Source organism: Euwallacea fornicatus, unplaced genomic scaffold (genome assembly GCF_040115645.1).
Source record: "Euwallacea fornicatus isolate EFF26 unplaced genomic scaffold, ASM4011564v1 scaffold_95, whole genome shotgun sequence".
Classification (NCBI taxonomy): Eukaryota; Metazoa; Arthropoda; class Insecta; order Coleoptera; family Curculionidae; genus Euwallacea; species Euwallacea fornicatus.
The window spans coordinates 59,971-132,059 of NW_027096063.1; the positions used below are offsets into that span (position 1 = coordinate 59,971).

Genomic DNA, 72,089 nt, shown 5'->3' on the forward strand with positions numbered 1-72,089 from the left:
GTACCCGGCCTGATGTTCGAGCGACCGGGTTATGTGGGATTCACCCCCTGATGGGAGATGCCTACCCACTAAAACCCTCCTCTCTTCCCCTGTATTCCCCCCCGGAACCGCCGCCAGGCATTACTTCAGGGGAGAGGAGGAAAAATTTTGGGAAAAACTCCCGTCCTTCATCTATCCATCATCCTCTGGTTTTCTCTTTCTCTTCTCAATTCCTCTTCTGTCTTGATCCTCATAATCCCTTCCAACATATCCGCTATAGCTTTCCAGCTTGTCTCATCCCTAATAAGAATCTCCGCCACCGATTCCTTGTTTATTTGTGTCCCGCATGCTCTTTCTGCCTTCCTTCTTTCTGTCTCAAACCTTGTACATATAAAAACTGTGTGTTCCGGGTCATCATAGCCTTCACAAAACCAACATCTATCATTTTCCGCTCTTCCAATCCTATGCAAATACGATGCAAAAACCCCATGTCCGCTCATCGCCTGTGTTATAAAATAATTTGTCTTTCCGAACCCTTTTGTAACCCATTTTTTAATGTCCTTAATAAAATATCTTGCAAAACCCTTATATTGTTCCCATCTCCTTTGCCATCTTTCATACAGCTGCTCTCTGATCAAACATTTTTCTTCTTTACTTTTTCCATTGCTTTTAGCTCTTTCCCCTATCAGCAGGTCGATCGGTGGCATTCCCGCAATCGCCTGCACTGCCTCTAATGATATTGTCCTGTACGCCGATGCCACCCCCATTGCCAATCTACGATTTACTCTGTCCAGCTTGGATAAGTGCACTTTGGCCCCCCCAAATTGGAGCAGCGTAAAGAACCGCGGAGACTATCGCACTTGCCATAACTTTCCTCTTGATTGATGAACATCCGCCCACATTTGGCATAATTCTCATAAACAGGTTTATCATTTTGTTTGCTCTTTCCACTATCTTTTGAACGTGCGTCCCCACACCCATATTTCTTTCCAAATTCACCCCCAAGTACTTAACAGCTTCCATACTCTTCACTATCTCATCCCCCAGTACAATCTGCATGCTCCTTATTTTCCTTCTTCCCGCAACCAGAACCATCTCCGTTTTTTGCTTCGCAACTTTCAACCCCATTTCCTCCAATTTTCTTATAATTTTTTCTACCATATATTGTGTTTTCTCTTCCAGGTTTTTTAAAGACCTTCCCCTCACCACTACAGCAAGATCATCCGCGTAAGCTACCAGTTTGATCCCAGGCTCCACCTCAATTCTAAGGATGTCGTCATAGAAGACATTCCATAAAGTGGGTCCCAAAACCGATCCCTGGGGGACTCCGCACGTCATTTGGTAAGTTTTTCCACAGGTAAGTATCTCCCTTCCCTCTAGGTATGATTGTACAAGGTGGATTAAATAAGTACTTATACGTTTTTTCTTTAGCGCTTTAACAATTCCCTCCCACGGTGCGCTATTAAACGCGTTTTTTATATCGATCAGAACCATAGTGCAAAAATCCTGATTTTTAACGGCCTTGATTTTAATATTTTCGGTAATTTCCTTAAGTTGTTTCAATGCGTCTACCGTGGACCTTCCCTCTCTAAAACCGTACTGCGAGTCCGAAATTAAATTCCGTGTCCTCAGCTCTTTTTGTATTCTCCCTCCCACCAATCGTTGAAACAATTTTCCCGCATTATCTAATAAACAGATGGGTCGGTACGAAGCCGGGTTATCTTCGTTTTTTTTTGTTTTTCAATAAGAACCAAGTTTGCTCTCTTCCAAATCTTAGGAAAAGTCTCGGTCTTGAGGTATCGATTAAACACATTTAAGACTGTACCCTCATGTGCCCTCACACATCTACTCAGTATTTCTGTGGTTATACCGTCCGGCCCCGGAGCTTTTTTTAATTTCATTTTTGACAGTGCTAATCTCAATTCCTCCTTGTCGAACGTTGTAATGTTTTTTGGTTGTTTTCGTTTTTCGTTCCAATTCACTTTAGGTCTATCCGGAAATAGCTTCTTAATTTGTTCCTTTATCACTTCTTCACTTGGCCCACATTTTCTTTTCATTTTTAGTTTACCCATTACTATTTGGTAAGCTTTCCCCCATATATTTTCTTCCAGTTCATTGCATAACTCTTTCCATTTCTTCATTTTACTTTTAAAAATTTCATCCCTCAGATCTTTTTTGGCCTTCCTGTATTTTATTTGCAAATCTCCCAGTTCTCGAGGTGAAGGGTTTTTTGGTTTTATTCTAGTTAACTGTCTCCTATGCCTATTACATTCATTTCTTTTTTTCTTGATTTCCTTATTTCACCAATAAACGGCGTTTCTATTTTGCGTTGTACTATTTTTTTTACTAATTAAACATTTATCACACAAACTTCTGATTTGTTGGACCATTTCATCGGCACAATATTCCTCATTTTCTTTAAAAAGTCCCGGCAAAAGTTTCTCGAAATTTTCCAGATTTTTTGGTGACATTTTCCACATTCTTTTGTTTTCATTTCTTTCAAATTTCTCTTTTGTATTCCCCCCAATTTCAACCTTTTTTTTTTTTTTTTTTCCGAGGAGGGGGAATCTTCTCAAGACACCCGGCCTGGTCCACGACCGGGTAGTGTGGGATTCGACCGACCATTACGTCGCCCGCCTACCCACTAAACCCACCTCCCCTCTTCTGCCCCGGGACTACCTTTCGGTATTACTTCAGGGCTTCCTCGCTCCCTCGGACTAGGTACGGACACGGTTCCGCACCCCACTCTTCTTCCTCTCGTTCTCTTTTGCAATCTTGGCCCTCAAGATCTTCTCTATCAGGCCCTCAAACGCTACCCACTTGCTCTTACTTTCCACCAGCTCGTTCCCTATCGTGCTTCGGTTCAGGTCGAGTCCCCCCGCCCTTGCATCGGCGCGATAGCTCTCCCACTCCGGACACATCCACAACGTGTGCTTCGGTTCAGGTCGAGTCCCCCCGCCCTTGCATCGGCGCGATAGCTCTCCCACTCCGGACACATCCACAACGTGTGCTCCGGTGTGTCCTCTCTTTCGTTACAAAACCAACTTTCACTACTTCTCTCCACTCGTATTCGCTTCAGGTATTTCCCGAACACGCCGTGTCCGGTGAAAACCTGAGTCAACATGTACCCGCTCTTCGTCCATTCGCACTCGTACCAGTCGCGAATCCGGGGTACGAAGGTTTTTATCCAACCTTCGTACTTCTCCCAGTCCCGCTCCCACTCGGTCATTGCCCATTCCTTCGCTTCACTTTTTCCCCCTTCCCACATCATACTTCTTTCCTTCACTCTGATTTTCACCGGAGGTATTTTGGCCAATGCCAGCACCGCATCGGTCGGGGCCGTCCTGTAGGCGCTAGCCACCCGGAGCGCGAGCAGACGATTCGCTCTCTCCAGTATGGCCGCGTACCTTCCGTACTCCAGTTCTGTTCGCCAGACCGGAGCCGCGTACAGCATGACCGAGGATGCCGCCATCACCATTAACCTCCTCCTTTCATACGCCAATCCACTCGCTCTAGGCAGAATGCCTTCGAGCTTCCCAATCACTTTCCCTACCTTTTCGGCGGTCCGACGTACGTGCTCACCGAAGCGAGCATTTCTGCCGAACCACACCCCTAGGTACTTCAAGCACTCCTTCGTCTCGTACGAGCCGTCGTCCACTCTCAGACTCATGCTTCTTATTTTCCTTCGCCCGGCCAACAGCACCACTTCGGTTTTTTTCCGTAGCCATGCTAAGTCCCATGCGTTCGAACGTGTCGGCGACCAGTTCCATGGCCCACCTGGTCCTCGCCTCTAGGGTTACCCCGTCCTTCGCCGAGACCACCAACGCCAAGTCGTCCGCGTAAGCCACCGGAGTGACCCCTCGCGGATACTCGACGGTCAGTATCCCGTCGTAGTAGAGGTTCCACAAGACGGGGCCCAGGACGGACCCTTGAGGAACGCCACACGACATCTCTCGAACTCCCCCGTCAGGTAACACCAAAAACCGATCTTGCAGGTACGACTGAACTACGTTCGAGAGGTACCCGCTCACCTTGGCCCTTCTCATCACGTCGACGATAAGATCCCAAGGCGCCGTATTGAAGGCGTTCTTCACATCAATTGTCACCATGACGCAGAAGCCCGCGTGCGTGTAACTTTTCCCCCTGATCCCCTCGACTATCCGCATGACGGCCTGCATGGCGTCAAGGGTGCTCTTGCCCTTGACGAACCTATACTGACTCTCACTCACCATACGCAAAGCCTTCGCTTCTTCCAGCAATCTGGTCTTGACCACCTTTTCCGCCACTTTCCCGAGTCCGTCCACCAGGCATATGGGTCGGTACGAGGCCTCTGCCCCCGGGTCACGCTTCGGTTTCTCCACCAGCACCAGTCGAGTCCTCTTCCAGACTTTAGGGTATTCGCCCGAGGTCAGGATGCGATTTACGCAACTTGCCATACCCTGGGGCACTGCCCCAAGATATAGCTTCAAGACTTCGTTCGTTAACCCGTCCAGTCCCGGAGCCTTGCGGCTCTTGAGACTCCCGACGGCCTGTCGGATCTCCTCAGTCGTAACTCGAGGCACGTCATTCGGCCCCACCTGTACTTTTTCCCACGTTACCCGCGGCTTCTCCGGGAACAGCGCGTCCACTTGCTTCCGCATCTCTGCTTCTGGCAAGGGACCGTTTTTAAAGCGGCCAAGTTTTCCGGTCACTATTTTGTAACCGAGTCCCCAGACGTCTGTCTCCAGCTCGGCACACACTTTCTTCCACTCGTCCCTCTTGGCGTCCCTTACGGACTCCTTGAGGGCCTTGCGCTCTCTCTTGTATTCGGCCTCTGCACTCGTAACGATCACATTCCCCCTTCCTCGCGCTCTCGTCCATCGTCTTCTCGCTCTGATGCACGCTTTCCTTCTTTCTGCAATTTCTTCGCTCCACCAGTACACCGCTCGTTTCGTTCTCCCGTTCCCACTGTCACGCTTCCTCATGCACTCGTCACAGGCATCGCTTATCTCCCGAACTATTTCTTCGGGAGTTTCCACGATCCCCAGACCGTCTCGCTCCTTCACGTACCGGCTCATTTTTTCCAGACCCTTCGCGCTCGTCATCCATCCACCTTTTCTCACTCTCACTTCTTCGCTCCCAGATGCCATCCCTTCTCGCTTGACGCGATAGGAGATGTATCTGTGGCCACTACCACTCTCCATTCCCACCTCGACTCGCCATTCTCGCACCCAGTCACTCACAAACGTTCCCGCAATGGTTACGTCGATCAGCGACCTGCCTATCCTGTTTCCAAACGTCCACTCGTTCCCGACGTTGATGGGAACGAGCTCTGCCGCGTCCAGGAACTCCTCCAGGACCCGTCCATAAGCATTCGCCACCGCAGAACCGAACCTCGCACTCTTTGCGTTCAGGTCCCCGGCGATGAGGACCCTCCTGCTATCACGTCCCCTGACGTAACCCCCCAGCCGATCGAGCCACGACGTGAAATCGTCGGTGCTCTGATTCGGCGAGAAGTACGCGGAGACGAGAGTGATCCCGTCCAGCTCCGCAGCCACAAACTCCCGGTCACGGTGAAGTGATTTCACCCTGACACCCGGCGCTAGCCAGATGAAGGCGTCGTCGCTTCTGTCCCGTACTAAGTTCCCTTCGGCCAGGCAGGGCTCTTGACCGAGCACCACGTCGACGTTCCTTTCCCTGATCACCTGGAACATGAGGTCCATCGCGAGACGTCCCCTGTCCAGGTTGATCTGTAGGCACCGTAGTTCTCTGTTCGCCGCCATTGGATCCAAGCACTCCACGTACACTCACTCGTACACACGCTCGCTCACACCCACTCACCCGTGTCTCACCTAGTCCTCCTTCCTCGGTCTCCCTTTCCTCCCCTTTCCCCCACTTCCCCTGTCGTCAGCGGTTGCCAGCGACTTAAGGGAGCCGGTGATCGGTGAGTTCTTGGACCCCCCGTCCTCTTCCTTCTTCGCGTCAACCGGTTCGGGATCCTGCCTTGTCACGGGGACCAAGAGAATGGTCAGGAGTCTCTCCCCAGCTCTGGGCTCGCCCCCAGCCTTGGGTTTCCCCTTGGCTTTGGGCTCACCGCTAGCGCTGGGTTTTCCCCCCTTTACGGCCTCCCTCTCGGCCTCCGGTCCTCCCTTAGCCTTAGGTTGCCCCTCGCCTACGGCCTTGCCCCCAGCCTTGGGTTCCTCCCTGGCTTTGGGTGTTCCGCACCCCGGTCCCCCGGCACTATGCCCCCCCTCTTTGCATAGAGGACAGTACCGCTGCGTGCGGCAGGTCGCGGCCTTGTGGCCTCCCTGCGCGCACCTCACGCACAGTCGCGAGCGGTCCTCTCCCTTGCATTGGTTCGCCCTGTGACCCCCCTCCCAACATCTGAAGCAGCGATCGGTTTCCCGCCGCTCCTTCAGACGACACCTGGAGATGCCTACCTGCACCTCGGTGACCCTCCTCACCCGTCTGACCGCCTCGCCCTCCACCAGAAGCGTGGCGGTTTGGCAACTTCCGAAGCTTGGACGGAGACTGAGCAGCCTTAGCCACACTTTCTCCACTCCAGCCGCGGTGGCCACCGCCCCCACCACTTCGTCTTCGGTGGCGACTGCGTCCAGGCCGTGCACTTGGAAGGCCGCCGACCTCCCTGTACCCCCTCTCACCCTGTTCGAGCCCAGCTCCTTGGCTAGCAACTCCCGCAGTTGCCCGCCCTTTCCTCCTTTCGGCACCGTCAGGAGCATCTCCCCCTTCTTCGTCTCCCTGACGGTGCTGATCTTGACCTCTTGGCCGCCCCTGGCAACCACTTGCCTTACTTTCTTGAGGGCATCCAAGTAGGAGGTGCCTTCCTCCCTCGCCACGAAGATCACCCCTTCCTCTTCCCTCTTTTCCTCTCCTTGCTCCTTTTCTTCCTGAAAATAGAAGCAGATTTTAATCCCACTTCCCTCTGCCCCAAGCTCCCCCAGCTTCCTTAGTTTCCCGGGATCGGATCCCGGAATCTGGGGGACGATCACCCTCGTCCTTCCCTCCCTCTGGGCAGTTCCCACGAGCTCCTTCAGCGCTCCGAAGACCGCTTCCGGACCCATGTCCCCACCCATCTGGCAGAAAAAGACGAGGCGCTCGAGCGTCTCCGTCCTCCCCCCCTTGCGCAACCGGCAGGTCTGCACAAGGAAGGGGGTCGTCCCCGCCTCGTGCTCGCCCCCCAGTTCAGCCAGCTCGGGAAGCCCGGCCAGCACTCGCTTTTTGAGCGGACTGTCCTCCTCCCCCACTATCACCCCCAAGTCGCTCCGGTACCCCTCCGACATGGGGTCCCCGTAGGCCACCTCCGTCCGTTGGAACAGAGCCGCTTCCCACCTTTCCCGAAGAGCCTCCATCAGCTCCCCGGAAGCGACGAGATTGCGGATCCTTTCCCGCTGCTCCTCCGTGCGCTTTTCCTCCGCCGTGTCCGTTTGAGTGGCACAGGTGGCTGTCTCCAGTCCTCCGTTACGCCCCCCTTGGACCCTCTCCAGCTGCTTCCGCAGCTCCCTTACCTCTTCGAGAAGCTTCTCCCGCTCCCTTTCCCGTTCCTCTTCCATCTTTTCCCTACGTTTAACCGTACGCAGGGCACTCTTGACCGCCATTACAGCGTCCAAGAGCTCCTCCTTCGGTTTCCGTAGACTCTCAATGACCCTGTCCAGGTCCTCCACCTTCTCCTCCAAGGCCCTACGATCGGCCATGGGAGAGAAACTCTCCGCTGCCCTCCCCCGTTTTCCCCCCTGGAGGGTGCTTGGAAGATGGGGCACCTCTTCCTGAGAGGCGTTGGAGAGCCTCTCTTCCATCGCCCCCTCATCCCCCTCACTCACCCGTTTCGTCATCTTAGGCGGCGTCCGCAGGAGCTTTTCACTCCTCGCGAACCCACCCCTCCCTGTTCCCTCCTCCCTCTGCGCGGACGTCTCTCCCCGTCCCAAGTGGCTGTGGCCCTCCCCAGAATCCTTGGGGCCAGCGTTGGTCACCGGGGCCCCAATTTCAACCTGAACTAACCTTTTTTTTTTTTTTTTTTTTTTTTTTTTTTTCCGAGGAGGGGGAATCTTCTCAAGACACCCGGCCTGGTCCACGACCGGGTAGTGTGGGATTCGACCGACCATTACGTCGCCCGCCTACCCACTAAACCCACCTCCCCTCTTCTGCCCCGGGACTACCTTTCGGTATTACTTCAGGGCTTCCTCGCTCCCTCGGACTAGGTACGGACACGGTTCCGCACCCCACTCTTCTTCCTCTCGTTCTCTCTTGCAATCTTGGCCCTCAAGATCTTTTCTATCAGGCCCTCAAACGCTACCCACTTGCTAACCTGAACTAACCTGAACTAACCTTTTTTTTTTTTTTTTTTTTTTTTTTATAGAGGTTGGGGAAATGCATTTACGCACACCAGACCGTGTTGTTCTTGTTTGATCTGGTAGTGTGGGACTGTGTGTGGCGCATGCCAAATACCCACTAAAATCCCCTCTCCTCTCTTCATCCTTTGTTCCCCCCCGGAACCGCCGCAAGGCATTACTTCAGGGGGGGGTGGTCCTTGTTTCCGTTTCTTTCAGTTTTCCTGCAGTTTTTTCCGTCTGTCATCCAGTTCCTTCTGTTTCATCACTCCCGCTATCCATTTTTCCACGCAGGTCCAATTTTTTTCGCTTGCCAACATTGCTTCCACTACATTTTCTGGCTTAATTTCCTCTCCAAGTTCTTCTTCTGCTAATTCCCGGTTTTCTCTACAGTTCTCGCATTTAAAAAACGTGTGTTCTACATCATCCTTTTCTCCACAGTACCAGCATTCGGCAGTTTCTATAATTCCAAATCTTTTCAGGTAATCCGTAAAGCATCCGTGGCCTGTCATGAATTGTGTCATATGGTAATTCAGCTCCCCGTGTTTTCTATCGATCCATTCTTGTAATCTGCTTATTAGTCTTCTCGTCCATCTCCCTTTAGTACATTCATTCCATTCTTCCTGCCATTTCCTCACTGTGTTTAGTCTATCCTCCTGTTCTTCTTGTCTCGTTTTTTTCCTTTCAAAATTGCTCATCCTTTCCTCTATTAGCCGGTCCACTGGTATCTTTCCTGTAAGTACCTCTAACGCTGCCGTGCTTACTGTACGGTATGCGCAGCACTCCCTAATATTTGCAACTCGTTGGACTTTCTTTATTTTTTCTCGATATCTTCTGTGTTTTAGGGCTTCTCCCCAGATCTGGCAGCCGTACGTTATTATAGATATTCCCACAATGTGCAGCAGTTTTTTCTTGCTTTGCCTTGGCCCATCGATGTTTGGCATCAATCTATTTAGGGCTCTTACTGTTGTTTCTGTTCTCTCTACCGCGTACTGTACATGTCTTCTCCACTTTAAGTTTCTTTCCAGAATGACCCCCAGGTACTTTAGTTCATTTTGTGTTTCCATTTCCCTTCCACCTATTTCAAAAGCCATATTCTTTAGTTTTTTGCCTCCGTATAACATGATTAGGTTTGTTTTTTCTATTACAATCTTTAATTTTTTTCCTTCTATTGCTTCTATTATTCTCATTAGTGCCAATTCCATTCTATTTTTAGTCATTTCCTTTGTTCTTGCCGTTACTACTATTGCTGTGTCGTCTGCAAATCCAATCACTTCCGTGCCTTCCGGCATTTCCAATTTAAACACGTCGTCATAATAAATGTTCCAGAGCGCAGGTCCCATTATCGACCCCTGGGGCACCCCGCATGTTGTTTTTATTTCCCGCCCGTCCGTTGTAATTATGTATCTGTCCTCCAAATAATCTTTAATTATGTTTTTCATGTATCCTGATATTCCCTTTGCTTCCACTGTCCTTATGATTTCGTTCCAGTCCGCGCTGTTGAATGCATTTCTAATATCCAATGTTGCCATTGCGCAGTATCCCCGATTTTTACTTGCTTTTTGTTTAACCTCTTTGACCTTTTCTATGACTTTTTTTAGCGCCTGCGTCGTCGACTTTGCCTTTCTAAATCCAAATTGGTTTGTAGATATGCCTCCTTGTTTGTCTATTTCTTGTTGTAGTCTGTCCGTTATTATTCTTTCGAAGAGTTTTCCCATCACATTCAATAAGCACAGTGGTCTGTATTTTTTCTTGTTTTGTTCCTTTCCTTTCGTTTTTTCTATAAGTACTAGCTTAGCTTTTTTCCAATTTTTTTCCAGCGTCATTTTCTTGATGTTTCCATTTAGTGCGCTTGCAAACATCTGTGGACATATTTCCACTGCCCATTTTATTGCCTCGGGTGGGACTCCGTCCTGTCCGGGTGCTTTTTTTGTTTTAATTCTGTTTGCCGCGTTTTTTATTTCTTCTATTGTTATTTCCTTTATGTCGTTTTCTTCTACTTCCTGTTTTTGCCACTTTTCTTCCGTTTTCTTTGGGAAGAGTTCCTCTATTGCTTCATCTTCTTCTGCTCGACTCATTTCTACGTTTTTGTGCTGTTTCATCTTCTTTAATGCAATTTTGTATCCTTGTCCCCACGGGTCATCATTTATTTGCTGACACAGTTTTTTCCATTCATTATTTTTCGCTTTTTGTATGGCTTTTTTCAATTTCTTTTTTTGTTCTTTATACTCTTCCCTCTTTTTATTTCTATCTTCTTCCGTTTCTTGTCTCCTTCCATTAATTCTACAGCTTTCCCGTTTGGCCCTTAGGCATCTTCCTCTTATTTCTGCAATTTCACTTGTCCACCAATATATTTCTTTCCTTCTAGGATTTAATGTTTCTGTTCTCGCAATTGTCTTGTCTCCCGTTTTATTTATAATTTCTTCAAGTTCTGTAGTTGTTGCTTTATATCCCATTTTTTCACATGCTATTTTTAGTTCTGTTTGGAATAATTCTTTGCTTTTCTCGTTTATTTTCCATCTTCTCTTGTTTATTTGCCGTGGAGGTTCGCTTTTTTTATTTCTGTGTTCTGTTTGGAGTATGTAATAAATGTTGTTGTGGTTACTCAGATTTTCCTCTTCTCCCACTTCCCATTTCGTTACCTTCAGTTTGCTTTTATTTGGTACCATTGTTATATCTATTACTGAACTTACCCGATTGGTTTCGAATATGGGCTTGTCTCCTACATTGCACACTGCCATATCCATCTCTGCCATAAATTCCTCCATCATTCTACCCCTTTCGTCCGTTGTTGCCGCGTTCCATAGTTTGCTCTTTGCATTAAAATCTCCCGCAATTACTGTGTTGTTCTTATTCGTTTTTACTTCTTTTTTTAGGTTCTCTAGGTATTTTTCAAAATCAGTTGTTCTCTTGTTTGGTGAATAGTAGCAGGAGTATATTGCTATCTCTTCAAGATCCACGCCCACAAATCCATTTCCGCCTTCGGTTGCCCTTTTTGCCTTAATTTTTTTGTTGCATACTTTTATTGCCACGTCCCCTTTTTTATCTTTTATCCAGTCTTCCCCTAGTTTACCCTCGTTTGGTTCAGCCACCAGGCATATGTCTATTTGTTTTTCCCTAATTGTTTAGTATAATAGATCCATAGCATCCCTTCTTCTACCTAGGTTTACTTGTAGTACTTTAACTTGCATTTATTTTATTATCCTTCTTCTGTTTTCGTTCTCTATCCTTATTTTTTCAACCAATTCTCTGTAGTGTCTGCAGCTCATGCTGTCTGTTCTGTGTCCCTCTTCACTGCACGTTAGGCAGTAAGGCCTGTTGCTGCACTCCTTTGCGTTATGTCCCTCTTTGTTGCATTTTAAGCATTTTTTTTCTGTACTCGTTTTCTCTCTGCATCTTTCCATTCTGTGTCCTATTTTTAAGCAATTGTTACACCTACTCGGAGTTATTTGTTCCATAATTCTGCATCTGTTCCACCCTATTTCCATTCTTTTCTCGTTCAATAGTCTGTTTCCCATTTCTTCGGTAGTTTCTACGTATGCGTATCTCATGCCCTGTTTGTTTTATTTATCATTGTTACTTTTGTTTCCTCTTGTTCATGGTCTTCCTCCGTCTTGTATTGGTCAATTGCCCACTTTATGTCCTGTTCATTAATTTCTTTAGTGATGTCCCTTACTATTATATGTTTTTTTCGGGCTGTTTTCTCCACTTTTGCCTTTCCCTTTAATTCTCTTTCCAAACCTGAACTAACCTGAACCTTTTTTTTTTTTTTTTTTTTTTTTTTTTTATAGAGGAGGGAAACCTTCAAAAGGTACCCGGCCTGATGTTCGAGCGACCGGGTTATGTGGGATTCACCCCCTGATGGGAGATGCCTACCCACTAAAACCCTCCTCTCTTCACCCTGTGTCCCCCCCGGAACCGCCGTAAGGCATTACTTCAGGGGGGGGGGGGTGGCATTCACTACCCATTCGTGTTCCTTGCCTCTCTCGCTCTATTCTCCCGCTCTCTCTCCTCCTTTACTTTTGTCGTAGTACGTACGAACACAAATGATGCAATACACCGAGATGTTAATGATGAGAAGATTTTATTGAAAGTACTAGTTTTTCTTTTTTTGTACTAAAACTTATATATCTAAATTTGACATACACTATCTATTCAAAAAAAAACGTTAAAAATATAATTATAAATGGTGGTTTACTAAACCTTTGACAAAACCATCTAAGCAACAAAAATACCTATAAACAACTACCCGTCGACATTATTATAAGGGAACCATTTACTGGTACCGGTATTAGGTAAATGATTTCAAACCTTGACCTAAACAAGGTATACCACAATACTCCCCTCCTAGTAACGGAGGTAAGAAAGTAATATTACCAGTTGATACAATTTAAGAACTATCGAAGCGGTGGGCAAAAGTAGTTAATTTACAAAGAGAAACGTACAGTTTTAATTTGTGGTTGTTTAAGAAAAATATGAGACTGATTGTCTAAATTTTTATTTGGAAGAATTAAGAATGCTGGTTTTAGTCCATCTTTGGAAATATTCACTTCCCTATTTCTAATAAGGACTGTAAAAAATTTGTCTTTGCGCTTTATAACAAGAAAGGGACCTTCAAAAGGAGGTTGAAGAGGTTTTTTTATAGAATCATTTCGAACAAAAACGTGTGTACAGGTGTTTAATTCAGGAGCTATAAAAACTTTCTTGTTAGAATGATGTTTAGAAGGAACTGGTTGAAGGGATTTTAATTTTTGTTTGAGTATTTGTACAAAAGAAGAATGGTCCATAACGTCATTGTTTTGTTGAAAAAATTCACCAGGAAGTCTCAAAGTTGTACCGTACAACATTTCTGCAGGAGAAGCTCCTACCTCTTCTCGTAGTGTAGAATGTAATCCAAGTAAAATAGTTGGTAATATTTCTGTCCATCGTTCAGTGGCATAAGCCTTGATAGCTGTTTTTAAAGTTCCATGTCATCTTTCAATTTTGCCGTTTGTATGAGGATGATAAGGAGAAGAACGAGCACGTTTACAACCTAAAAGTTGAGATAAAGAGTGAAAAAGAGAGCTTTCAAATTGGCGTCCTTGGTCTGTAATAATTTTGATAGGAGTACCAAAACGACAAACCTAATTGTTGAAAAAGGTAGTGGCAACAGTTTCAGCTGACATATTGGTCATCGGATAGGCCTCTGCCCAACAAGAAAATCTATCAATAACCGTGAGGCAGTAGGTAAAACCATTTGATGAAGGCAAGGGACCGACGATATCTAAATTAATATCTTGGAATCTGGGATTTGAATTTGTTTGAGAGGTGTAGAAGTATGTTTATGGATTTTTGTTTTTTGACAGCCAATACAGCAACGTGTCCATTCTCGGATATCTTTATTAATTGAAGGCCAAACGAAACGGGAAGATATTAGCTTTATCGAACCTCTAATACCTGGATGAGAAAGGTTATGAAATTTATTGAATATAATTTGACGAAAAGGTTTGGGAATAAAAGGACGAATTTTGGAATTACTATCGTCGCAATAAATCAGATCTTTTGAATTTGGAATTTGAAATTGTTTTAAATGAAGAGATGTATGTTGAAGATTTTTTAAAATGTGTAGAAGTTCGGGGTCGGTAGCTTGAGCTTTTGAAATTTCATCATAATCAACAGAATTAGGATAAGAAATGGCCTGAATTCTGGAAAGCGAATCTGCAACAACATTGGTTTTGCCACTAATGTGGATAATGTTAGTTGAGAATTGTGAAATGAAATCCAAATGTCTCATTTGTCTGGGTGAAGCTTTATCAGATTTTTGTAGAAAAGCATAAACAAGCGGTTTATGATCTGTATAAATCGTAAACGATCTACCTTCAATAAAATGACGAAAATATTTAATTGCTGAATATAATGCGAGTAATTCGCGATCATAAGTGCTGTATTTTTGTTGAGCGTTTGAAAATTTCTTGGAGAAAAAACTTAGTGGTTTCCATAAATTATTTTATAATTGCTCAACGACTGCTCCCATAGCAAAATCTGATGCATCTACTGTCAATGAAATTGGTGCTGACGAACTAGGATGTACTAATATAGCAGCGTTAGCCAAATCATATTTACAAGTATTGAAGGCTTCTATAGTTTCATCGGTCCACTTGATAGGTGTTTTATCATTCTTTTTGCAGTTTTTGTGAAGATCATGAAGAATGATTTGGTGATGTGCTGCTTGAGGTATGCATTTGCGATAAAAGTTAAGCATTCCCAAAAAACGTCTAAGATCAGAAATTGATGTAGGAAGAGGGTAGTTTGAGATGGTGGAGACCTTCTCGGGAAGAAGTGAAGAACCTTTTTCAGAGATTTGGTATCCGAGAAAACGAACTTGATGTTCACCAAAAACACATTTATCTAAATTTATTGTCATTCCATATTGATTTAAACGTTCGAAAATAATTTTTAAGTGTTCCTTATGTTGAGTTTCGCTATTCGATGCAATTAGGATATCGTCTATGTAAGAAAAACAGAAATGCAAATTTCCAAGTACTTCATTGATGAAGCGTTGGAATGATTGTGCTGCGTTTTTTACTCCAAATTGCATCCGTGTGAACTCGAATAGGCCAAAAGGTGTGATGATAGCTGTTTTTGGAATTGATTCTTCTTCGACTGGAATTTGATGATAAGCCCTAACGAGATCGATGGTAGAAAAAATAGTTTTTCCTTCGAGGAAATAAGAAAAATCGTGTAAGTTAGGAACAGGATATTTGTCATCTACAGTAACTGAATTGAGTCTGCGGTAATCACCGACTGGTCTCCAATCGGAAGAGTTTTTTTTGGGGACCATATGAAGAGGACTGGCCCAAGGACTATTGGAAGGACGGCAGATACCTAAGTCTATTAGTTTTTGGATTTCATGTTTAGCCAATTTAAGTTTGTCTGCTGAAAGGCGTCGAGGTTTTGAAGAGATGGGAAGACCCTCTGTGAAAATGGTATGAGAAGTATTATGTTTTACTGAAAAAGGAGAAGAAGAAAATTTGGTGATTTGTGGAAATTTGATTAAGATATCAAAATATTTACATGATGAAGGAATTGAATGTATTGAGGAAGTGGTGGAACAAAATGATTTATCAATATTTGAAAGATTAATAGTACTGTCGATAATTCGTTTGCGACCCAAATCAAGAATTATATTATGAAAATGTAAAAAATCTGCTCCAATGATTGCGTGATTTGTTTGTGCTACAATAAAATTCCACGTAAAAGATCTTTTGAGACCTAAACTAACTGTAAGAGATCGGGTACCGAAAGTAGGAATACGTGTGTTATTGGCTGCAAATAAAGTGTACTGCAATGGATTTTGTTGAATTTGAAACGATTTGGGTAATAACGAAACATCGGAACCAGTATCTATAAGGAAGTGAATTCCAGTTAGAGTGTCTCTAATAACTAATCTAGGATTATTAACAACATTATTTTCTAGTCTAACCTTGTTGAAATCTGTCTTGAAACTACTTTGGCGATCCTTTGATTCTACGTCGTCTGTCGCCTTGAACGACGTAGTTATAGGTTTTCCGACTTGAAACTTCATGGAGGCGTACATTTGTGAGCCTTGTCACGAAAATTTAGATGGTACCAGCACAAAGAGTCTTTAAGAATATTCGTTTTTGGAGAATTGAGTCGGTAGTTATCTTTTCTTAAAGGGGACTGTGATCTGTTCCGTCTTTCCAAATTTTCGAGACGTCTAATTAGGTGTTGGTAGTCTTCTGAAGATGTTTTCGTGCTATTATTATTGACTTTTGAGTTACAAGCACATATTTCGTGATCGATTTGACAGTTCTGTTGAATTTCCACTTCTGCAATTTTATCAGCTAAATCTGCCACTTGTTGTAAGGGTAAAGAACATGTCAAAAGAGCTACTTGCATTTCACGGGGTAATCTCTGTATCCAAAAGAATTTAAGGATCTCCTCGGGTAACGATGCACCTCCTAAAATTTTCATTTCTGATAGGAAAACTGAAGGTTTTTTGTCATCGAGTCGAAGTTGTGAGAAGAGTTTCTTGAATTTCGTTTCTTGGGATTCTGAAAGAATGTCCAAAATTCTTCGACGAAGAGTTTCAAATTTGTTGGTTGCTGGTGGATTAATCACTAAGTCTTTAACACAAACTAAACTCTCTGTATCCATCACTCCGATTGTAGTATGAAATCTTAATTCATCTGAGAGCACTCCGTTGATGATGAACTGAGATTCTAATTGAGCGAACCATAATTCGGGATCTGCTCGGCTAAAAGGTGGTGTCCTCATAAAAATTCGGTCTTTGATTTCATTACGAGGTTCACCAGGTTCACCGTTAGCTTCTGTACGATCTGCGTTTCGGCCAGAACGAGACATGTTTGATTAATGGAAAATGATCTGATGAATTAATTGATGAACTTGATAACAATTCACGTCGGTGTAATCACGTCGGGGTCACCAATTGTCGTAGTACGTACGAAGACAAACGATACAATACACCGAGATGTTAATGATGAGAAGATTTTATTGAAAGAACTAGTGTTTCTTTTTTTGTACTAAAACTTATATATCTAAATTTGACATACACTATCTATTCAAAAAAACGTTTAAAATATAATTATAAATGGTGGTTTACTAAACCTTTGACAAAACCATCTAAACAACAAAAATACCTATAAACAACTACCCGTCGACATTATTATAAGGGAACCATTTACTGGTATCGGTATTAGGTAAATGATTTCAAACCTTGACCTAAACAAGGTATACCACACTTTCTTACTCATAATAGCTCGCAGCATGTCGGTTACTGCTCGCCAACTCTCCTCATTCTTCAACAAACACTCAGCGATGTTCTCTCTCGTAACACGCACACCCCCTAGTTTTTCTCTCGCTCTCTCTCTTTCCATTACGTGCCCTTCACATTCAAAAATTGTATGATCCGGTGTATCCTCAGTTCCACAGTACCAGCATTCATCCGTCTCCTGTTTCCCGATCCTTTTAAGGTAACTTCCGAACACCCCGTGTCCCGTCAGGGCCTGAGTTAGACAGTACTCCAGACCCCCGAACTTCCTATTTACCCAACCTTTCACGTTCTTGACAAATACTTTTGTCCAGCCCTCGTAGTCGTCCCATCTTCTCTGCCATTTTACAAACAGCAACTCTCGCGCTTCCGCCCTACTACCCGCACCTTTTTCGTATATCATCGTTCTCTCTTCTATTGCCAGATCCATAGGTATCTGTCCCGCAATCAGCGTTATAGCAGTTGTCGGGACTGTCCTATACGCCATCGCAATCCCTATCGCCATCCTTCTGTTCACCCTTTCGAGTCTTTCCACTTGCACCCTGTATCTACATACTTCTTCCCATATCGGCGTGGCGTACAGCACCATCGATCTCGCAACTGACGCAAGCAGACCTCTTTTTTTCGACGAGCATCCGCCCACCCTTGGCATCAGTCTCGTCAACGCATTCAACGCACCGTTCGCCCTCAAACATACCTTCCCCACGTGCCCTGAAAATCTAAAATTCCTTCCAACTTCCACCCCTAGATAAGTCACAGACTCCTTACTTTTTATCACACTCCCTCTCACCTCAATTTCTACATTCGTCACCTTTCTTCGACCTTCCAGAATCACCATCTCCGTTTTTTCAGGCGCAACTTCCAATACCATTCTATCTAGTTCATACATCACTCTCCCCACGGTATATTCCGTCTTGGCTGCCAACTCCCTTCCCGTTTTAGACTTCACCAAAACCGCAAACCGTCCGCGTACGCTATCAGTTCCACTCCCTCTTCCATATCCAGCTTCAGTATTCCGTCGTAGAAGACGTTCCACAGTACGGGGCCCAGCACCGATCCCTGCGGCACCCCGCACGTGACCCGCCTCCTATGACCCGACTCCGTCTCTATCCATCTCTCAGACAGATAGGATTTCATCAGGTCCACCAGGTACTCATCCACACCCATACGTTCCAGGGCCTGCACGATTTTCTTCCAAGGTGCGCTGTTAAAGGCGTTCCTTATGTCAAGCAGCACCATCACACACACCTCCCTATCTTTCACCGTTTTCCCCCTGATTTTCTCTAGCACCCCCTTCACTCTCTTCAACGCATCCACCGTAGACCTTCCCTTCCTAAAGCCGTACTGCCTATCGCTCAACAGACCCCTACCCTCAAGCACCTCGTTCAGCCGGCCCACAATCATTCTCTCCAGCAATTTCCCAACTCCATCTATTAGGCATATTGGCCTGTACGACGCCCTCCCACTCGATCCCTTCGCCGGCTTCTCCACCAGCGCGAGCCTCGCGATCTTCCACACCCCCGGGAAGCATCGTTCCCTCAGACAGTCATTAAACAGTCTGAGGAAACTTTCTTGGTGCCCCCTTACGCACTCTACCATGATTTCCGGGGTTATTCCGTCCGGCCCCGGGGCCTTCCTTTTCTTCACGTCGGCTAAAGCTAACTGTAACTCCGCCTTCGTGAATTCCTCCCCCACCTTCATTTTGCTTCCCGGTTTTCCCCACCTCACTCCTGGTCTCGATGGAAATAATTTATCCATTTCCTCTCTCGTTCTCTCCTCTGTTAATTTGGCAACCCTTCTGAGTCCCATTTTCCCAGTCACTATCTTATATGCCTTCCCCCATACATCCTCTTCTACTTCCTCACACAGTTTCTTCCAGCACTCGAGCTTACTTTCGTGTATTCTCCTCTTCAGCTTTCGCTTCGCCTCCTTGTATTCGCTTCTCACACTCTCTTTATCATCCTCACTCCCATCTCTTGCGTTCATCCTTGTCATCTGCCGTCTTAGGGTAAGGCATCTCTTCCTCTCTCCCGCAATCTCTCCATTCCACCAGTACACTCCCTTCCTCTTTCCCCCATTCGCTCCAATTGCTTCGAAGTGCTTATTGCACTTCTCCACAATTGTCCCAATCACTTCCTCCACACTAATTACCCCCGCGCCCGTGAAGAAGCCCGAGATTTCCTCTCGAAAGCGCTCCATCGTCCCCTCCGTCACCCTCCATCTTCTGGTCCCACCCGTCCTGTTCCCATACTCCCTACCCTCGTTCACCCCACCCACCCTGTACCTTATGGTCCTATGGTCACTGAGATTTTCCCCCTCCGTGTCCACCCACCAGCCCTCGACCGACCCCGCAATGCCCACCGTCCCCATTGTCACGTCAACCACCGATCCCCCCCTCGATCCCACGTAAGTCAGTGCATCCCCCACGTTCAGCGCCACAAGACCCTCCGCAGCCATCCAGTCCTCGAGCACCCTCCCCCTCCCGTTCGTCCGCACCGACCCGAAGACCGGGGACTTTGCATTCAAGTCTCCGCCCACCACGGCTTCACCCCCTCCCGCCCTGACCCCCCTTATCCTGATCGCGATCTTTTCCAACATCCCCTCAAAATCCCCCATTTCCCCGTTCGGTGAGAAGTAGCATGATACCACCGTCACCGACCCGAAACCCACCCCCACAAAACCCTTCCCCCTGAAAGTCTCTCCCGCTGACCAGTCCCCCTTTATTCTAATGAAACTATCCCCGTCCTCATCGCAAATTTCCCTAGCACCCACCCTACGGTTCGGTTCCGATCCCATCAAGATGTCAATTTTATCCTCTTCCATTATTTTTTCCATTAGATCGTGCGCAGCTTGACTTCTGTTGAAGTTGAGCTGCGCAATCTCCATACCCCTTCCCATCCCGCCCCTCCCTGCACCCAATCTCCCGGAATTTTTAGTTTCCAGAGCCATCGAGTACGGTAAGTATACAAATAAATAAATAAATAAACAAATAAATAAATAATTAAGTAAGTATTTGTCCCTTCTTTTTTCTTTTCCTTTTCCCCTTTTAATTTATAGAGTAGGTAAGTATATATATGTCGGAGAAGCACAAGGGTTGTTCATCTTTTCCATTATTCTTTAATATTAATAACTAGACACCAACTAACAAAAGACACTAAGCACTAGACTATAATTAATTATATGATACCGACGAATTCACAAACCACTTTTGTCCCTTTTGTGGGTTTCTCGTGACTACGTCTGCAATCGAAGAGTTATCCCGATTGCGGTATCTTCACCCCTTTTTATATAAACAAATGCCCTAAAGACTAAACATAAACATAGAGTGATAGATGCCCTATAGACATAGACATAAACACTATTATTTACCGACACGGCCTTCCTGACCTGCACACGTCCTCGTGTGATTCTAGAATAAAGAGAGCTAATCAAAATCAATATTTACGATCATAGCACAAATTATTATTATTATTATTATTATTATTATTATTTTTTTTTTATTGTTCGAGTAACAGAATATAGAGGGATATGATACACCATTTAACATACAGGTACTTCAACTAGGAAATGAGAAAGCTCAGTTACATTAACTATTCATGGCTCTTGCTGCATCCCACAGCGATAACATACCAGCTCACTTAGTGGTATCAACCCTCAGGCCCCCGCCAAAACTTAAGCTGCTCATCGCCCCATGACCACACCTTCTAGTGTGCACTTGCGAATACAACCTACAGTATTTGGTGCGGCCTCTAGCCAAATCAATGTATTTCCATACTACTGCTTCTCATTTTCCCCATCAAGGTTCTCATAGATACTATTCTCATCACTCAAGTCTAATTCGACAGGAACTCGACTTTCAGGCATAGCCCGCAAATTCTCGTGAGAATATTTATATGTTCTATTATTTGTCAACAATTTCAAGGTATATCTATCGCTCTCTAGAACTTCCGTTACTTCAAACGGGCCCTTAAATTTAGGATCTAATTTTGTTTGATGTCTCTCTTCATTTTTAAGTAAAACATGGTCTCCTACTTTGTGACGAGTAATCTTAGCTTTATTACTATCGAATCTAACTTTATCGTACGCTGCTACACTCTTCATATTATCAACAGCACGGTCTCGAACATTACGTACATCTACTTTGATTTCGTCATTACTGTCTATAAGTTTTAACCCAAACGGCTGCACTACTTTCCCTATTAACATTTCTAATGGACTAGCCTTAGTAACACGATTGGTCGTACAATTCAGGGCCAATTGAATTTCACCTACTGCATCTTGCCAGGAACGATGACTAGTTTCGACTGCGGTCAACATATTTTTCAAGGTGCTCATGACACGTTCAACTTGACCATTGGCTCGACATGAGCCCGTAGATACTAGATGTAAACTCACATCTTGAGCCAAACAAAATTCACGAAATTCCCTACTTGCGAAACATCTACCCTGATCGCAAATCAAACGTGAAGGAATGCCAAAAATCGACATGGCTGACTTCAATGCCTTGACACAACTGCTAGTATCAATATGAAGGGTGTGATACAAAAAAACGAATTTAGTAAAAGCGTCCACCATAACTATGATATATTCCTTAAGGTCGCTTTTTCCACTTAGTTTACCTGTAATATCCACATGAACAGTATGCCAAGGCACACTGATCTTTGGGATAGGGTGGAGTTCAGCTTGAACTTTTCCTGACGTGGATTTGGACAAACGACAGGTAATACAGTTGTCAACAAACTTACGAACGTACTTCGACATCCCATCAAACCAGTAATAGTCATAGACTTTATCAAGCGTTTTATCATATCCGAGGTGCATTACTGACTCGTGAATTTGATTGATAACTGACCACCTAAACGCTCGTGGGACTATAGGTAGACATCGAGTCCTACCATTTCTTTGAATTTTGCGATAAAGAGTTCCTGCTCGCGACTCGTAAGTTTTGGCAATTTCATCTGGAAGTTCATTGTTGAGGAATTTTGCGGCCATCGAAGAAACCTCAGGGTCGCGTCGTTGTTCAGCTAGTAACCAGTTATCCGAGATTTCCGTAAGATCGACACGCTTTTCTTTCACTTTGACTATACAAGGCTTTTGTTTGAGTGGCAATAAGTTGCGCGAGAAGAAATCTACATGCGCCATACGCTTTCCTTCCCTATATTGGATATCAAAATCGAACGACTGTAGGAATGCCCACCAACGATGAACTCTGGGAGTTAAATCGATTTTATTGCGTGATGCTTTCAATGAGTTACAATCTGTGATAACGACAAATTTTCGTCCATGTAAATAGTGGCGAAAATGTTTTACAGAATTGACAACGGCCAAGGTCTCCAATTCATAAGAATGATATTTCGATTCGGCCGAAGAGGTACGCTTACTGAAATACTCGATCACCCTAAGTTTCTCATTTATCCTTTGGAATAAAATTGCGCCGTAGCCTTCAGAACTGGCATCGGTATGAAGTTCAATAGGATAGTCGGGATTAAAAATTACAAGAACAGGTTCGGTGATCAAAGATGAGATAATTTTTTTTCGAATTTCTTCATGATCAGGCTTCCAATCTAAATCCCTTTTACTTGAAGTCAAAAGATAAAGAGGTCTCATAATCTGAGAAAATTTGGGTATGAACTGTCGAAAATACGAAGCAAGTCCAATAAACTGCCTTAGATGAGTAACGGTCTGGGGTGGTGGCAAGGCAGTGAGAGCCTCAACTTTACGTCGGTTGGGTCGAATTTCACCCGACGTAACTTCATAACCAAGATATTCGATCCTAGTTTTAAGGAACGAACATTTGGTCATGTTGAAGGAAAAGCCAGCTTTTGCCAAGGTGTCTAATACTAAAGATAGTCTCTGCAACGCTTCATCAACTGTGGAGGCCATAATCATGATGTCGTCCATATAAACAACAACAAAGGAATGAGCTAAACTCCCTAGTGCGTTCATTACGGACCGCTGAAATACAGAAGGAGCATTTCGTAGGCCAAATGGCATTGTAAGGAATTCATATTGACCATCTGGGGTCACAAAAGCCGTACGTTCCACCGAGTCTGGATGTATAGGAATTTGGTGAAATCCGCTTGCCATATCTAAGCATGAAAAATATTTAGCACCACCCAGCCTGGCGATCTGATCCGAGATTAAAGGTAAAGGAAACTTGTCAGAAATTGTATTAGAATTCAATTCTCGAAAATCAACACATAAACGATCTGAGCCATTCTTCTTTTTAACCAGGAGTATCGGGCTAGAATAAGGCGAACAGCTAGGACGAATAATGTTGTACTTCAATAGTTCATCAATAATATCTCTTACGACCTGTCTTTCGTCAGGACTAAGTCGATACGGCCGCCGTTGCACTGTTTTACTTGGATCAATTAAACGTATGTGTAATTGACCAGTACTAACACGAGTTACTGGGAACCCTTGTATAAAAGAGCTAGAAAAATCTTTTAAAATAAGCAGCAACCGCGTCTTGTCATCACCTACGATATCGGTGTCAACATTATCGAAACATAAAGACCCTTTTGGTTCAGCCTTATCACAGACATCAACGACTTTCGTTTTATAAACACTAAAATTATTTTGGGTAATATTAATGCCAAATCCCTGACCAAGAATTTCACGACCAATCATGACATCATGTTTTAAAAATGTATTTGGAACCACATGAAATAAAATCTCTAATGAATAATTATCTAACTTAACTTCTGCTAAAATTTGCAAGGTACAATTCACCGCAATGTTTCCAAGACCTTTCAAAACGACCAAATTATTTATTCGTTTTCCCGAAAATTTTTTTGATAGATCATCCTTTATCAGAGAGCACTCGGCACCCGAGTCAAAACAATAAGAGTAAAACTCACCCGACTGAGTCAGCATACCTGAGGGGGCCGCAACTTCACACGCATCGATCCGTCTTTCGATGATGGATTTGTTGGTTCCAGATGACGAGGACATGCTGCTGTGGTTCTTCAAACATGCCGAAGCAAAGTGTCCAGATTCCCCACACTTAAAACAAGTTAATGACCGCTTTTGTGGTGGTGTTTCGATGGCGGATTGATTGCCTTTTGAAATTAGGGCTTTCTTCCTATCTCTTCTCTGGCGACAGTCAATAGCCTTGTGTCCTATTTTACCACAAAAGTAGCATTTAATAGGTGGTATTAATTTTCCCCTCTTACTGTCGGTACGATCAGAAGGAAATTCGGCTTTTCGTTTACCGTATGACATCGCTTTTAACTCCTGTTGTAATTGAGCTCGAGTTGCAACTTTCGTTACAAAAGATAAACGATGTAACCTGCTGTCGAATTTTGAAATGTGTGCCAACACGGTGGACACAGCTATTTCTTCGAGATTTATCGTTTTCCACCGGGCCATTAGCGATGTTATTAGTCTATTGCCATAAGTACTAAGGCATTCCCCATCCTTGGGAGAACCGTCCCACATGTTAATCAGCATTCCCGCTGTAGTTTCGATGCCACGATAACGTTCGATAAGCAAATCCTTAAATTGTGCCCACGTTATTCCAGGGAAACATACCTGTGACAACCATTGTGCAGCACTCCCCTCTAAGGCTTTGCTTAGGGCAATTATGAGGGCACTTCCTTCTAACGGATTGTCCGCCAAACAAAGTTCAACTGTAGAACACCATGATAAGGGGTCGGTATCTTCTTCTGGGTTAAATTTAGGAAGTGAAATAACCGTCGCACTTTTGACAGCAGCTTGAGGTGTTTTCACAGCATTAATTAGTGCAACTAAATTTCGGTTTTGTACTTCCAAAATTTGGCTCAATTGGGTTTCGAGAATTGTTCCTTGCGGTTGTGAATCAGATCCCACTTCTGATGTCGGAGAAGCACAAGGGTTGTTCATCTTTTCCATTATTCTTTAATATTAATAACTAGACACTAACTAACAAAAGACACTAAGCACTAGACTATAATTATTTATATGATACCGACGAATTCACAAACCACTCTTGTCCCTTTTGTGGGTTTCTCGTGACTACGTCTGCAATCGAAGAGTTATCCCGATTGCGGTATCTTCACCCCTTTTTATATAAACAAATGCCCTAAAGACTAAACATAAACATAGACATAGACATAAACACTATTATTCACCGACATATATATATATATATATATATATATATATATATATATATATATATATATATATATATACAGGGTTATTCACGCTATACGGCTCGCAATATTGTGGCCAAAATACGAGGTTTTCTAAAAATTTTTCTTTTGGGTTATATGGGGATCTATTATGGCTACTTTTTAAAATTATTTTCATATTATACAGGGTGTCCCAAAAGTGCTAAAAGTATCAAAGTCGTGTTTTTTTAAATGGAACCCCTTGTATATTGTTGCATTTTTGGATTCTCCGATCAAAATAAATGTGTGTTTTAATAAGGTTTACAATACCTAGCACTTACGGTTTTTGAAATAATTTAAATTTTGTAAAAATTTGGCCTAATTTTAATGTTTTAACCACTTAAGCAGTATTTAAGTTATGTAAGCGTAATTTACAGTGTAGTGTAATAATGGATCATACTTTATATCCCAATCATGAAAAACTTGCCAGCTTATACAGGGTGTGCACAAATTAAAACTATTCAAATGAGGACTTTAAGTGGCTATAACTGGATTAATTTAAATGCAATGCCATATTTTTTAACTTATCAGGATATGTAGTTTTTAAATACCCATCGAATGGTACTAGGGTGTTCATAGCTAAGTCTTCGCGTTTTTGCAGAATGCACTAAATAATGGCTCCTTGCGCCATTTGGCGTCTTTTAGTTCAAAGTTCCAATGTATCTAGTTGCCTATGATATTTCAAAATATCAGATAGTTAATTTAGTTTATTTTTTAGTTTAGTCTGCAAAGGTACTTTTTTTCTAGAGTGTGTAATGTACCCTCAGGCTACGCCTATGCCTATGCAATCCGTCCGATCATGTCCGTGATGACCATATGTTGGGAAACCATTTTCTTCCTGTAAGGGTTGCCCTGCATAAAGAAACTTTCACTCTTTTATCCTTATCAAGACAAAGGTCTAAATTCATCCATATTTGGTCAAAATCTTTACAGCTGCAATTCCCCGTAAATTCTCAATTTTTGCCTTTGTCTCAAGATACGGTTTAAGGATTTAAAAAGTTACTAACTGTGGATTGACCCTGTTAATGGGTACCGATCCGTACGTATTACCGTAGTATCGAAGAAAATGTTTTTATGGTAGTAGGTTCAGTTATAGAAAATCCCAACATTAGTCAAAACGTGATATCCGAAGTTACTAACGTTAGTCAAGCAAGTGTTTCAAGAATTCTTAAAAAACACAGTTTTTATCCTTATAAAATCCAACTTTGCCAAGAACTTTATGGATATGATTTTGACAACCGAACTGAATTTTGCATGTGGGTGTTAGATAAAGTGGCAGAAAATGAAAACTTTTTCGGTGAAGTATTATTTAGTGATGAATGTACTTTCCATAACAATGGTCTTGTAAATAGACATAACTTTCATTACTATTCTGATTCGAATCCACATGAATACAAAGTCATGAGAAATCAGAATAGGTGGTCCATTAATGTGTGGGGTGGAATACTGGGCCCGTATTTAATTGGGCCGTATTTTTTTGAAGGACCTTTAAACGGTGTGACGTTTCTGGATTTTCTTTGGCACCAACTTCCAGTATTATTAGAAAAAGTCCCTTTAAATATTAGAACTACCATGTGGCTTCAATTGGATGGGGCTCCGCCTCATTATCATCGCGAGGTTCGGCAATTTTTAAATGCCAACTTTAAAAACAGGTGGATAGGAAGAAACGGATTTCAAAATTGGCCCCCCAGATCCCCGGACTTAACTCCACTAGATTTTTTTTTGTGGGGATACATAAAAGGAATTGTCTACAATACGCCTCCAACAACTCCACAGGATATGAAAACACGTATAAGAGACGCGTTTGAAACTGTTACTCCGCAAATGTTGTCCAGAATTAGCGGTGGTTTTGAAAAAAGAATTTGTAAGTGTTTGGAAATGGACGGTCGACATTTCGAACATCTGTAATAAATATTTTGTTTCCGTTTTATGTTATACTTGATATGTGATTTCGAACTTTGAACTAAAAGACGCCAAATGGCGCAAGGAGCCATTATTTAGTGCATTCTGCAAAAACGCGAAGACTTAGCTATGAACACCCTAGTACCATTCGATGGGTATTTAAAAACTACATATCCTGATAAGTTAAAAAATATGGCATTGCATTTAAATTAATCCAGTTATAGCCACTTAAAGTCCTCATTTGAATAGTTTTAATTTTTGCACACCCTGTATAAGCTGGCAAGTTTTTCATGATTGGGATATAAATTATGATCCATTATTACACTACACTGTAAATTACGCTTACATAACTTAAATACTGCTTAAGTGGTTAAAACATGAAAATTAGGCCAAATTTTTACAAAATTTAAATTATTTCAAAAACCGTAAGTGCTAGGTATTGTAAACCTTATTAAAACACACATTTATTTTGATCGGAGAATCCAAAAATGCAACAATATACAAGGGGTTCCATTTAAAAAAACACAACTTTGATACTTTTAGCACTTTTGGGACACCCTGTATAATATGAAAATAATTTTAAAAAGTAGCCATAATAGATCCCCATATAACCCAAAAGAAAAATTTTTAGAAAACCTCGTATTTTGGCCACAATATTTCGAGCCGTATAGCGTGAATAACCCTGTATATATATATATATATATATGTGAGCTTTCATAAAGTAAAGTGACACGGGGTTAGTTATTAATTCACTCAAAGCAACCAATAAACCTGCCACCTTGCAAGGATAGTGTTATATCTTATCCTTGGGCATATGTGGTATGTCACAAGCACCTATGAGTGTTCCCTTGGAAATGGACTAAACTTGTACTTGTAAAAGTAGATCGTTACGTTAAAAGATAAAGAGGGTCTGTTTTTATCATATGGGGTGTGAAGAAGGAATAACTGAGGGATGTAAGCGTGGGAAGAATGTGGATGGTATGGCAGGTTTATTGGCTGAGAAAAACAGATACCCGGGGAATGACTCCGACACCTTGCGAGGGGGCATTCCATTCTCAATCGTTGGGAAATAAAGAAGTCCCTCACAAACTTGTGTTTTTTTGTTTTCACTATAAGAAGAAGTTTCTTTCTTCTGACATATATATATATATATATATAAAGAACAATATATCTAGCCTATAAATAACTTCCCCGATTCTTATCTTTGATTATACAAAAACAAACCCTATATATATTTATCCTGACAATTATTACTATAGAGAGCCTTTCTTTTCTTTTTCTCTCTTTTTTTTTTCTCTTCCCCCCTTTTTTTTTTTTTTTGTTTTTAGGCTGTTCTATAGTTTCTCTCCTCCAGAGATTGCGCCCCCTTTCTTTCTTTCCCCTTTGCCGTTGCCAGCGCCGTCTGGAACACCTCGCATCTTCCCATCCCCGTCCTGTGTCCCACGGCGTTGCACAAGCTACATCTTTGCTCTTCCTTAGATTGCTCCTTTTTGTGTCCTTCCTTCCCACACTTAAAACAGCATTTTGACCTATCCGGCCCCTGACAATCCTTTATTTTATGATCCAGCCCCCAGCACCTGTAGCATCTCTTCACTTCCACCCTTCGTTCCATCCTGCACCTGGCATATCCCACCCTCAGATATGGGTTTCTCAGCAACGAGGACCCCCATCTTTCCCCTATCGTTAGTGTTACTGCCTGTGTATTGTCTAAGTTATTTCTTAATTGACCCAATGCAAGTTCTTCCTCCTTTATCCCTGGTGTTCTTTCCTTTATTGCCTCCAACATTTCTTCCCTCGTTGTTGCTGCATCCATCCCTCTGATGTGCAGCACCATTTTCGTCTAGTTTGGCCCCATTATTCTGGTTTTTAGTTTTGTTGCTTCCTCAATTGCCTTTTTGATTTCGTTTGCCCCTTCCAATTTTTTCCCCATCTCCACCAAAATATTTCCGTCCTTAGTTGTTCTCAAGCCCTGTATTTCCTTATTTGCCCCCGTTCCCTTGACCGATTCCCTGATTTTCCTGATTGTTTCCTTAATTTCCTCGTCCTCCACTTTATTTAGCACAATAGCGTATGTTTTCTTTTGTTTATTGTCCTCGAGTACTTCCTTATTTATCCCTTTGCCCCTCTCCCCATTTGTTTTTTCCCCGTCCTGAATCCTTTGTTGGTTGTTTGTGTAAATCACCGCATGCGTTTTTGTCCCGTGTAAAATTGTCTCCACCATTTTCCTGAACATATCTATATTTATTTCATTTATTTTATGCATGGCCACCCACTCGTCCCCCTCCGTATCCTTTTTCATCCTTTCCATTTGTTCCCATAAATCCTCCTCCCTCCCACTTAGTTCGATCCTAATCAATTTTTGCCCCATTTTCTGTTTTGCATTTTTATAATTTGTTGTCTGCTCTAACACTTCGTAATTTTCATCTCCTTCCAACAGCTCCGGGTATCTTTTCTTATACAGTCGTTGAATTCCCCTCTCCATATTTTTGTCTCCTTTTTCCGTCATCACCACTTTGACCGTTGTCATTTTTGTTTCCAAAGGATTCCCTATTTTAATTTCTGTATTTTCATATATATTTTCCTCCCAATTTTTATCCATTATTTCCTTGAATTTTTGGTAAGTATCTACCCCTTCTATTTGCGTTAATCCCTCCCCTGTATCCGTTTGTATACCCTGTTCCTTTACATTACCCTCCGATTGAATCTCCGTTTGCACCTCCGCATCATGCATCATTTTCTCTGCCTTTTCGTACTCTTGTTCTTTTAACCATTTTTCTATGGTGTCCCTGCTTAGCACTTCCACTTGCCTTCGCAGTTGCCTACTAATTTCCTTTATTTCCCTCTCCGTGTTGAGTATCTGATTGTTTTTTATTACTACTTGCTAGCTTCCACTCTGGTATAGGGTCAGATTCAAAAACAACTTCATTTAGTTTATCTGTATTGGTGCCAATTATCAATTCTACGTTTTCTAGTAGGGATCCCATAGATACATAAATCGTCTCCATCGATATTTCTGTATAAATATTTGTCGGAGCATCAACAGGAAGGTTTTCCATGATGATGCAATGTATTTAGTTTACTTTCAATAGCAAGAATAGAAAAAGGGCAAAGCCAACGAATTCGCTACCACACGAGCGCTTCTCGTCACTTGCCAATCTAATCTGCCTGTCCCTTTCGGTTTCTGTTTTTCCAGATCTCGCGAGTCCTTCAAATTCGAGGGATAAGGTACCTGCTAGTCCCTGTTTCCCACAAAGGCTCGCACACATGGCCCCTCGATTTCGCCCTTGGTGGTAGCGACCTCGTTCGACAGTACTTTATCTCCACGATAAACCTGTCAGCCTGCTCTTCAACCTTATTGATAACTAAAATTTTACATTTCTAAACTTAAGGACTAATAAATCTCCGACATATTCTAAAGTTCTTCTTAGTTTTACGGAGGTTTCGGCTTTGGTGGTTGCAAATGCAAGTTTTCTCTTATTCATTTCAACAGATTTGAGTTCAATTTTGGTAAGCATATCCATTAAGTTTTTAGTTTTATTGAAGTCATTTTCTTGAGAATTAATTTTACAAACGTACATTATTCTATCAGAATCCTTACATATGTCAGGTTCATCTTCACAAATTAGTGAGTCGTGCTGTCTGAGCATGTACATCCTATGATAAATCATATCTCCTTTATTGATTAGTTTCGCCAGTTCAATGTTAGTATCACTGAGTTCTTGTATCAATTTACTTGATTCACTTTCTTCGTCAAAAATAATTACTAGGTCTCTATCTTCAATATCAAATATACTACCTTTTTCAGTAGATGTTTTAGTATAACATTGTAGAGGTCAGCTTTCGTTAATCAATTCATGAATTACGGATAGGTCTTCATTAGAATCTAGCATAACGTTATTTTTTTAATCTGTTTTAGATCTTCGTCATTTATGAGGGAGGTTTGAGTACCTGTCGATAAGGTATCCTTGTGTGTAGACATATCAGATATGGTTTGAGAACTCCCATCTTGTATATTCTTGCTAGTTTTTATGGATTGAATAAGTTCCCACATGTCATCGCTATTGATTAAATCAATTCTTTTTTTTATTGCCGCAATACCTTCTTTGATCTCCTTTTTGGTATTTTTTAATGACTGGGTAGAAACTTCATTAACTAACTTTTGTATAGATTTAATTGTATCTTTTAATTTTTGGATTTTAGCTTCTTGTTTCTTGAGGTGGGTATCTACCACGTATTCATTAACATAAGGAGTAATTTTCTGTTGTGAGGGTACATAATTAGGTTTGTTTCTCTTTGTTATAGAGATATGTGATTCATCATCCCAATAGTAATCTAATACTGTGTTTTTTGGAAGGTATAAATCTTCATCATCGGAGTCAATTAAAAGAACATCATCATTATTATTACTATAACAGGACGTCAATGTCGATAATTTCCTATTAGAGTCCTTTTCTTTGAGTTGAAGTGATGAATTACATAAATTACGAGAATTACAGGGAGATAAATTACAAGGAGTCTCCATTTTGTTATTAATAGGTCAAGAAACGGATCAGTAACTATAATTATAATTGTAAATATGTATATAGATGTAAATAAATACTAAAACAGTACAGATAACAACAAGAAAATGAATGCAATAATTTCGCGACTTCCCTATTAACAATAAAAATAGAGAGATTGCGCAGCACCTAGACAACGAATTAAATATAAACGGTAACTAAAAATAAGTGTTAGGTAACAATATATACCAAAAAAGTTCTGTAGGTAAAGGTGACGAAATTACCTAGAAGGTAATCTTCACTCAAAGTCAGTAAAAAACGATTAATAATCAATTAATTATAACTATTACTTGCCTTACAGTCCTCAAATTCACAGTCCTTTTGATTGTAGGGAGTAAGAAGTCTAGAAAGGATCAAACCAAGGTCCTTATGAACACCAAAAACTCTAGTTAAGGTCACAAATGTCACTAATGGATATTCCCAACATTCATCTATTACATAGTTCTTTAGTTATGGGAAATAGAGAGTCTTAGAAGGACCAAAACCAAGTCCCGTACACACAGTAGGACCCTGCTAAGGGCCCTAAGAACCACTATTAGATATCTCGGAGACAGGAAAATACCCTTCAGTTGTGGAAACAATACAGATAAGTATTATACTAATTAAAATGGATAGTAATAGCAGAAACACAGCGAATTATATTAATTTTATCAGGAGCTTTATAGAAACGCACTTATCACTGTCACACATTATGACAGACAACCTGAAGTAACCTGAACTAACTTTTATTTTTTTTATAGAGGAGGGAAACCTTCGAAGGATACCCGGTCTGGTGTTCTTCCGACCAGGTTATGTGGGATTCGTCCCAGAGAGGGACGCCTACCCACTAAAACACTCCTCTCTTCACCCTGAGTCCCCCTCGGAACCGCCGCTAGGCATTACTTCAGGGGGGGTGTGGTATCCTTTCCTCCCTTCACTGTCTTCCCTCCTTTTCTTTTTTCCTGGCCCTGGTTAGGGCCCTCCTAAAAGCTTCGCATCGTCCCGTTCCAGTCCGATGTCCCGTCACGTTGCATGCAATGCACTTCTCAACTCTCTTACACTCATTCCTCCTATGTCCCTCCTTCCCACAGGCAAAGCAACACTTGCTTCTATCTATCCCCACACAGTCCCTGGTTACATGGTCCATACCCCAGCATCTATAGCACCTCTCTATCTCCACTCTCCTCTCCATCCTGCACCGCATATACCCTACCCTCAGATATGGTTCTTCCATCAGTTGCTCCGCCCTTTCCTTCCCTATCACCAGTGTCACCGCCTGCATGTCTCCCCTGTTATTCCTCATATCCCCCAGCGAAAATTCTTTATCCATCAAATCCTCAAGCCTTTCCCTTAGCGCTTCCTTTACCTCTTCTCTCCTTGTAACCATGTCCATCCCCCTAATATGTATAATTTTCCTATTTTGGCCTGGTCCCCTCATTGTCACTTTCGAAACCATCCCCCATTGAATGGCCTCTTTAATTTTCGTAGCACTTTCCTTTTTTTCTCCTATTGACACCAATATCTTTCCCTCTTTTGTTGTGCTTACCCCCCGTATCTCTTTATTTCCCTTCTCATTTTTTACAGAATTTCTAATATTCATCACATCTTTTTCCAAATTTGTTCCAGGTCTCCGCTCCACTATTAATGCATATGTTTTTTCCCCTTATTTTTCACTACTTCACCCTGTTTATCTGTATATATTATTACTTTAGTTTTTCCTTCCTTGAAAACTGCCTCCATCATGTTCCTCAGCTCTTCCGTACTCATTCTCGATATTTGATGCGCGGCAATACATTCCTCTCCCTCTGTTTCCATTTTTAGCCTCACTAAATTTTTCCATAGATCTTCCTCTTTTTCCGTATGTAAAAACCTAAAAATTTTTTGTCTCACTTGTCTTTGTTTTTCCCCTGACTTAAATTTACACGTTTGCTCCATTACCTCAAAATCTTCCACACAATCCCTCAGTTCCGGGTATCTTCTCCTATACCGAGCCTGCGCACCTTTTTTCATTTCCATGTCTTCTCATTCCACCATCACCACCTTAACCGTTGTCATTTCTGTTTCCAATGGACTCCCTATTTTCATTTCCGTGTTTTTGTATGCCACCTCATGCCAGCTTTCCCGTGCAATTTTGTTAAAATCCTCATAGTTGTTTATCCCTGTTATATCCGTGACATCTCCAACCTTTCCAATCTGCGTTCCCTGATCTTTCATATCCTTCTCTCCAATTTCTTTTTCTGTCTGCACATTCACATCAAATGTCATTCTATCTGCTTTTTCAAACCTTAGTTGTTCCAGCCAGTCTTTTACAATATTTCTGTCCAAAGCTTCCATCTGTCTTTTCATTTTTTTGCTAATTTCCTTGATATCTCTTTGTGTGTTTTTTTCGATTTTGTTTTCCAAATTATCAATCAGGATTTTTAACCTATCCAGTACCTCTCTTAATATAAACGCCTCCGGACTTCCTCTCTTTATGTCAGCATCCCCCCCGTCATTTTTTCCAATTGATGTGTCCAAAATTTTTCTTTTAACCCCTGTATCTCTATCCTGTGTTGTCTTACTTATATTTGTCTGTATTTATTTTCCCATCCATTGTATATCTATTACTCCCATGGAGGGCTCCGACTGGCTCCTCTCCATGAGTACCGTTTTAAAGAATTTCGAGTGTACGTGGCCCCCCCCCAGAATCCTTGGGGCCAGCGCCGGCCACCGGAGCTTGCACCCGGTCGGAACCGGCGGCGGGATTAACACCCGCCTGGGGTATGCTTCTCTTTTGTTCACTCATTTTTCTCCATTTGTGTCTCTCTTAGTCGGTCTCCCCCTCCCCCTTCCAATCCAGCAGGAATACCGCTGAATGGGTCAGAGGAGCCGGAGACGTGAAGCTCCCCCACCACGACAAGGTGGAGACACCGCGGGAGGGGGAACCTGAATTAACCTGAACTATTGTTGTTATTTTTTATTCTATCAGTTAGCGTTTTTCACTTTTTATTTTTTTATTTTGATATGGATTTGTTTCCATATTTGATTTTTCTAAGTTAACCTGAACTTTTTTCTTTTTTTTACTAACCCGGGTTGTTTTTTCGTAATTTTTGAGCTAACCTGACTTTCTAGTTTTTTTTCATTGTTTCGTCTTTTTTTCAAATATATAATTCCACAAACAAATAAAGTAATAAAATAATAATAATAATAAAGAAAAAAAATAATTAAAAAAATTAATAAAAATAATAAATAAAAAAAAACTTCAATAAATAAAATTAAAAAAAAAATGAATAGTATACAGAGTGATTCTAGTTAAGTGAGACAAGCAAATATCTTGTAATTGGGAAGATCTACGCAAAAGAAAAATATTCAGTCTTCTTTATTTTCGGTGCCTCAATTTTGACAATGTCAATTAAAAAAAAAAAGTTGAAGTACCGAAAATAAAAATATTTTCGGTACCTCAACATTTAATGTCAATTTTTTTTAAGTCACCTTCACCAGTCTTTTGGGTCACCTTCCTTTTTTCAAAATTTCACACCCAATTTTTTTTGGAGGTTCGAATTCTTTATTGGCAGTAAAAAAATTATTTTTGGCAAAAAAGTAATCAAATTCACAATAAATAATATCAAACTCTTATCTCGCGAACGCTAGAGTCCAATTTTATCAAATTTGTTAAAAAAAAAAAAGTTACCGCTCCTTATGTTACGAAATGTGGAAAAAATTTTAAATGCACTTTCCCACAAAGATGGGTTGGGCGTGGTAGTGAAGTTAACTGGCTCGCCTGATCACCAGATTTTTTTTTGTGGAATCGTTGAAAAAAAAAAGTAGTTTATGGTCGAGTACCGAAGACTTGAAAATTCGAATCAAAAACTCTTGTCGAAACTTTACGACTGAAATGCTGGAAAATACTAAACGATCGTTTCATAAAAAACCGAATTGGTAAATGCCTTGAATGGCAGGGGAACCGTTTCGAACGTCTGTTGGACTCATTTTTCTTATGATAAATTTTAATTTACTACAAAATTAATAAAGTTTTATCAAATGTTTTTTAGTGTCTGTTATTATTGTAAATTTCGTTACTTTTAGGAAAAAAATGTTTCGAGGAAAAATATTTTTACTGCCGATAAAGAATTCGCATCTCCAAAAAAAAATTGTTGTTACGTTTGAAAAAATGAAGTTGACCCCAAAAGACGGGTGTAGCTGACCTTAAAAAAACAAATTTACATTATAAAAATTTGAAGCCCCGAAAATATAAAGAAGACTTCGTTTCAACATTTTTTTGTAGATCTTCCCGATTTCTAGATCTTTGCCTGTCCCACTTATCTAAAATTACCCTGTTTGTCGAAAATTGCTCTCTCGTAGTATAGTAGTAGTAGAGTAGTGTCTCGATCCGCTACCGAAATAAAACAGTAGGTGCTTATGTTAGCAACGTGCAGAAATTCAAAGCTCTCGAACGATATTCCTGTTGATTACACTTTCTTTACCGTGTTAGTTTTTTAGTTAAAAGAAAAACAACAATGACACTTTAAAACCCTAGTTGGTATAAAGTCACTAATCCTAAATTTCTAGAACCATTGCAAAGAAAAAGAACTGTTAATTTGGAAAGTCCGGTCCTTTCCGAACTATCTTTTCTGATATCCCCTCCTTGCCCCCTGTTCCACCTGACCCGGACGTACTTCGCACTTCGTAAGCTGGGTCTTGCTGTTTCTTTATCCAAACCTAAAATGAGCACTCAAAAAATAGTCGATTGCCTATAATCTCATGTTTGAATTAAAAAAAAAAGTCATTACCTTCCTTTCACTTATCGCCAGGTCACTTTTTTTAAATGTTCTTCTCTTCCCTATTTATTATAAACACGCTAAGTTGTCGACGTATATAATTAATTAAACTGTCCCTTTGATAATTCTTACTGTTTATACGGAAAGTTATATTGCAATAATATTTGAACCACTATGTGAAAAATAGAAAAAGTAAAGAAACAGAAATAAAGGAAGAATGGAAGAATTTAAAAAAAATAGAGGAAAAAAACTGTAAAATCACGTAATATTGCGAAATTGAATGTAACCTGAAATTGGAAGTCATCTTGGTTAATTTTGAATAGTTATTTAAAATCCGTAATTTCTAGAACCGTTTTGCTTGGTTAACATTTTTTAACATGAGTTAGTTAGTTAACGGAGATTTGCGTAGATTAGGTTAATATTAACTTTGAAGTCGACTCGTGTTATTTGCTTGTATGTACATTTTTTAAATATGTTTGTTTGAACTTCAAATTTAACCAAGATGTTCCATGAATCTATACAAGAAATATAAATAAATATAAGTCGGCGACTTAACGTGTTTACGATAAATAGTTCAAAAACAAAAAAGGGACCTGTTGATAAGTTCGGGGTTGGTGTGAAGTTTTTCGAAAATCGGAATTGGATGACTGATTTAGGTGCCTTATTTTAGTTTGGACGAAGAATGGAACGGAACTAGAGAGGGAGATTAGAAAAGATGCCCTGGGAGAAGAGACTGCTGATTCCCTAGGAACAAAAAAAGAAAGAAAAGAGGAGTGATGGGTTGCGGTTTTTTCGTTGCAATTGTTCTAAAAATCTAGATTGTTGACTTAACACTACTAATACCCATTGGTGGATTGCTGCTTAAAGTGTCTTAGTCGTTTCTTTTAGAATCGTGTAATCGACGGTATTATTCGAATGTCTTTTGAATTACTGAATTTACCCTAATGAAACCTTGCAGTGACGTATAGCTTTCAATTAAAAAAGAAAAAATAAAAAATAATAAATTACAAAAATAGAAGGACGTTTGTTTACGTGAATTATATGAAAGTGAGAATTAATAGTCTCGTCCTTGCTACTAGTACCCTTCAATATGAGTAGCTTTAAACCGTTTCATGAAAAAAATTAAAAGAAAAACCCGAAAAATATTATATTAACCTGACAAATGTAATTGTAACCCGAAAAGTGTAATAGTGACCTGGCAAATTAATAATAACCTGATAAATGTAATAGTAACCTGACAAATATAATAGTAACCTGAATTAACCCGGCAAATGTAATTGTAACGCGAAAATTAAAATAGTAACCTGGCAAATATGTGTGTGTATATGTATATTTTGAAACTACGTTCTCGACTTAAATATAAAAAAAAAATGAAATCGTTCTGGTTCTGTTAGAGAAGGTATCTTAAACTGACATATTTTCTAGAGTAACTTGTAAATCTAAATTATTATGACGATGAAAAAATCCAAATAAAGAAACGACTGATTGAATTGTTAGAGAGCCAAATAATTTTAAAAAAATAGAAAGAAAAGAAAAAGTTAGAAGAAAAACGTGTACTTAGCTCCCATTTTTTTTAATTACCCGAACCTTCACGAATGTTAGATGTTCGCCTAATCAAGCTATACGTCACTGCAAAATTTCGTTAAAATATGCTAAGAAACACCAGAGTTATTGTTGCAAAAGTCACTTTTCGACTATCTCCGGTTAGCCGAGATTGGCCAACTGATTCCAGACACTACACCATGCATATGCGAAATACGTCTTAAGTGGGAGTTTTCGATTTGTGTCAAGATGTCGACTTCAAAAAGTTAAGAGAAATCTTTGTGACGTTTCATATTTTTCCGAAATCTCAAAAACCACCAAAAATCCTACTAATCCTAAAATGCTGTGATTCTATTGTTATTATTGTTGTTATTATTATATAAATCTAAAGTTCTACATAGGACATATACATTCCTGTTTTTTATTCTCTTCTAGTTATATTTAGTAGGTATAAAAGTTGTCTTGTTCGTCTCACTGTTTCGTATGTTGCCAAAACCCTATTTTTAAGTAAAAAAAAAATTAAAGTGAGTTTGTGAAGTGTTTCATTGAATTCAAATTAGAAAAACTACTTAAAAAGTACAGATACTGTTTCGATAACCCGTTATGTTTCAGGTTTCGTAAAGAAAGTGATACGAGATTGCTGCGTATCCACCATTTGTTTAACGTGAGTGTAACAAAAAGAAAAGACAAAAACACGACGTGTTTATAGTTTCGTCTCAAATGTATGGAAATTTGAAGAGAATAATTAAGGGATGCATGTTATGCCAACGCTCACATCTTGCTAGACGCTGAATAAGATATTTGGCGTATCGATTGAATAGTTTATATTATTTTTCGATGACGAATCGGGTTGCTAAAAGGGACAGAACTGATTCGGAATTCTTTGCGATCAGACACCTTTGTATTTTTTTTGTTATTAAAATCTCGTTATCGAACCGTTAGTTCCAATTTTAAAAATTACCGAAAATTAAATTTACACACAACATAACTTGCATTCCCTTTTCCATTTTGGTATCTTAAAGAAGTCCTGCTTAAATTTGTGTTTTTCTTAGATAATAATAATAACCATCTTCATTCACCCGGTGAATGGGCTATCGGCCCCTTGGCCTTTCTGCCCAATTGACATGTACAATCTACAAAACGAGAAAAAAAAAAAAACCCCGAGGCAACCATAAGTGTGATGAGGATTAGAGAGGAGTGACTGTTCGCTACTGTCGTCCGTCCGCGGTCCGTTGATGGTTGTTGGTAGTGTTCGAGTAGGGTTTCGGAGGGATAAAGGAATCGGGAATGTCTAGTTTCCCGTGTCAAGCAGAGGGGGTTGAGTATTGTCCAGTTATGAGGTTTGTCCTTCCATTTTTTCCGAAGTTGCAGTAGTCTTTCCGTTATTTTCGTCATATTTGTGCGTTCGTATAGCATTTGGGTGGGTGGGTTATGTAAGGGGTTGTCGGGATGTCTTATTTTTGTGATCAGTCTTGAGGCAATTTGTTCAGTTGTTTGTATGTATTTTTTTGTTTTGTCTGTTGCATTCGTCATCAGTACGTGGCCGTAGTCTAATAGAGGTCTGCATATCGCTTTGTACATTTTTGTTGCCGTTTTGGTACTTATGACTCTGTCTTTGTATGTCAGTGTTCGAAAATGTTTTGTTCGTCGAGTGATTTCTGTCCTCATGTTTTGTAGGTGTTTGGTGAATTTCAGTTTTTTGTCTATTGTAACCCCTAAGTATTTAATTTCGTCAGTTGGTTCTACTGTGTGTCTATCTGCCTGTAATGTTGGGGAGTTGAGTTTAATTTTATGGTTAGAGAGTAGCAGTTGGTTCTTCGCAGCGTTAGGTGTCAGTTTCCATTTGTAGAACCATGTCATTGTGTTGTCCATTAGAATCTGTAGTCTATCCACGGCTTTTTTTGTTGTTTTGTCATGTGCAATGAGTGCCGTATCGTCGGCGTATTGTAATATGTAAGCTGTTTCGTTTATTGCGTGTTTGTCTTGCAAGTTGTGGTTGTATATGTCATGGCAGTACACATTGTATAGAAAAGGGGAAAGTGGCGAACCCTGGGGAAGTCCTTGCTCCGAGGAGAAGGAAAAAGAAAGGGTGTTGTCGATTCGTACTTCCAGTCGTCTGTTCTCCAGTAGGTTTCTAAGAATGTTTAGTAGGTATTTTAGTGTGTGAAGTTTGTACAGTTTGTAAAGCCCGTTGTGCCAGACACTGTCGAAAGCCTTGTTGATGTCCATAAACAGACTTGCGGTTTTCCTGCCGTTTAGGTGTGTTGTTTGTATATTGTTTGTCAGGACAAAAAGTGGGTGAATGGTCGAATGTTTGGATTTAAAGCCAAACTGGTAATTCGGTATGTTGTTCCCAATAAGTTTTTCAAGTCTGCTCTTAATTATGTGTTCGAATAATTTACACAACACCGGTAGTAATGTGATTGGTCGATAGTTTTTAGTTTGTGAGTTGTCTAGTCCGTTTTTTGCAATGGGAATTATTATTCCATTTTTCCATGTCGTAGGTATGGTGTTGTGAGTTATGCAATTATTTAGTTGGTTGCGTATGTGTTCGTGTGTTTCGGGGGTTAAATTTTTCAAAATTTTGCATTTAATTTTGTCTTTTCCTGGTGCTGTGTTTTTTAAACTTGTAAGGGCTTCGTCGTATTCCGTGACCGTGATCGGTTCGAACGTGTGGTTTGAGGGGTCGCTAAAGTAGTTGTCGTACCAGTGATTTACGTCATTCCAGTTGTTGTCAAAGTTTGGGTTGGTCGATGCGCTGAAGGCTCTTTGAAAGTGTCTGGCAAATGCGTCTGCTTTGTCTTTGTCTGTGTAATGTTCCGTTCCGTTTTCGCAAATCGTACCAATATCGTTGTTTTTTTTTGTAACGTGTTAGTTTTTTAATTTTTTTCCAATACGATTTCCCGCTGTCATTTTCGATTTCTTGGCATGCCTCTAGCCATTTGTCCTGTTGGTATTCGAATATTAGTGTCTTTACGTTTCGGTTGAGGTTATTAAGTGTTCTTTTTAATTCGCTGTTTTGTGTTTGTGAGTATTGTCTGTATAGTTCTCGCTTTCGTTTAATCAGCCTTAAAATAAATTTTGGTAGAGTGTGTTGGAAGAATGAGTTTTTAAGTCGAGGTGTAAATAATTCGACAGCTAATGATATTTTTTGTTGTAGTGTTTCTATAGAAGTGGATTGTGACCGGGTGTGAATGTAATTGTGAACGTACTGTCTTACTTTGTCCGTGTCAGTTTTTTCCAGGTTTAATTTCCCTTGGTTGTTTTTGTTAGAGAGATGTTGTGTTTGTCCTGGGTTAAGGTCAAAAGTAATTGCCAGGTGGTCAGATCCCAGTTCATTGGTCAGCCCAACATTGGTTATGCTAGCAGTTAGGTTTGTAGTGTGCAGTAATACGTCCGGTGTTGTGTCTTGGTTTTCTGTCATTAGGAATGTCGGTGGGGTGGGTTGTCTTATAAAGTCCGAGTTTTTCAAGAATGTATTTAATTGTTTTGTTTTGAGCCTGTTGAGGTTTAGGTCGCCAATAATGATGGCGTATTTGTAGAGGCACGCCCTAGTTAGTATGTTTTGTTCAATGTCCGAAAATGGGTGTATGTATACCAGGAAAACGTGTATTTTGTCGTCCAGGTATGGGATGGTAAAGTGAATGCAGTCGTTTAGGGGGTTATTTAGGGAGGGGGGGTTCGCCTTGCCGAGCTTTACTATCGGTTTTAACAAGACTGCAGCACCTCCTCTGGCGTTGTTAATCATGTGACCATGTTTGCTAATGTACTGCCAATCTCTATACGCTGGTGTCTGTTCCAGTTTGGTCTTAGTTTCTACGAACATGCATTCGTCCACGTCATTCCGTTCTATGTAATTGTAAATCAGCTGTTTTTTATAGTTTAGTCCGTTGATGCTGGAGTATATTAGTTTATAAGTCATGTTTGTATGTTCGTCGATGTATGCCTAATGTGGCTGATGGGGTCAGTTGGAGAGGGTGAATTGGGGTTTAGTTAGGTCGAACATAAGTATATACATCTGATTCCCAAAGAAAGCTGCTGTTGTATCAATCCTTAAGTCTTCAATGAATCGCTGTCTTAATTTTTTGAGTAGTTCTTCTCGGTTTACATCGCTGTTTTTGTTGATACTGCTTTTGTACTTACTAATGATGAAATCGTGAGTTGATATTGGGGCGTGAATCCGATTATTCTTGGTTATTGTTGGTGGAAGTTGAGTTGTAGTTTTGTTAGCGCATTTAATCCTTACATTTGGTATGTTTTGTATTGGTGCCGTAGGTCTGCGGGGACATTTAGTGCTCCACGCTGTATGTTCCTCGGATCCGCAGGATGTGCACTTGGAGGACAATGGTGACTTGCATTGGTATGTGTTGTGGGGTCCCATGCACTTGTTACATTTCACCCCATTCGGACATTTCTCAGTGGTGTGGTCAAACTTGGAGCATTTTCCGCATGGCGCAGGTATGGGGGTAGGGGGCTTGCTTTCAGTGATACGATAAGATCTGTTGAAGCAGAATATACGCCGTTCCGTCATTAACTTTTCGTAGGTTCCCTGATCGCCCGTAATTAGGCGAAGCATGAGCGTGGGCACTCCTCTTGCCCGTGATATTATCCGCTTGCAATATCTCACTTGGATTCCCATTTTTTTCAGCTGGTTGTGGCACATTTCGTCCGATATTTCCGCTTCCACGCCAGTTATTACCGCTGAGTATGTTGGAGTAATTGTTTTTCTCAGAGTTGAGTTTGTTGTTGTGGTTTGCTTGTTGCCCTCAACCTTAGGCTGTGATTAGGCCTTGGCTTAAGAGAATTTTAAGAGCGGCTGAGGCGGTGTCACTGTTGTTGGTTTTTAATAGATATTTATTTTCTTGCTTAATTATTAAATCTTGATTGTTTGAATTGTGTTGTTCCCAACTTGTTGCCAGCTTAATGCGTGATATATTTGGTGGTGTAGATATGGTAAAAGTGTGTTGATATCTGGTAAACCCAGGCTTCTGAGTAGCCGTTGTTGTTTGTGAGGATGTTGATTGCTGAGATAAAGTTGAAGTCCTGCTGTGTATTATTGTTTTTGGGTGTTCTATGTCAGCGTGTACTTTTTTTGATCTACTGTCGGTTTGACTGTCCTCTCTCTTGGGTCTACCCCTTTTTGTCCTGTTGTGTGGGGTTACGAACCCGTCCATGCCAGGCTGGGAGGCGATATCTGATTCAGAGGTCTCCTCTGTCTCCATTTCCCCAACTATTATCTTGGGGCTGTATGTGTGTACTTCACTGTTTGTATATATTTGCGCGTCAGGCTAATAGATTTGTTTATTTACACTCGCACCGGGCACGTCTTGACTGTATCAAGGCTCGCTGCGAACTCTTGTTTTTCTTATTTTATACCGATTAATAAAAAAAATCTAATAGGTATGTATGTATGTAGGCTTTTTCTTAACTTGTCTAGGATTTTATTTCTGAGTTGTTACAATTAGGGGCTTACTAACTTAACTAAGAGGATACTTGCGTTCCTTCACGACACTCCCGACACCTCACCGAATCGTTACCTCGAGAAAAAAGAGAACGTCCCAGTTTCTCCAATACCTTAAATGCTACTTTCTGGAGCAATAAACCAGCGGCGTACCCTAACCAGAGACCGATTCCCGATCCGCCATGTGGCCAGCCATATCTGAACGTCATAAACCATCCTTTGTCAGAACCGTTGTCGACTGCCCTTCGACCCTCTTTCCTGGTTCTAACAAAGAGATGCTCGACTTTCTTTTACTTCATGCGGCTCTCGACCAAGGATAATTACTGGAAAAATTCCAGTAATGCTGCGAACTACATGAACTCAGTGACCATACACCATCACTCTTCATTCCCCTAACCTTTTTTTTTTTTGTGAAGGCAAAAAAAATGCATTTACGCACTACCCCCGAGTCTTGGTGTTCGGATCGACTCGGGGAGTGTGGGACTCACTCCAGAATACCCACTAAAAAAAATATCCCTCTGTTTTCTCCGATGAAGGTAGGAACTATCTTTCGACATTACTTCCATCCGCATCTGTCTCCTTCTACATTTCCCGTTCCTCTGTTTCTTTTTGTTTTATAATTTCCACTATTAGTTTCATTATAATTTCGTTTTTTTCTTTCTTTTCAGTTATATGTTCTATGAAATTTTCTGTTGTTAGCTTTTCCCCTATAATTGTTTCCATTTCTCTTCTGTAACCATTCCATCTATCGCAATTAAGTATCGTGTTCCGCCGTATCTTGTGAGATACAGTATACACATTTTTCTTCGCTTTTGATCTTAAAACGGTTTAAGTACTCTCCAAAACATCCGTGCCCCGTCAGGTACTGTGTTAGGTAATAATTTGTTTCACTGAATTTACATTTTATCCATTTGTCTAGTTTAGGTATTATTTTTTTTGTTGTTTGTGCTTTGTCTGTTAAATTGTTCCATTTCTGTTGCCATTTTTCAAGTAACTTGTTTGTTTCTTCTTCCCTATTTATGTTTTTCTCTTTATATAATTTGTTTCTTAGTTCCACCTGTAGTTCCATTGGGAGTATTTTCGCGACCACACATAGGGCTTCATACGACACGGTTCTGTATGCGCAACAAACACGTAATAATATTTTTCTATGAGCCCTTTGTAGTATGTTAACATTCCTTTTTTGTTTCAGGGCGTCACTCCATACCGGCGCCCCATATAGGATTATGGATTCTATTACCGTTGCTACTAGTTTTCTTTTATATGTTTTGGGACCTTTTACATTTGGTAAGATTCTCGATAGATTGTTGGTCACTCTTTCTGCCTTATTTGCAGCTTCCTGTATATGGTACTTCCAATTCAGATTTTTCCCTATGTAAACACCAAGGTATTTAATGTAGTCTTTAGTTTTAATTTTCACGTTGTTTATATCAAATTCAAATTCTTGTAGATTTCTCCTCGTGCTTGTCAAAACTGCCTCTGTTTTCTCGGGATGTATATTTAATTTATTGTTTTCTGTCCATTTTAAGATTTTTGTTATAATTTTGTCTGTTTTAACTTTCAACTCCTGTATGTTCCTGGCCCTGATGTTTACTGCTACATCGTCTGCGTAGGCGATAATTTCGGTGCCCTCTACTGTATCCAATTGTAGGATTCCGTCATAGAATATATTCCACAATTGTGGCCCTAATACGGAACCCTGTGGTACCCCCCTTGTTACTGGCATCAAACTTCCGTCTCCTAGCTGTATCATTCTTTGTTGTAAATAGTTTTGTATAACCGTAATTAAATATTGACTGATGTTTTTTCTTTTCATTGCAGATACTATTTCCATCCACCCGACCGAATTAAAGGCGTTTTGTACATCTAATGTGATTAATAGGCAATATCTTCTGTGTTGGCATGCTTTTTTTCTTTCTAATTGTGCACTATGTAAAGCCTTATTTATCGCGTCTAGAGTTGAAAATTCTTTTCTAAATCCAAACTGGTTACCGTTTAAGGCCGATTTTTTGTTCAATTCAATATTTATACGATTCAAAATTAAATTTTCAAAAACCTTTTCAAGACTATTAATCAATGAGATGGGTCTGTAGTTGTCCTCGTCGCTCACATTTTTTTTTGTTTTTTTATTAAAACGAGCCTGCTAACTTTCCAATCGTTCGGTATTATGCCTGTATTCAATATATCGTTATATATTCTTAGAAATAATTTTTTGTTTGTCGATATCAGGGTCTTTATAATTTCTGGCTGTATACAGTCGGGGCCCGGTGCCTTCTTTGTTTTTAGTTTACCGACCGCTTCGATTAATTCTTGTTCCGAAAATTGTATAACATTATTTGCTGTTTCTTTTGCCCACTCAATTACGTTTCCCTCGGGAAATAATTTTCTGTAGATTTCAATCTCTCTTTCTTTCGTTAGTTTTGTCTGGTTTGTTTTTATTTTCCCCCGTACAATCTTATATGCGTGTTCCCATATGTCTTTGTCCAAGTCTCTCAGTAGGTTGTTCCATGCTTGTGTCTTCGCCCTTCCAATTGCCTTCCTTAATTTTTCCCTAATCTCTTTATATGCTTGTGTTACCTTTATCTTTTCTTCCTCTGATATGTTATTTTTTTTATTTATTCTCGTTTTTTCTCTATTTTTCCTTAAACATTCTTTTCTTATCTGTGATATTGTGTCATTCTACCAGTAGATTGCTTTTTTATTAGAACCTTTTGTATTTCTTCTTCTAGTCAGCTCCGAGTTGCATGCTTTAATAATGAGGTCTGTGATATTTTCTGCATTTATGTTTTGTTTATTTTTTGATATTATTTTTTTAAATCTGTTATTGAGTAAATCCATGTTTACGTTTTCTATTTTCCATCCGCTATTGCTTACCTGTACTTGTGGTTTTAAACTTGCGCAGTGTATTCTGTATGTGATGTATTTGTGTAGACTAAGGCTTTTTTCTTCCAGTACTTGCCAGTCCTGTATTTAATTTATTATATTTTCAGTTGCAAGGGTGATATCTATGATGGAGGTAGACTCGTTTCTCACGAAAGTAGGTTTGTTGCCCCTATTTGCCGTTAATAGGTTATATTGTGCCATCCATTCGCTTATACTTCTTCCATTAGCGTCTTCTCTACATTCATTCCATAAGGGGGATTTCGCGTTGAAATCCCCTCCTAGTAATACAGGTTTTTTGTGTGCAATCATAGATCGTCCAATATCGTGTAAGTAATTTTCGTATTGTTGTGTGTTAATGTTTGATGATATGTAGCAGCTATATATTACTCTGTCTTTGAGTTCCAGCCAGCAGGCACCTTTGCATGCACCCACATTGCTTATTTTAATATTTGTATTTAAAATTATAATTGCAGTATCTACATTACAGTCTGTTATCCAGTTATGTGTTTTGGCTGTTTTTTTGTTCGGTCCACTAATAAGAATTATGTCTATGTTATTTTCTTTGGTAGTTATGAACATTAGGTCCGTTGCTCTTTTGTCTCTTCCCAAATTTATTTGTGCTATTTTAATATCTATAGTCCCCATTGATAATGTTGTTGTTTTGTTTTGTTGTAAAAATCACAGTCCTCTCTGTCGCAATTACTTTTTATTATCTAGCTTATCGCTCTTTGTATCCCCGATTGTTCTGTCATTTTCTCCCCTTTCCTGTCTTTTTTTATCTTCGTTTGTTTCGTTCTGTGTCTGTTCATTTACTATTTCTTTATTTACAGGTTTATTTATTTCCCTCCTACTTCTAGATATCATTCTTCTAAATACTTTGCACCGCATGCCACCCGTAGAATGTCCCGTTACCTCACACGTTACGCAGAATTCCACACTTTTGCACTCTTTGGAGGAGTGTTCTCCTTTTCCGCATTTATAGCATAAACCACTTCTGTCGGGTCCCACGCAATGTCTAGCATTATGTTCGTATCCCCAGCAGCGATAGCAACGATTAATGTCTATCTTTGTTTCTATATTGCACCGAGTGAATCCTATTCTTATCCTTCCCTTAATTTTATCTATGCTGCCCAATGGGCCTGAAACAGTTACCGTTTGCGTATTATTCACTGTCGGACGGGTTTCACTAATGTATATTTCTTCTATTTTTTCAATTTTTTCACCTATTGCTTTCCTAATTTCTTCTTTTCTAGTCAGGGCATCTATGCCTCTAATATATACTGTTTTCCTTTTTTGTGTTTCTCCTATGGTTTTTACTTTTGCGTTTATAATTTTTTGATTTATTGTCTCTTTTAGCTCGTTTAATGTTTTTTGATCTTTGTCTGTAATTATTAATAATTTTCCTTCCCTTGTGCTTCTTATACTGTTAATTTTTTTGCTAGCTTCAGTTCCCCGGACGCAGTTCTTTACTGTTTTTAGAACCTCGTTATATCCTGTTCCTGCTTGTTCTACAACCAAGGCATAGCTCTTTTTTTCTTTGTTTGATGCAGTGCTGTTTGTTTCGTCTTTGTTTGTATATATTACTACGTTTGTTTCAATTCCTGTAAATATCAATTCTATCATTTTTCCTAATCTTTCTGTGCTAATTTTATTTATAGTGTGCATTGCGATCCATTCGTCTCCTCTAGTTTCTTCTCTAATATCTTCTATTCTGTCATATAAATCTTTTTCCGTCCCATCGTATTCAATTTTAATTAATTTCCTAACGTTTGCACCTTTGTCTTTATGTGACCTGATAGTTGTTTTTTGTTCCAGTACTTCGAATTTTCCAGTGACCTCTAAGAGTTCCGGAAAGCGCTTCCTGTAGGTCCACTGTATGCTTTTTTCCATTTTCTTATCTTCAGTGTCCACTATCACTACTTTCGTCACATTATCCTTTGTTTGTACTGGATTGCCGATTATAATTTCTGGATTTTTATAAATTATGTTGCTGCATCTTTTATTAACTATTTTGTCGTACGTCTCATAATTATTATCTCCGTTTATATTTGTTAAATATTCGTTTCCTGGTTGCCCTAAATTTTTTTCTATATTAATTAAATGTTGTTTTAGTTTGTTGTTTTCTTTTTTAAGTTCTTCAATTTCGTCCCTTAGTGCCACCATATCCTCATTAGTTACCTCTTCGTTATTCTTATTTGGTTTATTTTCTTCCTTTATGGCTTGATTTAGCATTTCACTTATCTTCCCCACTAATGTTTTAATGGGTACATGTACATTTTTATTATCTTCGATAAAGTTATTCAGTTGTTTCATATACGTTTCCATGTTTTTCAGTTTTTTCTATTTGTCTCGTTTGTGTTGTGTCTGTTGTTTTATTGTTTTTTGTATTTATTTCCCATTTTCTCTTCTTTTTTGGCATAGAGTCCGGTGTATCTTCCTTGTTTTCCACTGTTGTATCGATATCAAAACTGCTATCCCATTCCAAAGCATCTTGTTTTGGAATGTGAAATAGATCCTCCTGGCCTTGACTTCTATTTCTATGTGGAGGAGTTCTTTTAATAGAGCTTCTCCTCTTGAAGTTCCCCGTATCGTCCACTGTCTCAAACTCTTGGCCTACTGTCTCTCCCAATGTAGCAGAGTTGCCCCCTCCGTATCCTATGGGGCAGACCTCCTCCAATAAGGAGGTGCGGGATTCCCGGTTTCCCGGACCCGCCCGGAGAAAATTTTCCTTCTGCTTACTCACCATTCTGGGTGTTTTGGTTGGTTTTGGTTTCAGGTGCTCCTCTTCATCCCTTCCGGCTTGGGAGACCCTTCCGGGAAACAAAGTCCCCGCCGGTATGGCATAAAGAATCGCTGCACCCTACTCAGCCTCTACACCACGTCAAGGTACCAACCCCAGTAGAGGTCATTCCCCTAACCTAGCCTCAATTATAGTTACTTTACAATGTACATCCTATTTGCATCTCGATTTGGTCAGACGGCAACAATTATACTTATTAATTAATATTTACAAAATATTGCAGCGATCTGACAAACGGATCCTACATGTATATGTCGGATAATGAGAGGAAGAACTGCTTTCAGAAGCCATGAGTCCCAAGTTAAACACTAATTATAGTCACTAAACACCGCCTATTTATTAAATAAAACAACTGTCGCTAAGATTACACTAATTTACATGTAGCAGACCAACTATCGGCTACCCTATATTCTAATGAATGTCTTATGGCAATAATCGCTTGCACCAAAGGTAAACCGTATAGTAATCAAATCAAAGGATGAGAGATATGACAATCCGGAGCCAGACCTCTACCACCCAAAATCTCGATAATTACTACTCTGTCACACAATATTCATTTCGTCCCCTGGCCCCGTTTTGCCCCCCTTGCGTGTTAAAAACAAGTGCGTCCCTTATTCCTGGGGTTCCTGGAAGTCATATCATAAAGAACATGAATGGTTTAGTTTCAACAGAATAGCGAGAAAACCCAGAACCCCGATCGATTACATAGGGTCGTACCAATACACAGAGCCTGTCTACTTAGGGGTATTCGCTAAATTTATGATGGCGCCGACATATATATGATGACAGGTATATAGGTCGAGACGATTTTGAACACTTGTAGTTGACCCTACAATGACTAATAATAAGAAATAATAATCGAAGACTTGCGCATAATTAAGTTGTTTTTTATATTTCAGATTTCTAATAAATTTAACCTAACGATTTGTGTCAAAAAGAAAACTCCTATTTAAGATTCGCCCTTTATATGAGGAGGGGTTATTCTCACCCAACCCGTCCCTTAAAAGTTTGTTGGTTTGTTGAAATCTAAATGTGATACGAATTTGAAAATGTCCAATAAAGTTCTTTCTACTGTGTTTACTATTTTCTTTTAATGTTTGCAACTTTCTATCATTTCCGGTTTAAACGTTTTAAATAGCTGTCGATCCTGAGTGATACATTTCCTACCTACTCTTTTTCGGTATAATATCCCAAACCCGGCGCTTTCGCCATTTTTAGATATTTGATCTGGAATTAAAAACAAGCTTCCGTAATGATCCATTTCAAAATTACTTGTATCTGCAGTCTTGAGTTTACATTTAGTTCCTATTTATGTAGGTTATTATTGCAGTAGTAAGGAATGTCGTTCAACATCAAACTCTTTATAATCTAAATAATTTTCAAAGTAATTCAATTTTGTTTGAAAGTACTAGTTGACATTCGAAAAATAAATAATACGTTACCTATCGCAAATTAAAGTTATTTTTTTTAAACAAAGTTATTACCAAATTCAAATAATAAAACTTAATTATTTCGAACCATGGTTTGGAACGACATGGGTAACTCTGATGATAAGCTTTGATCGAGAATTAAATTTTCTAGTTACGATTGTTTGAAGTTAAGATGAATGGTGTTTCGTTTTAAAAAATTCACTTTTACAACTTCAAAAAATATATATAAATGTTAGGAACGGTACTGCAATACTAAAACCTATAATTGTCAAGAGTGTAAACTAAAGATTATGTATTGTATTGACGTTTTGCGAAATGTTTCGTTCGTGTTTACTATACCTGTGGATATTTGCACAAATTGAAAATTGATCGTTACGAAGACACGTTTCTAATTCGAGATTGAATGTTTCAAAAATGATAAGGAATCTAAGTATGGGACTTTATACCGAAAATGTTACGTAGAATTAAAAAACAAATTAATATACTAGAGACCCCATTTGAAATAAGCAAGCCAGGACAACTATTTCTGATCAAACCGGAAGTAACCCGAAGTTGAAAATTTGTATTCAAGTTAACTTATTGTCCAATTTTCAAATTCTGGATCAATTTTGCATTTACATCCTAATAATCTTTTAATGAACGAGTTGGGCCTATGACCCTGTGTATACAAAGTTCGCCATTAGTCGGAGCTCGGTTTCTGGTATTTTTGTATTAAATATCAAAATATCGATATGAAAACTTTAGTATTGTACTTCTTTATATTAGAAAGCTGTGTGATTTAATAATATTTTCGTTAATGTGGGGTGTTCGGCTTTCGCTGAACGGCATAAATTCCTACTTTTTTAAATGGCAACCCATAGTTTTTTTTATGTCTTTCTAATGTAATATTTCATTCTCTGCCGATTTGCAATAACATTTTTTTTCAAACATTACGGTTTTGAAAGTTATCTTATAATGAACCTTCAGAACTCACAAAATAATTAGTTTTGTAAAAAAATAATTTTAGATGAAAGTTGACGAAGTAGAAATACGTGGTGACTAATAATGCATAATGACTTGATAAATCGAGTTACTTGTGCTTTTGTTAAATAGAAGCAAAGCCTGCTATAATAAATCTGTCAGGTTATAAAATAATGCCTGCTGTGTTATAATTGATATTTTGTAAATACCTTCTTGGCTGTGAATATCAAATGAAAAGATGTCATTGGTAATCGACACAAAGTTAAAAATGACTTTACAAATCTTTGGGAAAAATCGTGAGTAACTTAAAATAAAAACAATGAGTTGCGGCTACTTGAAAATTTGCCATCTGGTGCAAAAAAAAGTATGGTGGATTACAAGAATGTTTTAAAGTTTTCTATCACCTCTGACTTTCATTTATCAATTTACAAAAACGAATTTCAAAAGTTCAAGAAACACCAGTTTTGTGATCTTTCTTTCTGAGTTTGCATTTTTGGAGAAATTACTTTGATGTGGCAAATGCTTTCATCGGTATAAAATTTGTTTTTGTTAAAATGGAATTAGATTAAGAAAATATTTGAGCCTTTATTTTCATATCTAATCGCTATTTGGCGTGATTTATTCTTGTTATTCCACGCTGATTCTGCTTAGAGTCAATTCTCTTAGACGACGAATAATAATCAGAGTCAGCATCGCCGATTGCCTTTTAAATCAAAAGACATTAGTGTTAGTCAGTTCATTTTTACCGCTTCATGTAACCAGAACTTAAAATATAATAAACTCTTTTCGGATCGACTGGTGTTTAAATTAACAGTTTTATGTATTCGTTTTCTAAATTAAGTAAATCGAAACTTCGTCGAATGGCGTGACCAAGAACAGATATAAATGGCGAACCCTCTATATACATACGTGTGGCTACCACGAATAATGACTAACATGAACAATGCTTAACCTGAACAATGATTAACCCGGATAATGATTAATCTAAACTATGGCTTGCAGAACACTTTGTTCGAAGATTTGACTGATTGCTTTGATATACAGGGTGTCCTCGAATTACGTGGCCAAAATAATACCGCAGATTGTTTGAGCGAAAATAAGTCGATTTAACTAAACTTCCCTCAGTCCAAAAGTTGATAATTATGGAGCTACAGGGTGTTAAAGTTGAAAAAAAATTCACATTTTCTTTAATATCTTTCGATTTCTTTGAGTTAATTTCACGAAATTTCATATTTGAGGGTGTTTTAGGATACGAAATTCAAATTTATTAACGATTTAGTTGTTTCTTCTAGAGGGCGCCACAAGCGACCATTAGGACACATTTAAATCTCTGTAACTTTTTCGTGCCACGGTGTATATTATTTTGGTATTTAAAAACCTTTTTCCCTACCTTTTATACTTAGAAAAGGTATACTTTATTGACGTCGCTAGAAGCAACGGTTTTGGAGAAAAACGCACAATTCTAATGCGCTGCATATTTGCGTTAGCGCTTTTAAGTAAATAACTCAATTGGCTATGTTTTTAATTGACATTTTAACACTTGAATTTGTTTCTCAAATGTCAGTTTTTTTATTTAGCCCTCAGTTTTTCTTGTCAGTTTCGCTTCTTGTTCCTGTAAATATCCATAAGTATGGCCAATAAATTCACTTATTCTGAAATGGTGGATATGCTGTTAGTTTATGGACTTTTGTTAATTATTATTTTTGTTTTCTATTTAATAATATCTGATTTTGAAAACTTATTGTTATACCTTTACTAATAATTATTTTTGAAAAACTTTATTTTTTTTAACGGAAAATAATTTTAAGGTAATTTGCATGCATCATCAGGCTTAGATGCATTTTTCTCCAAAACCGTTGCTTCTAGCGACGTCAATAAAGTATACCTTTTCTAAGTATAAAAGGTAGGGAAAAAGGTTTTTAAATACCAAAATAATATACACCGTGGCACGAAAAAGTTACAGAGATTTAAATGTGTCCTAATGGTCGCTTGTGGCGCCTTCTAGAAGAAACAACTAAATCGTTAATAAATTTGAATTTCGTATCCTAAAACACCCTCAAATATGAAATTTTGTGAAATTAACTCAAAGAAATCGAAAGATATTAAAGAAAATGTGATTTTTTTTTTCAACTTTAACACCCTGTAGCTCCATAATTATCAACTTTTAGACTGAGGGAAGTTTACTTAAATCGACTTATTTTCACTCAAACAATCTGCGGTATTATTTTGGCCACGTAATTCGAGGACACCCTGTATAAAAAATATATAAATTGCCAAAGTGATCGATTAATAATTTTAATTAATACTCGGGGTGCTCCTTTTTGTGTTAGATGGTAAAAAATCAAATCGGTTAATCTTGAACTTATTTTGAGATAAAAACTTCTTGTAAAAGCACGACTTAAGTTACTTCCACTTTTACTTGCGAGATGTTGAAGTTTAATTTCGCTTTTCCCGATTCTCCTTAAACTTTTTACCATTCTTAAAAAAAAAGAACATCCTTTATGTGACTTATGTTAATATGCATATAAATGTTTATACGGAGTGCTTCCAAAATGACTGACTGTCAAATCTTTTAATCGAGCGTGTTGTACGAGCCAGTTTTACAATATATATATTTTTATCTAATGTACGAGGTATTTAGGTAGGTGGTAGTGTGGGATACTACGTTGGGTGGTATACCAGAGGAGGTCGTTATAAATTGATATGGTGTCGGACGAAAAGGTTGCGACTTTTCTTATTCATAAAATTATACTGCTGCTGCTTTGGAACGAAATTTGACAAGCCTTTTCATCTCGAAAAATGTACAATATAATCTAATGTGATTTTCCTAATTTGTAGTATGGCAATGAGTCAAGTTCAAAAGTCGATGATTTTATCTGAACGCTTGAATTTGTGTTTATTCAAATATCTTATGAACTTCCTTAAATTCGTCTCTTTCTGTTGTTAGAAAATGTCAATAGAGAAATATTTTAGGAACTCTTCATTTTAATATAATACTTTTAAGTACCACCTCCCGGCGCATTCGCCAAAACTTAAACGAGCCATTTATTGTGTTTCCGGATATTCGAGGTTTTTAGATTTTCTTTCTTTTTATAGTTTCTTACCTGCGTGTATATTCGTATATATTCGTGTGTATTCGCTGGAAGTCCCTGCTTATATATGTGTGAACGGGACGAGATTCGAAATGGAGAACCTACGATCGCCAGAATTAATAGAATTGCTGTTCCGTGTCGATTGGCGACGAGTCAACGAGAAATAAAACTCACCACCACCACCACCACCAATGTGTGGACGATTGAAAATGGTGGTTGGTTCTCGTTTCGATCGTTATAAATAATCGATGACTTATTTACGAATATTGTCTATACGTTGGAAAATAAATTATTATTTTGTAGTATCCACCCGTTAATATTTATTTAGTGCGAATTATACAAATTTGAATAAAATCCACGTTTGAATTTAATTCCTCTGTTTGTTGTATTACTGACTAGGAAAATCGTGTTTACGAAATTCTCCGTAAATAACGAAGCCTTTTTAGATTTTATGGCGTAAATTATTTAAACAATGTATTCGCACGTCATAAAAAAAACCTTGGCTACAATTTTGTCGTAAAAGGGCTTGTTCCTCTGCACTTCGATAATTTTTGAATGATAACGGGACGATCAATTAAAAAACTCAATTATCGCCAAAACCTATACCACACACTGGGTATCTGTACGAGTACCATTGGTTTTAAATCGATTCAGAATAAACTCCATTCGTATCCCATTCCGTATGCTGTACTACTATTTCCTGGCAAACACCCTGGTGCTTAGTGGAGGTAGAAAATTTTCGAACGGACGTAGATACATTAGTTTCGAATCTATGTAACCCTATTTATCCTTATGCAAAGTCCCTTGATTTTTGATATAATAGCCACGGAGGATGATATCTTTTTGAAAATAAAATTAATTAATAGTAGTATTGTTTAAACGAGAACTAACGCTAAGTTTTAAAATAATTAATAATTGTTTAAATTCAATCTCGCTTATCTCCTTGTGAAAAACGAATTAAGAGCAAAAGAACGTTTCGTTTTGTTGTTAGTTTTGTGAACTATAATTTTGTCATAATATACGAAGTATAACGTAAGTATGGATTTTCCTTTTAACACGACGTAGATCTAAAAAAACTATGCAATATTTTTATGTGACATTTTTTCAAAATTTCAAAAAAACACGAAATATGCCCAGATGAGTTTTAATACGTTTTTGTATAAAATGTAAATTCGTTCCTGCATAAAAGAGTAATTCAACATAAAAAAAATAAAATGTCCCATAAAAAATTATCAGCTATAATTGCAAAAACGCAAAAAACATTTAATGTTTTTGCAAATGAAACCAATGGAGACAATTTCGAACACCTTTTGTAGCCAGTCCCAGTCCCGGAATGAGTAGCAGCTAAACTTGTATTACTTATTATAACTTTCTTAGGCGCATATTTCGGTGGTTTTTGAAATTTCGAAAAAATGTTATGTAAAAATATTGCTTAGTTTTTTAAGGTCTGTGTCGTGTTAAAAGCAAAACCCCCTACTTATGTTATCACTTGTATAGATCCTTTTACTTTGTATCGTTTGAAAGAGTGTACGTTGGAGAAACTTTTGTTTAAAACATAAGAATAAATTGGAACCGGAGTATTTGAAAACGTTAATTTGTCTACTTCTTCGTTTTAAAAAATGTCTCTGAAAACCGCAAATAGTTGTAGTTAAAAGAAATTAACTTAATCGAATTGACTAATGAAATTATTTCGTATAAAATCACCTAAGGCTGATATTTTAAAAAATGACGAAAATTTGCAAAATAATTTTAAAAAAGACATTGCAGAATAAATTTGGATTATGTATATTCGAACCTATCCACCGATCTACACTGGTGGCCAAAAGTAAATTAAAAATCCTATGCGAGGATGGTCCCATTACTGCTATGGGCCCCACACTATTCCTATCTTCTAAACCCCATAAACGACGTAACTGGTCACAAGTTTACGTTTGCTTAATTTTTTTTCGGTCGTAGGTGGCGGTTCTCAACTTGGCGAAGGCGTCACGATTTACAATCGTACAATAGTATGAACGAAAGCAGAGTTTTCGACGTTTTCGTTTTGAGCAATATTGGAGAGTAAAAAAACTGACGCCGGTTCCCATAAAACTGGTAACTTGCATTTCGCTGGGAACTCAATTTATACTCGATAGAGTTAACTTTATTCAAATGATTTAGTAAGAGTCAGTTGTAACTTGGTCTTCGTTTGGAAATAAATATAATTTTTTTTATTGAATTTTTCAATACACGATTTTTAACTTGAAATATGTTAAATAATTAACAAAAAACAGTTATAAAAAACGCTCGATAGTGTCTTCGAAACAATTGAGGATGGTATTGTCAACATTTTTAATTATTTATGGTATGTGTGCCGTGCTATGTTAATTCCGTGATAATTTTTTGATTTCATTAATCGCCCTTAATTTCTTATTTCGGCGGAGATGCGCGATTTGTTTCGTTCTATTTTAAAGTTTCAGGATTGAAGCAAAATAAAATTTCTAGTTTCCAAAAAACAAATCTAAAAGTACAAGAAAACGATTGGTGGTGGTTGTTTATTTGTTGTGTATTATTCGTTAGTTATATGACCATTTCCTCTGTAAACTAATAACATATGTCCCACGTGTTGTCAACAAAAACAATAACACGCTCCAGATTCTACAAACTCAGTGACTTTTTATTATAAAAGCTCAGGGCAATTAGCATTAGATAGTTATTTAGACATCCTCTTGAAGATAGTGAAAAACGTGTATGAATCAATAAATCGTATTATCAAATTATATTTTTATTTATTTTTTAAAAAGTAAGTTACAAAAGAACCTAACGTAACTAGTTGGGTGATTCGGCAGAGTTGTGATGATGATGCGGCCGGCAATGTGTAATCCCTACGACCTGGGACTTTGGTAAATCATTCTATTTGCACGAGTTACATTAGGTCCTTTGGAACTTTGCTTTTTAAAAAGCACAATAGATAAAATTATAAATGATTTATTTTGTAGCAGAATTTACATGGACAAGAGGAGATTACTTAATGACTCACTAATGCTAATCATCCCGAGTTTTTATAAGGAAAGGGTGCTGAGTTGACAGATTCCGACGCGTGTTATTATTTTATTGACAGCACGTGGGACATGTGTTATTATCTTCCTAAGGGAATGGTCACATAACTCCTCCCTCCTTAAGTCTGAGAAAATAAAAGTTTATTTTCGAGGGGCGGTAATTGTATGGCCATTATCACATTTCTTTTCTTATAATAACAGTAATAATAAATACAAAATACTGATATGACTAATACAATGATAATTATAGTAGTTATAGATATACTAGTACTTATTACATCGAAGTCTTTTAATTCATGCGTTGTTAATTGTTTTGCAACTACCAGATCCTCATGCAGACTCTCGAGGTTAATTTCTTGGAGTTCAAGTGGTTTAATTTTTTCCTTTAGGGTTTCATTAATAGATATCATGGGTAACTTAAGTCGTAATTTGAATGTTTCCGGTTTTGATGTCTCATAGGTTTTATTTTTGATTGTTGCATTACAGCTAGAAAGGGTTAAGATTGAGGGTTGTGAGATTTGCTCGAGCGTGTGCTGGTTGGGACAATAGAATTCTACGATTTCTTGAGAGACTGGTATTACTAGTAAGGATTGATCTAGTAATTGACTGATTGAGGATTGATGATAATTAACAGGAATCATAGGACAATGATTGAAGAGGTTAATCGTTTCTATGATGCAGGGCTCGCTATTACTGAGTTTCTCTTGGTTACAGAGAAATAACCCTTCGACTTTTGGACAGTTAATTTTTAAGTTGAATGAATTATTTGGAGATTTTAAAAGGTAAGGGTTCTCTATTGTCATAACGTGATTGTTTAGAGGTATTGGATAAATGTGATAGAGTGCATATGCTTCTCCTGTTATTAGTGGAATTTTTATGTGAAATATTATTAGATCGTTTCGTAGAGTTACATCAGTGGAGGCGATTTCATAGTAATTAATTATATTGGTAAAAGGAATTATGTCTTTTGGATTGAAACGTCTTAGCATGGATCGTAATTCTGCATATTGCAAGATACTGTGATGTAATATGTTTACCTTTGCAAAGTCTATCGCGGTTTGAACGTTATCGCAAATTTTGATGATACTCTGGAGGTTGTCGTCAAGATTATCAAGGAGAACAATAAGGTCAACGGCGCGTGCCGATGCTTGTGTTAATTGCGTAAGGTCGGTTAGACGATTCTGCAATTTGCGCTGATTTTCTTTGATAACCGAAAGCTGGGTGTCAACGTCCTTGGTTAATTTCTTTACTATAATTTGTGTTGATGACACATCCTGGCGTAGAATTTGTTGATTTTCTTGAAGAGTTCTGATGTAATTGTCATACCTTTCTCCGTCATCAGAATCGAGAGTCCCGTATAGATATTTTTGTACTTTTCCTGCTAAATTTATAAGTCCTCTTTTTATTCTGCTGTTCGGTTCTGAATAGTGTCCAATAAATAATTTAATTGATTCACTTCGTGATAATAAGTTACTAAGTCGTGTCATTAAGAGGGCGTCATGACTTGTATTAGATGTATTTATAGTTATGCTGAGTTGGTGAAGGGTATGTTCAGTGGATTTTAGACATTTACGGATATTGGTTAGGTTTATGTGATAATATATATGATGGTGATGGTCAATGATGTATCCGGGTCCTTCGTTGATTGGTAATATCGGGTTTAATATTTTCTCTACTTGGTACTGGGCACTAACTAGCAGCGGTAGAAGTGCTAGGATGGTCTTCATTTCCCTGAAAATGTGGTTTTTTAACATCTTTTGGATGGCGTTGATTCCAGAAGGTAGCTAAGTTATACTTAGGTTGTAATTTATTTGTACGTCTTAGAGGTGTTCCAAGGAATTGTTTCGTTCCTTCTGGTATTTCGGGGTCATTGCTACGCTTTTCGTTCAGTTTTGCCAATACGTTAGCTTTTTTCGCGCTTAGTTTTTGATTAATATTATCGTTTAAGGTTTGAAAAATATCAGTGAGCTCATGAATATAGTCTGTCTGAAGTTGGTCCAAGGTTTTCTCGAAGTTCATCTGATAATTTAAATTTCCTTTAATGATTTGGAAGGGGGTGTAGTCATGAGATGAATGAATGCTATTGTTATAATTTAATATAGCAATATCCATTAGCTCTGTGATCGTTTTGGATTTATAGGTGTTTTTTAAGGCGGAGATGCTCTCTTTAAGGGTCGAATGGAGTCTCTCTATTGGGGAATTCGAGTTTGGATTGTATGGAGTAATGAAATGTAGGTCTATTCTGTACGTTTTACAAAGGTCTTGTACTAAGAAGCTTTTAAATGTTTTTGCGTTGTCTGTGGTTATTTTGGAAGGTGTACCGTGGTGGGCAAAGAATTTTATTAAATTTTGACATATCTCGATGGATGTTTCATTCAGAGGATAAGCTGCCGCGAATTTTGAAAAATTATCAATTAATGTCAGATATTTTTGTTGCGAGATAGAATAAATATCCATGTAAAGGTGTTCGAATGGCTTACTTCCTGTCGGTGTGGGTTTATAAATGACCTGATGAGGGTTCCTGTCGTATTTCGTTTTTTGACATATTTCGCAAGTATTGACGTAGTTTATAACATCTCGTTCCAAGTTGGGCCAGTAATAATGTTGTTTGATATTTTTGATGTTCTCGCTTATTCCACGGTGTGTGGTTTTTGTCGTATGATATCTGTTGATTATTTCTTTTTGGTCATCATTGTCAGTGACATCTTCTAGTAATGTATTTGATATTACTAGAGTGTAGGCATTATTTTGAAATGTTTCTTGGAAAATTCTAATGATTATTGGCTCTAATTCCTTCTGTGGGAAGTGTAAGCAATAATGATTAGGTGGGAGTTGTTCTACTAGGATTCTTTGAATGTCTTCCGTTATTGGAACCTCGTTGATGAATACAATCTTCCTTGTTTTTGTGTCAAAGAGGTTTTGTGTCACTACATACGGTTTCTCTTTATTAGTCCATTTGAATATTAATTGATTCCGGTAGGTGTTGATACTTTTGTTGACATATGGTGCACCTAAAATGGGATTTTCTCGTGATGTATGAATAGTTTCTGTTTCATCTGCCGTTATTGTACTTTCGGTGGGTGTATTAGCATCTTTCTTTTCATCTTTGGTATTTGTGTTTTCAACAGTTGTTGTTTTTGGGGTTGTTTTATTGCTTTTTCTAATAGCTTGTTGTAAAGGAGGTTTGATTTGTATATCAGATAGAATTTTAATTTTTGGTTCAGATTGTTTATGTTGGTTTTCTATCTTTCTCAGAGGTTCAAATAGATTTTCCTGTGTGTCGAAGAAATGTTGAATCCTCTTGTGCCATAAATATTGATCTTCGTCTGTCTTATTTTTTTCGGCTACTGCTGAAGTGTGCGTAAAAGAGTCTTCATTTTCGACGGGGTTAATTTCCTTAGGTGGACGAGAAAGTGCGTCCGCGTTGGCATTTTTTATACCCTTCTTGTATCGGATTTCGTAATCGTACTCTTGGAGTCTTAATTTCCATCTAACCAGTTTCGAGTTGGGTTCCTTAATCGCGAATAGCCACTGGAGAGGCTTGTGATCCGTAACAATGGTAAACTTCCGTCCAAACAAATATGGTCTAAAGTACTTAGTTGCCCATACGATCGCTAAAAGCTCTTTCTCGATTGTCGAGTAATTACATTCGGCTGGGTTTAATGTTCTGCTGGCATATGATACAGGAAGGTCTTTGGTAATGGTTCCTTGGGATAGAACGGCTCCTATGGCATAGTCCGAAGCGTCTGTTGTTAAGATAAAGGGCTTGTTGAAGTCGGGGTATTGTAATATGGGATCGTTTATGAGTAGATTTTTGCAGTGGTTAAAGGCTTCTAAAAATGATTCGTTATGGGTGATCTTCGCTCCTTTCTTTAGACATTGTGTTAGGGGTTTAGTTATTCTCGCGAAGTTTTTGATAAATTTCCTATAATAACCCACTAGTCCGAGAAACGATTTTATTTCTTTAGGAGTTTTAGGCGCTTGAAAATTTTTGATAGCTTCAATCTTTTTCGGATTAGGCTTTATTCCGTCTGGTGTGACTATATGTCCGAGGAATTCAACAGTTTTCTTAAGAAATTCTGACTTATCGAGTTGGATTTTCATGTTGTATGAATCAAGTCTTTCAAATACAGATTTCAGCGAATTTATATGTTCTTGTAGACTGGTTGAGTAGATGATGATGTCATCCATATAAACCAAGCAGATTTTTCCTTGGAGTCCTCTTAGAATGTCATCCATTACTCGTTGAAATGTCGAGGGGGCGTTTTTTAAGCCAAACGGCATCCGTGTGTATTCATAGTGTCCATTCTCGACATTGAAAGCCGTTTTAGGTATGCTTTGTGGGTCCATTTCTATCTGATGGAATCCACTTGCCAAGTCTAGGGTGGTAAAGTACTGACTTCTCCCTAGCTTGTCTAGTATGTCCGTGATGTTGGGCAGCGGATATCTATCGTCGACAGTTTTTTCGTTCAACTTTCTATAGTCAATTACCATTCGCCATTTCTTTTTTCCTGAAGCGTCCATCTTTTTTGGGACTATCCACACGGGTGAGCTCCATGGGGAATATGAAGGTCTAATGATTCCGTTTTTCAACATTTCATTGATTTGCTTGTCTATCTCTATTTTATGTACATAGGGATATCTGTAGTTTTTACTGTGTACTGGTATTTCGTCAGAGGTAATGATGCTGTGTTTAACTTGACTGGAAAATGTTAGTGGATCATTTGGCTTATACAGGATTTGCTGATAAGATTTTAGGAGATTGAAGAGTTGAGTCTGTTCTTCAATGTTCAAATGTTCATACCTAATTAGGGGTTTTAATTCTATAGTTTCTGGTTTTTCTTTCCGATAATTTTGTTTTGTGCCTTTTATGTCCATTGAGAATATCTCATAGTTATTGACTTCAATAGGCTCTAAGGATAAGTTCTCGTTTATATTATATGGAATAATAGCAGTATCCCTAGAATGATTGAGAATCTCTATTGAGTATGCATGGTTATGTACTGTTATTAGTGAGGATTTGATTTCAATTTGCTCATCTCGATAATGGTTTATGAGCCATGTTGAGTTGTTTGGTAAGGTGGTTCTAACAGTAATTTTTTGTAAGGTATGAGGCGGTATTTCGATTAAGAATTGTTCGAAATTTTGTCTATAATTAAATGGTATTGCAATTCGATTATTTCTTAGCATTTTATTCTGAAGGTCTATTATTAAATTTAATTTTTGAAGATCTCTGATTCCTAGTATCCCATCGAAATATTCGTGGAATGGGAATAGGATGAATTCAATAGGTTCGAATATTCCGTAGCATGAAAGTAAACTTATACTAGCTTTATGGGTAGCCGTTTTTGTTCCTGCACACGTTTGGAGGGTATTCTTATAGGGTACTATTGTATCGGGGAATAGTTCTTCTGCCACCGAGGGTCTGAGAAGAGATGCATGAGAGCCCGTGTCTACAAGTAATTTTATCTTAGAGTTAGGGATTTTAATGTATGGTAACTGATTTGTCTGAAAGCTATTTATATTTATCTCTGAGGTTCCGATTTCGAGGCTGTTGTCTGAAAATTTCCCTTTTGTTGATTCCCTGCTATGTCGATATTTTCTTCCATTCCTGCGTCATCGTCAGAAAAGAAGTCTATCTCGTTGGGGTAAGAGTTGTTTTCTAACTCATTGGGGTAAGAGTCACTTTCTAGATGGGTTAGTTCTTGGAATGTATATTTTGGTCGTGACTGTTGGAAAGTTTGAGGTTGAAAAGGTCGATAGGGTTTGGTTTGAGCAAAACTCTTATGAGTTTGTGGTACAGCGGTGCTGACTCCAGACATTGGTTGCGGGAATTGCCTTTGATTTTGGAATTGATTTCGTGGGGTAAATTGTTGATTTTGTTGTCTGAATTTCGGCCGTTGATTGGATTGGTTTTGTGGAATAAATCGAGGTTGTGGATTTGGCTTTAGAAAATTTTGGTGGCTATAAACATTATTTGAGTTTGTTTTGTTTTGGTTTGAAGAACGACTTTGATTTAAATAATTGTTTTTAAAAGTGTTTTGGCTCATTAACACTTCGAAATTAGTAATAATCTCGATAGCCCGATCCAGATTCTGGGGATTTTGAACAATTAACAGCGTCCGCAGTTCATTAGAAATATTCGCTAAGAGGTTCTGCGTGGCAGTTAGTTCATTTTGCGAAATGAGTATATTTTGCGCTTCTAAATTTGCTACTTCTGAACAAATTTTCGCATTAACTTGTGTGACTAAGGCCTTCAGTTTTTGGACGTAATCATGTATACTCTCATTCTTTCTTGATAAAAAGATTAATTGTTGCTGTAAATTTGCCCTTGTTAATGGGTCGTTAAATTTTTGTCTTAATGCGGTTTTAATATCGTCCCAATTCTGTAGGTCTGGTCTTGTTAATAGGAAATCTTCAGCTTGACCTAGAATCTTCGACTTTATGGCTAGCAAGACATACTCTTGCTGCGACTGGTCATTATTATAATATCTTTCATGGAACGTATCTATTTGTTTGACGAACGATTCTAGTTTGGCTGGAGTTCCATCAAAAGTTTTTAATAGAGATACCGTGGATCTCAATGCGTCTGCCATTTTTATGCTACTAATATTATCTACTTGTAAGTTACAATTGTCAGGGGTTGCTTCGCTATAAAGCTGATCAATATTATAATCCAAAATGGAATTGTTACTCTTATTACTATTTTCTGAATTTGCCCTAATACGAGGGTAAGTTATTTCGCTTAATATTTGCTTCTTAAATTTTTTCATGAATTAAACATGAACACTACATAAAACATTTATGCTTAAAATTAAAATTCTTCCAGTGGTATAGTGGATGACTTACTTAGTCTCGCTTCACTTGGAGAAGTTGCTCTGGATCCCGTTCGTGGATTCCTTGGCGACTGGTGCTCGTTGTTGGATGTACCAAAAGGCGATGCGACCAGGAGTCCTAAGGTCCTCTTGTTCCTCTGCTTGATCCTTTCTAATCTGTTGAGACAGAAGGTGCTGGAGTTTGGACCAGGTTCCGAAAATATAACGCCGCTTCGTAGGGTCGTAGATACTCGAACACTGATTCACAATTTTCCACTTTTTATCACGCACCCGAAAGGATCCTACCGACTGCGCCAGTTACATTAGGTCCTTTGGAACTTTGCTTTTTAAAAAGCACAATAGATAAAATTATAAATGATTTATTTTGTAGCAGAATTTACATGGACAAGAGGAGATTACTTAATGACTCACTAATGCTAATCATCCCGAGTTTTTATAAGGAAAGGGTGCTGAGTTGACAGATTCCGACGCGTGTTATTATTTTATTGACAGCACGTGGGACATGTGTTATTATCTTCCTAAGGGAATGGTCACATAACTCACGCAAAGTAAAATAAAGATGTGGCGTTTTATTTCGTCCAAGCTGTGACGCGAAGCAAAATTTCGTTTTCTCATCGATACTTCCGAAAACCGAAAAGACGTTTATGCGTTTTAAAAGATAGCAATGGTGTGGCCTGTGCTAATTGTGCTGAACCTTGTGTATATAAAATTGGATCTGTTCGTTACATATAATTATTTTATTTTCGTTAGATACTTAGATATTTTAATAATTAGGGATCTTTCTTTTCCCTGTCAAATAAGAAAATAAAAAACTAAAACCTTAATATACAACGAATAAACCCAATAGCGATGTTTACGGTATATAGAAGGGTTTTAGTTAGTTAGGTACGTGTGTGTGCAACGTGAAAAGTGAAAAATAAATAAATTTTGGAAACTATGTAGGTGCTTTCACTTGAGGTTTATATCTTCAAATAAGTTCCTGATTCGCCAACTTAATTTGTTGCCATCCCTTAAAAAAACACCCTCTATGTACCGTAATGATACAGACGATCCGTATAAAATATCCCTCTACTATGACTATACAAAATAAAGTACAGGGTCATTTACGCTATACGATACCCCACAGAATGTTTTGTAATCGAAATACGAAGATTTCAAAAAGTTCCAATTTAGTTTAATTGCTAGCTAGTTAGCTAACTTGAACGTTAGAGACATTAAAGTATTAAAGTTACATTTTTACAAAATGTTATGTTACGTTATTCAAAATTCAATTGATACTTTGATCTGGAAATGAATTTTGAAATTATTGAAAACTTATTGTCAAATGGCGTGAATGATCTTGTACCTAGGGTATCTCTTATCTGTACGTAACGTGAATCGGCTATGAGAAAATCCTCTCCAATTCTTCTTACTTCTACGTTATCCTCGTTATCCTTCTGTATGTTTAACAACGACGATTTCTGTTCTTGTTTAAATCCTTATCCACCTCAAAGTCTCGAAGCTATGTTGCTACGTTGTTGTTATTGTTTCTTTTGTCTTTGTGCTACTCCTACCGTCGTATCCTCCTCTTTTTTTTTATATCCTTTGGTTAATCTAAAAAGGCTTATACCAACATTTGTGCCATTACAAAAAATAAATGATGTATGTGTACGGAATTATTTCTTACGTCGATGCAAATATTTAAAGGAATGAAGAAGGGAATTAAAATTTTTCTTTATTATAATTATATTTTTTTATGTTTTGGTGATGATGTAGATGATCTTACCTCCATAATAAAATATGTGTATTTACAGTGTGTTTCCTACATAATAATAGGTGAAAGTTTAGGGGCTGGATTGTTCTCTGAGTAATTTAGAGTATTTTATTCTTCAACAGTTTTAGGAAATTTTAAAATTAATTAATTTTAAATAATCCAGTGGGAAACTGTAGCTGTAGGTTTTGATAAATTTCGTATAAAACATTTATCACCTTGTATCTAGGAAACAAAGCATTTTCCTTACCTTTAGGAAGTACACTGTAAATAAATATTAAAAGAAATATACATGTTGGATGCAACTTAAGTGATGTCATTAATTTTGAAAGGTGGTTCCTTGTATTTTATGAAAAAATGGTCATATAAACGTGTGTCCTAACTTGCATTAGTTTTATTTAAAAAAAAAACAGGTTTTATTAATTGTGCGTATTAGCCCAGATTTTTTTTTAATTATAGAGCTCGATAAACTGCACAATTTCTTCAAAAATGGCCTGATTGATATAAAATTCAAGGTCCGCTACGACAGTTTCTAGGAGCAAAATTTTAATAACTCATATTAGCGATTTATTAAAATTTTTGCTCCTAGAAATTGTCGTAGTAGGCCTTGAATAGTACATCGACCAGGCCATTTTTTATGAAAATGTGCACTTTATCGAGATCTATAATTTTTAAAATAACCGGACTGAATCGTAAGATTTATAAACTTTTTACAGACTAACCCCAAAACAAATGAGTCACAGTGTATGAATGTGTATGTTTACTAAAAAAATAATAATATACTAGTAAAATTCTCCCTATGTAGAACTTTCTGCTGAAATATAGTGAAGAAACTGAAATATAGAACTAACCTGTGGTAAAAAATGATTTTTATTAAAATAGCTATATAAAATGAACAGAGAAGTAACCCTACATATTACAAACACATTACAATTTATTTAAACAATAAAAAAATAATATATATTTAAAATGCTAAAAAAATTGAGAAAAAAATCCATTCTACAAACAACTATAAACAATGCGTTTTATGTCCTAACTATAAAAACTTAGAGTTACAAGAAATTATTAGTTTTATTTTTCTATATTTTACAGTTTTTTACATTCCCTATCAAATAAAAAAAACTGTAAATATGAAGGTATTTTATTGTTAAAATGGAGAAACGCCTAATTTTTGGGTTAAAATATCGAGCTATTAATGTTACACACACTTTGTATTACTGTTGTATTTTGAATTTTTTCTGACTACATTCTAACAATTGATGAAGGGCCTGGATAAAGTGACGAGGCCCTTTCTAAATTAGTTCCCTACATAGAGACCCTACTTCTGTATAATAGTAACCCTTTTTATTCTTACCATGTTGGAAATAAGCACTCGATATTCAAATTGAAATCAACTTTCTATGCTTACCTTAGATCTTTTCTTCTCCACCATGTTCCTGCTCCTTTTTACCTTGCTTACAAATTTACTAAATCCCATTTCTGCTGCTGAAAAAAAATTACTAACAAATCCCAACTCCCTTTTCCTCCTGAGAGAGTCGATGAAGAAAACTTTGATGTATCCCTGGCCCCTCTTGATCTCGTCAAAGTGAACCATTGTAAAAAACATGTTACATGTAACATATTTGCTAAAGGGAGCAAATAATGCCCTCCTAGCTCTTTGTTGATAGTAACTGAAGCTCTATTAAGTCAAAGTTCTGATCCAGCTAAACCTACCTACCTACCTACTGAAAATGTGTCAAAGCGTGTCTTTTGTAAATGCTAAATGTGTGAACTGATTAATAAGGAGCAAATTGATGCAAATGTGGAAATTTTTGTCCAAAAATTCCCTGTATCACTTGCTTACTTGCCCATTAAGGGTTCTTTGAGAACCTTAATTCTTGCTAGGTCCCCACGATTGAAGGTGCTTCGCTCTATGAACCCTACGTTTTACCTATTTGAGCGAATCGCCCACTACCATGTGTAGGTGACACCCTCACTACCTGCAGCCTCGATAACCATATCGAGACACCTCCTATTGATGTCCCACTTTGCTGCTACTGCTTCCAAGATTTCCTCGTTCGATGCTATGTTAAAGTATGATTTTAGGTTCTTACCTAATATACATTAACGTTCTTTTTGTTGATCCTCCGTCTCGGCCCCCATTTTGAAACCCCTTGTGTAAACGATTCGAAGAGAATTTCATGAATAAACTCCCTTTCTTTCGACGATATCTCGATATATTCTTACTTACTCTGTACATGTTTGAATCTGGATCTTTCGTCTTAAAACAAAAGAATTTATTTTTTTCTGATGCATGAACAAAGAACGAATTAATTATTTCTTTGAGGGAAGGATGGGTGATTCCCGTCAGGGACTTTCCCTTCCATTAACTTTTCGATTTGTGACGGTCAGCTCCCTCTGAGATCACCCTCTGGAACCGTTCGTTTTTTACGAATCGATACGATTGACACAGATGGAGCCACCTGCGAAGAACCATCCTCTCGCGTCGATATATACTACTAAAATTGATCTAGGCTCCCGCCGTCTTCTCGCTCAGGATTCGGACCAGTTAACGGCAGCGGCATATGTTGCTGTACGTCTTCGGGGAGCAGTGTTTTTATTAGTGTTAATTTTGCTAGTTATGACAGTGGCTTGACAACCAGTTCAAGTTCCGCTTCAATAATCTCAGTTAGTATTTTCGGTGCTATGTATTTATTTTATTTAGAGATTTTAACGTGTTAATATTATTCATTTCAATTTTTAAAATATGGGACCATGTGCCAGTAATTTTTAGATAAATTGAAATATGATTACTTTTATGTTTTGTATTAAATAACAATTAAAAAGTGTTTGGTATTAATTTCGTTCTAAAATATTAAAATGTTAAATGGTAAATAAATAATGTTAAATGTAATAGTCATAATATTAAGAACGTTGTTAAATGAAGTAAGAAACATTTATTAATCATATAAAAATTGGCGAAATAAACTATTTACTATTCAATCACAATTCCCCTGTAGAAGCAAGCCGAACACTAGGGATTAAATTCAAAATATCTCAAAAATAGTGACTTTTAGTAATTTACAACAAGAGTACCTTTCTTAGGAAAGAATAAACAGGGAATCTATTTTGAATAGAAAAAAGTTGTCATAAAGAGGCACAAAAAAGTTATCATCATTTCAACGTTCACTAGTACGTTGCATATGGCGCTTTCTGTAAATTTGACGAAAATTTTAACAAAAATAAGTTCGGCCCTGCGAAAAATCCCATAATATCAAATTTCATGGCTATATTTTAATATTTGCGCGAATTATTAAAAAAAATGAAAAGAAAAAGTTAAATTTGCCATCCTGTATTTCAAAAACTGAGCCGTTTTCAATATATATTTACATAACATTTTCATCTTAAGAAAAGATCTATCGACTATTAAAATCCTGTTACTATAAACTGGAAAATTTTATAATCATAAGTTTTCTTAGTTTATTGTGTACTATTTAAATATATGTCGGATCATCAATAGGAAGGTTTTCCATGATGATATAAAGTATTTAGTTCACTTTTAAAAGCAAGAATAGAAAAAGTGCAAAACTAACGAATTCGTTACTACACGAACGCTTCTCGTCAATTGCCAATCTAATCTGCCTGTCCCTTTTCGGTTTCTCGTTTTCCAGATCTCGCGAGTCCTTCGAATCCGAGGGGTAAGGTACTTGCTAGTCCCTGTTTCCCACGAAGGCCCGCACACATGGCCTCTCAATTTCGCTCTTGATGGTGGCGACCTCGTTCGACAGAGCTTTTCCTTAAGGTGGCCCTGTCAGCTTGCCCTTCGTCATATTATCAGCTAGTAATATTACACTTTATCACTTAAGGACTAATAAATCTCCGACATATACATATTTACTAGTACCTAAAAACTACTCTACATCCTAAAGATAAACTAAGGTCGGACAGCGAAAACACTACGACTGCTAACCCGACAAACATATCGAATGACAATTATGACATTTACGTGTCAGTAATCGGACCGGCAAAGTTCGTCGTTTGTTTTTCATTAGCAGAAAAGTAGAAATTGACTTCAACTATTGGATCCGAAATAAAAATATAATCTCATTTAAAACCGAGAAGCAAAAAATAAGAAAGGGTTTCATCCCGATCGATTAAGAGAATATTTAACGAAACAAGAAAGAAGAGGTAAGAAAAAAAATGAAACTCATTCCTAGAGGGTTTTCCAACGATTCCTCGTTTACAAAATGTGTGCTTTCCTATTCCCGATATATGGGAACTAATAATAAAATTTCCCTTCCTCCCAACGCAATCAAAACTTATCATTAACATTGTCCTAAAGTAGTAGGTCTTTCATAGAGGACCACATTATTTTCATCGAGCTTTGATTAATCGACTGTTCCCCTGTAATTGGGATTTACCCATAACTATTCCTCTTATTTTAGTGCACAGAAACCACAGCCAAAACATGTGATACTGCCGCGTTCTACCCCGACGAAGTTAAAAAGATTCTACTATCCACTAGAGCAAGCAACTATCATTATCCTTCAGAGTCTTCGGGATATAGCATCGGTTGGGTCCTCAATTTCTGGGATGGTTGAGAAAGTAGGGCTTTTTCCACGGCTCCACGGCTTTCACCAAGGTACGTACAGTCAACTTTGGTCCATCATTTTTACTTGCAATTTAGAATAAGTAAAATTGGACTTTCTTGCGTTTTAAGTGTTAACTGGATGTGCCTGACTTTCTGGTGGTTTGAGCCCTAATCATTTAACAATTTTTTTATTCTTCCAAAAGCAACCACATCTATACTTTCAAAGAGTTCTCATATATTTTGCATTTATTTGGACTGAGAAATTTGCTTTTTTCATCTTAGGGTATTGTTTTATTAACAATGTGAGAAATGTTTATCGGAAGATAATATTTATTTAAGTAAAATTACAATAATTTGTGTTTAAATTTCCATTATATTAAATTAGTTGATACATCTTTATTACGGTTCTCATTTATGTGGCTACTACAATGTATCAACAACGTGTCTTTGAAATAATCCACCAACCTTTTGTTGGTAGTTTAATAATTGAAAATTGTAACATAACAACACATTTTAAATAGTGGCGTAAAAAATAACAGTCATAGATGACAAAACAGTATTAATTAATATACATGTTACGATTTAGTCCAGGAAAAGAAGATAAAAAAAACGCAGAGAATACTACACCAATATTCTATTATAAGTCTAAACATCAAGAAGCTCCTTTAATTAGTAATTCTAACCATTTATATTGCAAGTTTGCTGGCTCTGCAATTTCCAAGGAAATATTCGATTTGCAGTCTCGTGGGAAAGGATTCCTATGACACGAATTAAGTTACTTCTTTTCGATTAATGGTTTTTTTAAACGAATTTAAAAACAACTTTATTATCTTGCAAGAAATAACATAAACTTGATCAGACTTACAGCATAACTACTTAACTGAATATTATGAGAATAATGAAAATCTTAACTATTCTAAGGGTGGTTTTATACAGTTATCTATCGATGAGGTCTTAATGAGGTCCAATATAAAGTCCAGTGGTATATATTGATAATGTCATTGGATGGGCTAGTGTGGACTACATGACTTCTTCCTTCTTAAGTTCAGAAAACGTGGGTTCCGAGGTTTTCTGAGGTGGTGGCGTTTGTTTCATGAAGTAGTTCAATTTGTGATTTTTGTATAGATATCTTAAACATACAAGAGACGAAACTAATAGACAGATTAGCAAAGAGTTTGTCCATTGGTGGGTGTTTGGTCCTTTCTTGGAATACGTTTCCAATCGTAAGGCGTTGGAAAGCTGATGAAGTCTTTTTAGGTCTTCTAGCTTCACTTTCTTGAGGG

The 72,089-nt window shown here is 38.5% G+C and overlaps 3 protein-coding genes and 1 long non-coding RNA gene across 6 annotated transcripts in view; 1 reads left to right on the forward strand and 3 right to left on the reverse strand.

Annotated features, from left to right (window-relative positions):
* Positions 1-15,863: 15,863 nt before the first annotated feature.
* On the reverse strand, positions 15,864-16,667 carry LOC136350063 (uncharacterized). The gene has a single exon (XM_066301587.1). It carries the CDS (start codon positions 16,665-16,667, stop codon positions 15,864-15,866), a length of 804 nt encoding a protein of 267 aa, XP_066157684.1.
* A 12,325-nt stretch (positions 16,668-28,992) lies between these two features.
* LOC136350064 (uncharacterized) lies at positions 28,993-31,203 on the reverse strand. Its single transcript, XM_066301590.1, has 4 exons — positions 31,101-31,203; positions 30,751-30,948; positions 30,382-30,514; positions 28,993-29,971 (listed from the first exon to the last, which is right to left on the reverse strand). The coding sequence occupies exons 1-4, from the start codon at positions 31,201-31,203 to the stop codon at positions 28,993-28,995; spliced, it is 1,413 nt and encodes a 470-aa protein (XP_066157687.1).
* Positions 31,204-47,032: 15,829 nt separating this feature from the next.
* Positions 47,033-48,565, reverse strand: LOC136350065 (uncharacterized). Its single transcript, XM_066301591.1, has one exon. It carries the CDS (start codon positions 48,563-48,565, stop codon positions 47,033-47,035), a length of 1,533 nt encoding a protein of 510 aa, XP_066157688.1.
* A 21,702-nt stretch (positions 48,566-70,267) lies between these two features.
* The window catches only part of LOC136350067 (uncharacterized), a 12,166-nt gene continuing 10,344 nt past the window's right edge, over positions 70,268-72,089 (forward strand). For 2 of the 3 annotated variants that reach the window (XR_010734055.1, XR_010734054.1), the window contains exons 1-2: positions 70,268-70,403; positions 70,661-70,857. This is a non-coding gene — a long non-coding RNA (uncharacterized lncRNA). Of the gene's footprint in view, positions 70,404-70,660 lie in introns of all 3 variants that reach the window. The other variant, XR_010734053.1, reaches the window with a different exon arrangement.

What these genes read in the sequence shown, in the direction of transcription:
- LOC136350063 (XM_066301587.1), bottom strand. Translation starts at nt 16,667, where the DNA reads ATGTCTCGTTCTGGCCGAAACGCAGATCGTACAGAAGCTAACGGTGAA.
- LOC136350064 (XM_066301590.1), bottom strand. Translation starts at nt 31,203, where the DNA reads ATGTGGGAACTTATTCAATCCATAAAAACTAGCAAGAATATACAAGAT. An exon ending in CAAGGATACCTTATCGACAG is followed by an intron (nt 30,949 to 31,100) that starts GTACTCAAACCT and finishes CTACTGAAAAAG; the next exon opens with GTAGTATATTTGATATTGAA. An exon ending in TGGGAAACAGGGACTAGCAG is followed by an intron (nt 29,972 to 30,381) that starts GTACCTTATCCC and finishes GGAAATTAGTAG; the next exon opens with GCAACTGCGAAGGCAAGTGG.
- LOC136350065 (XM_066301591.1), bottom strand. Translation starts at nt 48,565, where the DNA reads ATGCTAAATCAAGCCATAAAGGAAGAAAATAAACCAAATAAGAATAAC.